Source organism: Rissa tridactyla, chromosome 2 (assembly GCF_028500815.1).
Source record: "Rissa tridactyla isolate bRisTri1 chromosome 2, bRisTri1.patW.cur.20221130, whole genome shotgun sequence".
Taxonomy (NCBI): Eukaryota; Metazoa; Chordata; class Aves; order Charadriiformes; family Laridae; genus Rissa; species Rissa tridactyla.
This window is the reverse complement of record NC_071467.1, coordinates 94,171,902-94,243,990: the sequence shown is the minus strand read 5'-3', so window position 1 is coordinate 94,243,990 and position 72,089 is coordinate 94,171,902. Positions and strand designations below refer to the sequence as shown.

The following is a 72,089-nucleotide window of genomic DNA, read 5'->3' as shown; positions in this document are numbered from 1 at the left end:
TGACTTTGGATGGTGCAACACTTCCTTACACCATAGCTGTACACAGTCCCAAATGACTATCAATTTAAAAAAAACTTCATGTTTGAGTTAATCACGGGCATAACAGTAAAGACATATATATATAACCTTCATTTCTTTCAGGGTTATTATGAAAGCATTCGAAGTACAGTGAAGCAGAAATCACCTTTAAGTCATTGAATGGCTTTTTCCTGAATATCTTCACTCAGAACATATATACTATTTCAGTGCTGAAGTGATAGGTTCAATCATCCACAACAGTTCTTACACCATAATTTCTCTAAAAGTAAATAAAAATAAAAATGTCATATATAGAGACACATCTGGAAATAGAAATAGTAAATTTTCTGCAAAAATAATTGGTTAGAAAATGATTCTTCATCCAGAACTTGAATAACCGATAGCAACTGCTGAAAATTCTAGAAGATATACAAACTTCTGAAGTTATAATGTATAATATTTTTTTAATCTTAGTAGGGACAACAATGAAAAAGGTTCCACGTAAAACTGGAGAACTATTTCCAGAAATACAATCACCTGTGAAATTTAAATAATTGGTCTCCTCCTAGAAATCACCATGAAACACTAGTATAACAATCAGTACTTCCTCAGGTATGTTGTTACACTTGCATTCTTATTCATTTTATGAGTATCTGCAACACACAGAGACTTTTCTAACATACCTGACAGAAGAGGCTTAAGTTTCATTCAGACCATCAGTTTGCCCATAGTAATGGCTTGCCTGCAATGTCCTAATAATGCTTAAAGAACTTTTCAGTCATTCTAATAGCTATGCTAGAAGCATAAGTAATCCCTCATCTACACTAACAGCCTCAAAATCACCAAATCTAAAATGTGTACAAATTCTTTGACAATCTACATTATCAATATGCTAATGGAAGACAATCTGCAGCAGCACGATTCTCACACCCTCTAACACTCCTCTATTCTGACTCCTCTCCTCTAGTCAAATCCTAGCGCATTCCTAACAGCCTACTCACATAAGCCCTTACACAGGCAATACTTTGCAATAGTTTGTTTCCATTCATTTTGTTTTTCATTTGCGCTGAAATAGCAGTCAGGCAGTGCGTTTTAATTCCTGTACAAACTCACAGGAAAAACAAGGTTCATACCCCTCAAAAGGTTGCAAACGCAAGTCTCACAGTATTTAACATAATTACAAATATGTGATATCAGACCCTATCTTGCATTCCAAAAAGTGTTTCAATGAACCAAAATTCCCACTATACTGAGTTGAAGATGCAGCATGTTTCATAACACCCAAAGCCTACCATATCCAATCAGTACAGTCAAGTGATATACAATTCAATTTGTGACCGAGGAAGCACACTTACTGAGTGATGTGCATCTTGCAATGCTGCGTGCTGCAATCATTTTTATATCAAACCCGTGTAATCACTAGACAGCCCTGGGGAACGCTATTGACTAAAGAAACAACTAACTTAGTATTCAAACTGAGAGGTCTTACTAGATACCCCAGGACCATGCTGACGCTTTTGTTATCACTGGAATCTCTGTCACTGAAGTCCCTGTTCCTGACAACAGGGATCAAATAATTTTTAAAAAAATAAAATTGTACATTTATAACATTATACAATTATGGGTTAACAGCCAGATCATGCTGCAAAGCAATTTAATTCTGTGATCTTCCTACAATAGTTGACTTCAGATCACTCAAAGCAATGTGGTATGAAAAAAATCATATTAAGCAGTTTATATTTTAAACCCCTGTGTCTGATCTTAAGATACTTCATGTCATGAATTAGAGATCAGAATATGCACTCCTGAAAAATTATATCAAATTCACAATAGGTGAAATTCCATTAAAGAAAAAAAAGTGAAACCAACAGGTTTTGACTTCCTTGGATATTGTGCTATAGACAGAAATGTAGGATAGAATGGCATTGGTTTTGTTTAGTTTTTAAAGGTTGGCTTTCTGTAGGTTTTGAGTCTTTTTCAATTTACGTACAAAGAAAACTAACAGAAAATTCATCATCCTCCTCCATTTCTGTCTTGTCTTTTTTTTTGTGATGATCTATGGTACTGCCTCAATGATTATACTTCACCATCTGGTTAACCTTATCAGCAAGACACTAGAAAACAAATCCTGTGCAGTACAATTTTATCTATACTTCAGTTATTCTGATCACAAGCAGTTACCCAAAACTATGAAAAATTGTTATGGAGACTTGAAATGTGCTGCATAAACCACCCGTGACTGAATTCAACTAAGGGCTCCTGCACTTTTCAAGGAAAAAAATTATCACCCAAAACTCCACTCATGATCATGGTTTTCATGAGCGAGAATATGCTACATTTGATACTAGACAAATACATAATACTGCTTGATACCAAGTTATTGAGAGAGCAGACCTCAGAGCACCCAGAAGGAGGTTAAAGTTTTTCATAAGCAAAAAAACCCTAAATATTCCAGTCTTGGTAACTTATTTGGGATCTAGGAAAAATAAGCAGCGATGAAATTTTGCATTTGAATCTTCAGGGCAAAACAGACCAATAGTTACATTGAAAGTCTCACACAGTGGCTATCCATATACATATAAGAGAAAAAAAACTTGCATTTACAGCATAATAGGCAAAACTAAATATCTCATACACTACATGACAGAGTTATGCTGATAACCATAAGTAATCTCTTAATAAGAAAGCCACTTTACTAGAGGGATGTATTTCTGTGTTAATGCTACAAAAATTGATCCTTCTCAGTTTTTGAGACACTAGAGTCTCCTAAATGGGCCACTGAAACTTCAAAAACAGCCATACTGACTGGTTCTTCTAATTTCTTAGGGAAAAGGAATTTGCCAGAGCAGATTTTTTTCTTGTAGGCATTCTCAAAGAAAGGACAATGATCTGTTTTTCCTAAACAGCAGCCAGGAAATCCTCTTATCTAATTATCGATCCATTGTCTGCAAAGGCAGAAGCCTTTGTGAAGTAAGGGCAAAAATTCTAATTGCAGTTAGTAAAAGAACACCTCTCCAAGAGCGATCCAAAAAACTTGCTCAGCTTTTCTCTTGTAACTTTCTCTGGCAGAAATACCACAGTCTTACTGTCTATTGTAAGGCTGCTTCTAGCTCTTATCATCAGGAAGTGAAGAAAATGAGAAGAAAAAGCATAAAGAGGTAAATTGTGACTACCTCACAAGGGTCATTCAATATTCGGCAGGTAATATTCCAAGAAGGTTGTCCATCCTTAACTTTTTGATGCAGCAGTTTTTAAAAACAGAATTAAAATCGATCACAGGTTTAGTCCTGTTTGTACCATGTACCACGGTATCATAGACAGTACCATGTACATGTACCATACAATGTCATAAACAACAAAGAGATTTGCTCAGCAATTGAATGCAAACTGTTCTACTTGTATACGACACTTCAGTAGTTACGCAGAGTTTCTTTCTGTTTCTGCCATGGCCTTTATCCACCCCTAAAGTGATAAAAAAGGCAAATGAGTAAACTACAAGGAGGTAGGAAGAAATTAACACAGGAAGGCAGCATAGAGTCAACAACAAAAACTGCCTTGTACTCCATGCCAGGCCCTAGTATAGAGCATGGTTAAGTGTGTGGAAACCTTGGATCTCACTGCTATAGAAAATACATGGTATACTGCATCCCACTGGCTAAAGAAAGGCTGCTATGAATTACAGCAGTCCCCAGAAAGTCTCTAATTCATGCCAAAACTGTTGTAATCCCTCTCTTGACAGAGCCTTCTGTATTTCACCTCTCAGGAGGGCTGCATCAAATAATCTGCCCCACTGGGTCATGTATATTACAGGAATACACATCTTTTACAGCAGGACTTCAATATAGTGGGCAGCCCACACTGTTATTTTTTGAAAGAACAAACTCAGTATCTTCTGATAAGCACCTCACTTCAAAAGAATTGAAACATTTTTGTTCACAAAACTGTCAAATGCCCCTGTATTTATTGTTACCCAAATGAGAGGCCAATAACAAAACATTGGCTTACCCTTAATATAGAGATTTTAGAGAACAACTATAACCCTGTTACAGTTTATGCTTCACCAATCTCAAAAATGACCTTAGAGGACCACCACATCCTGCTAACACTGAACTCGGTGTTCTGCATTCCAAAGGAATTCCATCACTCTTAACCACTGTTACAATCTCTCTCTTTTCCTCATACCTACAGAACGCCAAGAGCTTTGAAATGCATTACTATGCAAATATCTTGGGTGCCTTTACTACACATTTATATTGCAGAGTAATCAATAAATTATTATTTCAATATTTATTGGAATCTCAGAATAAGAAAGAAGACAGATTACACAAATCCATCTTAGTTGATTAATGGGTACTCCAGCAAAAGGCATACACTGATGGAGTGGGTCAGTATGCAGACTATATTACTGAATATTTCAGCTCGGTTGTAAATATAGTATCTGTTTCTCTTAGGGACTGTCACACTGAGTGCAGTATAAAAGGCAATAAATTTCAACAGATTAATTAACTCTTTGGTTACTGGGGCTGTGTGTCACCTATCCTGGCACCTAATAAAAAATCCTTTAATGCCAAGACATAAAGAAGGGCCTCTTTGGAAATGAGTTATTAACAGCATTTCGTGAATAGATGGAGAAATTGTAGCCCAGCCATTTAAGTGTCATAAAGTGCAGCAAAGGCTGCTGGAGGCCTCTGAGGGACGCCAGGCAATACCATAACAATCAAATCTGAGATGGAAGAGGGATTGAGCTGTCCACTCAGAATTTTTATATTGTCAAAGAGCAGCGAGGAAATAATGTGATCAAGAAGTGAATTAACCTTGTGTGTGAAAGAAAGGGGATGATCTGATGGAAAAGGCAGTAAAGTAAAAATCACTCCATAATGCCTACATTGCAGGCTGGTCATGAGGGGCCCCTAATGTCTGCAGGCTGTCAGGGAACAGATCTAGCCCTCTAAGTACCATAAACCCATTACCTGCATTAGTCTGTAATTGGAATACATTTATTCATACTTTTTAAGTTCTTAGGGTCCTGGTGCTAGCTAACCACACAGCAATTTCTGTAATTTCTATAAACGTTCCCTGTTTCGATCCTTGTGATAGAACACGGACAGTCTTCTGGGGCAATTAATACTCAAAAAGGGATTGAACACTTATACACCATGTTATGTTTATACGTATGTCTTTATTGCACCATACTGTTTAATCTGATTTCCTTGGTGTCAATGCCCTATGAAGCTATGTTGGCATTTTTAGTAAATAACAAGCTGCAGAAATTTGCACTGTTGGAATTGAAACAACCATATGGGAGGACTATACCAAGGAGGGAATAATCCATACCAAGTCTAATAAGGTTGCTTTGACCTAAATGTCTTTAGTAACATCGTAGTCAAGCAAGAGGCAGTGAAAGTCATACAGTATACTTCTGTCATGTAGGAGTATGCAATTTATTTTTTTTTCTCCTTACACAAGACAAATTTCCCTTGGACCACTCTCTACGGAAGTGATGGGCACAGTCCAGGAGCAGATGATGTCTACTGGGCACAAGCCTCTTACCCATACATCATTGGCAACCGGATGTGACACCAGTGAGGCCTAGTATAAAAAAAGACCATCTAAGCAATTGGTTGCAGTATATCAACTGAGCACAAGAAAAGCATCCTTTAAAGAAGGTCTAACAAATCTTTATCCTGACTATTAGAAATAACTAGAATTAAAAAACCAATATGCAAGTTTAACAAAGATTTTTAAATGTACTATGGCTGTCCAAGAATTCTTACTTTAGTGAGGAAAATTAAGTTATCATCCATTCCAGCATACTTCAGCCCATCTAGCAGTCAAAATCCGGTTGAGCAATGCAAACATGCATGGTCTCCGTGTTGCTGCCAACAGAACTGGCCAAGAAGTGTATGTTTCCTAGCCAGCCACTGCCCTGACAGGAAGGGCAGAGGACTTGTGGTATAAGTCATCTCTCTTGATAGTCATGTTCAGCCACAATCCTGGGAATACCACTTGCTTTTGGCTTACAGATCTCCCCAATCCAGCCTCTAGCACTTCTGACTCTCAGAACTAAACTGAACACAGTTTTAGTTTAACCGAAAAGGTTTATTAAGATATACTGTTGTACCTAATTTTCAGAGAGCCTAGAGTAAGTACTATTGTAGCTCTCGCAGTCCACCCTTTCCTCTAACAAATTGACACCAAGGAAAAAAAAATTGCAACTGACACTTCTGTAAATACCACTTCTTAGGCAAGCTTTTGGGAAACAGTGTTTATATTTATGCAGAGGATTTACTAACAGCAGAAAGGGATATAAAATTAAACTATTCATTTCATAAACAGAAAGTATTTACCACTCGTATTCTCTTCCTCAAATAGAATAGATTCAGCAGGTCAACAATAGCAGGAGTTGAACAAGTTGGGAAAGCTTTGGACATGCTTATAAAACAAAGACATTGCATTATGAATAACTATTGAGTTATTCTTCTCTGCTCCTTCAAGATTGTCCACACTCTCTTACATGTTCATGACAAACACACAGCAAAATACCTTGTGTCTGTCAGTATTATATCCATTTTTAGTTACCACCAGAAAACATACAAAAGCTGCCCCTAGGAGCATCTCTCCAGGGCTTGGAAAAATGCATCCCTAATCTTTCTGTCCCTTCTGTTCAGACAGCCAAATATCCAAAGCACCCAAGTGAACAAGCAATACTGGAGAATACATGCAAAGCTGAAATTAGGTTAGTCACTTCCCGACTCTGAAAACAACAAATATTGTATCCAAATCTATTACCCAAGAAAACATGAAAACAAACTGTGCAGCACTGAGCAGATTGAAAAAGTGCTTTCACCAAAAGAAAGTATTTGCAAAAAACCAGCTAAATAAAAAAGCCTTTCTCCAGGTTTGCAGAGCAGGAGTGAATGCCAGGCAAGGCTCAAGTACAGCAAAATTAAATCTAGCAGAAGTCCAGGCACAGACTGACAACCATTGCGCGCAACAGGGATACAGAAAGCATTAGTCCTGCTCGTAGACTTCCAGTTCAGTATCAGGTGAAAACACCTCATCATTTTTAGTAACCTCACGCTGATAATCCAATTGCTTGAAATGAAAAATAGTTTTGCCAAAGAATATTAAATTCAGGCAATATTTGCTGAGCCTAATGGCATTTGAGCACATGGCCACAAAACGAGCGAGACCAAAGATCAATTTTTCAGACTCTCTTTCAGTTTGGTGGGAAAGAGACACTTTGCTCCTCAACAAACATTACAAAAATTGACACCTATACGAAAAGCTTGTTTAGTAGTTCAGTTGCATTTTTGTTCCTTAAAACTTAGGACTTAATCCACAGGCTTCATCTTCTGTTTATGAAGCAAGCACTTCAATCCACAAACTACTAGGAGGAAAATTCACTTAGCCAATAGTACAGTTCACATTCACATTTATGATCAGAGAAGCCTTCCTAATCCTGACTAAGTCCTGAATTTCATCCAACTAAAATCAGGTTGGATGAAACTTTTTCCATGACTATCCTACATGCCTAAAGATTTCCAGAAAAATTTTCACAGAACAGGAATGTACATATATGAGTAACAAAAAAGCAACAAATGCACTGAGCCAGCAAAATTTTGAGAACAAAACCAAATTTGTCTGTCTTCAACAACAACAAAAAAAATTAATCAGCCTAAATTTTAGATTGCAAAATGAAGCCAAACTCTCCTCAAAGCTGAAGCATTCTGGGACAACAGTCACTGGGTGGGCTGTGAAAGGAATTAATGAGCTCTAACAACACAAGTACAATTGCCCACTGCGTTATAAGTGCTTCGCTCACTTCTTCAGTTTTCTCACCTATAAACAGAAGCTAGAATAAAAACAGTATGGTGTTGAAAGACTACTTGTAAGAGCTTACACCTTCTTCAGAAATTATCAAACACTGTACTAGTTCAAAGTATTACAGATAAATGGCTGGACTAAAAGACCACATTTCTAAGCAGATGACTTGTCACTTCAGGAAACAAGCAAACAGAATGGTTTTAATTCTTTTGTAATGGAAAATGTTACAAATGGACAATATAAGTCATGAAACATCACTGTTCGTTGCTTAAGGTCACGTCTACCACCACACTCAATCACTTCAAACTGAACTCCTGCTCGGTTCAGTTTTGTAGCCGTGGAATTCAAACATCTACACGGACATTTCAGCATGTAAAACACTAAACATCAAGAGACTGGGGAATCGCAGGGAAAATTACACAAAGGAACTTTGTTTAAATCTAAAAAAAAACAAACCTGTTGATTTTGGAAGAGTCACTGAGATATGTCCTGATACCTCAGCCAAAAGTAATGATTCCGGTTAGTGAGCCCCAGAACAATTGTGCTGGCAAATGAACTATCAAAGAGTTCCGAATAGGAACTAGCAGAGTTCTATCTACTTCCCGTAAGGAACAGCCTTTCAGATAGCTGAAGCATAATATCTTACAAGCAAAGGACCACGATACAAATATTTTCATACGACCAGGTGCTCTTCTAATACAACTGTAGTATAGCATTTTTTCAGAATGGCCGACTGCAATTAATGCTCACACAAATAGAATAATACTAACTATGCTTACCAGTCAAGGCACTTGCCGCAGACAATACCATAAGAACAGTTATTCACTATAGCAAATATACAAAATTTGTTTTTCCCTTTAATTTTTTTTTCTCTCCTGCAGTAAATATGAGAAAAAAAAAGAAAGAATTGATTAATCTTCAAAATTAAATGCATTGGGTACACAGGAACTAAAGGCCACTAGTTTCTATCTAAACAAAAATTGTTCAACACTACCTTTAATCCTTTACAGTGTACCCTGCTGATTCTTGCTCGTGGAAGGATTTTCTACTACCAGCTTTTGTGCCCCAAGTAATTTTCAACTTTCTCACACACCATTAATAATGCTACTGCTCCAGATACCACTAAACAATATAATTAATGGAGTCCAACTACACTGCAACCTAGCCATGTTGCAATGTGATTTGGGTCTATAAAGAATATGATGAAGGCCTTGGCAGAATTGGCCGGATTACCCCAAGTAATAATGCTGTGTAGGTTCAGAAAAATAAAAAAAAACCACACCAAAAACCCCACAAAAATACACCACTTTCAACGTAAACATGCAATTGGAATACAACTGTAATAAACTGAGAATAATGAGAAAGTTATAATGCTACTTAACTTATTTGTAAATATCAGTTTAAACTGCTTAGCAAAGGAAAAGAGCTTGCAAGATGGACCATGGGGGAAAAAAAAGACTTTAGATTATTGGCCTAAGTTCAGCAGCAGAGTTAGCAATTTATGGACTTGATTATACCTTCAAAATGAACAATAACCCAGTAACTACTGCAGTAGAAAGGTACTAAATTTTTATGATATGGGGTAATCAGGTTGGCTACCAAAGACATAGCAGACATGCTGCAAAGAAGAAACAATTCACATTAAAATAGCCAAGTAACAAATTCCCTTCTTGAAAAGGGTATTTTTCTTTATATGATGTCTTTAGCAGACTGTAGGCTGTTTCTTTAAATGAATGCATATGACACACTTAATTTTCAGGCACACTTGGTTACAGAAACAGGCGCTGCACTGTACATCATGTTTAGAAATAAATAGAGCTGTCATACCTGGATTCATATTGACATTTACATCAGACTCTTAATCTGTATAGATTTGACATATAGGAAAAAGTCAGTCACCCCACATATAAATGATGCTTACATATTCATAATCAAAATGTTCTTGGTTGTTTACTCAGTAAAGCAAAACTAGCTTCTTTATATATCTCTACTATGGCAGTAAATAGTCTGACATTTCAGCATATTTGGAGACAGTATGCTATTTTATTGCAATTACTATTTCCAGCGAAAAATTACGGGGTAAAAATTGTGGTGATTTTTCAAAAAAATAATGTATTCATTTTTGTAGAAGGTTGAAAAGAATTGTATTCTTTGCTTCATGGTGTAATGGGTACTCACAGACTGTGGAATTAGCAATTTCATGCAAAATCAGTAAACTTTTCCTTTCTATTTAGTGCATGAGTTGTTAATAAAAATGAAATAAAAAATGAAGTACCTATGACGACTCAATAAGCACTCGAAGGAATGTAATGCTTTTTTAATTACTTAATGCCTACAGGAGTAACTCAGTTGCTATAAAAATGATGCAAATGAAATTATAAAATGGAACATTCAGAATTTAATATAAATAATATCCAAATGTTTTTATGACTCTACTATGGTTTTTTCCAATTTCTTGCTATCTTCTAGAACTTAAAACAGTTAAAAACTGTCCTCTCATGAATGTTTGTGTAATGAGTTGACGCCAAAGTTGTGCACCATCCCTGTGTAGTCAGATGTTGGATGCATTCATAGGGATTTCTAATGAAGGCAATGAAGTCACATATGACATGAGACAATTTTTAGGACCTTGAAGATAACTTTCTAGATATCAATTTAACTTTGCCAGCTGCATTAATTATGCCACAAAAAGTTTTTCAACTCAAGCATTTTAGACAGACTCTAAATACATCATATTTTACCCTATTTAAAAAGGCAATCCACAATGCTTTAGAAGGCAAAAAGAAAGTTTACCAATATACTTAATCCTAATAAAAAGAAACCAACATAACACTAATAATGCCAATAAAGCTCAACTTTCAAAGAGACAACGTACTCTTCACCTGAAGGCATATATACAAATTTTATCCTTCCAGTTATTTACCAAAAGGTTGATTTCTGTTTGGTTAGTTTTTAAAATCACATATTCACAATCTAAGAGCTGTAATGTTTGTCAGCACATTGAAGGATCTAACCATAACTTCTTAAATGAGTATTTCTTGAGGCAATAAAATTCCCAGTATAATCCACAGCCCAGGGCTCAGATATCTACAAGTCAAGGCCAGGTTTTAAGCAGCACACTGCGTAATGTTTATTTAGGTTTACTAAGTTGTGAAAGACTGTAAGCTAAAGCCACTCAGGAAAGGAAAAGGGAAAACACAACCTAAAGTGAAACTGATGAAATAGTAATAATAACTCAAGAGCTCAAGTGAACAATACCAATGTGACAAGGTACAAAAAACCTAACAAAAAACCTGAAGAGTCAGAAGAGACACTTGACAAACTAAGGATCATCCTGTTTGGAGGAACAGTGGAGATCAACACTTCCATACTGTCTGGAAAGCTCATCAGATGTCTGTATTGAAAGTGGTGAGATATTAATGCTTCACTTCATGGCATGCTAGCCCTAGCTATCCACCACATGTGTTAGCAGTTGATAACTGCCGTATACTGGAAAATTATATATGATATGCTTGCACTCTCTCCATGCACAGTAGAAGATACCCAAATAAGAAGTGACCCCACAGAAGTTGTATTATACCAAATGGACTGTACATCATATGAATTAGTATTTATTTCTGTTATTCCACATTATAAACTCCCCAGGTCAGAGAGCTCTATTTACTGTATGTTTATACAAACTTGAGCACAACTCAAGCCCTGTCTTGCTTGAACAATCTAGACGCTATAGTAGCAATAATAAAGAAGATTCAAGCATAATTTGGAGACTTTCTTACTAATGGGAAGAAGAAAATACTTCTTATGCAAATGTGCACAATTTAAAAAAAAACATTGCTATAAAAGGACACTACTATGGAAATAAAATGCTTAGAGGTCTTTTCTGACATACTTTCTTCATAAATTGAAATATCTACATAATAAACACTTTATACTTCTATCAGTGCTAAATTAAGCTTGCAAAATGTGGTGGGGGGGGTCATTGATGATTATTTATTCCAATGCACTGGGTTTCAACTAGTCAGAAAACACAGGCAGCTGCTTGCTATTAGATGGGAAAGAGATGGTTCTTCAGGAGCCTATAGTAGCCAGTAGACGCACAACGATCACATGCACGTCTGAAAGCATGCAGCACCCTGCTGCCTTACAAGAGTATCTCCAACTGGCTTGACCAGACGATTAGCACAAGAAATCAGGGGTCCTGTTCACTGTAGTGGAAAGCAGGCCAGGCCAGTAAATGTGCACTGACAATACAACACTGAAAAGCATCAACTAACTCTGCTTCCTGTCTCTGTACATCATAGTAACATTGAAATCACAGGAAAAAAAAGAAAGCTGATAGAGCATTTGGGAGACTAAGTACAACTTTCTTGAGGCAAATAATAATAGTTTTCTTTTGGAGGGTTTTGGGGGGGTAGGGGAGAACAAATGTCTGCTCTGCCGTTGCCCCTACCTGTCTTCTGCACAGCTCTGAAACTTGAACAATTCTCATTTCTATAGGTGTTTTAGTTACTTTCATTGTCTTCATGACATTTTAGTATAACAGAGCAGGTAAGATCTTGAGTACTACAGTCTCAAGAGCAAGACAAATACTTAGAAACAAACCAATGTTCTTGCAGGCCCAGCACCACTGGTCCAGACATCTGGGCATTACACAATAATCATCAGCCTACACAAATTTTTCCTATGGCCTGTAAACATATGGCAAATGTTGGTGAGATTGTATAGAAGGAAGGATATGCTCAATACATCACTCATCTCATCAGTTCCACACTGTGGGAAACCAGAGATGAGACATCTCCTATAACAGAAAACAGTACTGATGCTGTTGCTACAAGCCAAACTTGAATGCAGCTTTATAGCCAAGAAGATGCCAGAGGATGAAGCTGGCAGTTGCAGAAATTGAACTACATTTCTCACCAACAGGACCACAGGAAGCTGAACCCGGCACATGTCAGTTCAAAAGAGACTCCATCCAATGACAAGTAGAGAATACCTTTGACTATGACTCTCTGGCTACTCTAGTAAATTCTCTGTAGTCTGCAAAATATATTTTCATGCATGCAAGATATAACTTTATGTTGATTTGGGGCAGGGAGAAATAGGCTCAGTTGTAAACATTTTCAGTGGATACTCTTTGCCATAGTGTGCCATATGGATCCATTCTCAGATAACTGCAGGGTCGAGATGAGGATAGCTTAATAGAACTTTTCATAAAAATGGTTTGACACACAGATGACAAGTTCTCAACCCTTGTAAAACACAAGAGGGAGATCTGCATTCCCTTCATACCTCAGCCAATGCTGGATATATCATTTTATCTTGTAGCATACCAGTTCTGATGCCCATAAAGCAGTGACAAAACTACTCCACAGGAGCGCTGTTTAATCATCTCATGTTTAAAAGATACTCATAAGACACTATAAAATACTATAAAAACACCCATGAGTACAAAACAAGTGATGTGAGAATTCATTTCAAAACCTTCCCATGTGTAACATGTTAGTTTCTTCAGATTACATTATGTTATGGAGTTTTTCACAATCTTCCTTGCCTTCAGAAAATTTGAGAATACATATAAAATCCATTATTTGTTGTACCAGGTCTTTAGTAATAAATACAGTATATTGCTTTTAACTGCAATTGTGGCTAATTCCCAGATGATAATTTTTCTAGCACATCAGCAAAGCATACAGAGTTCTTTGACTCAAGTTATTAACTAATATTATTAACTAATTCAGCAGAAGAAACCACTGAAGTGTAAAAACTACTTCAACCCTTTTTTAAGAGGAATTAAGATGTAATGATGAATGAACTTCAGAAACTCAGGATTTTTTATTCAAATTTATTTCAACACAATATAAAATATTGTGATGCTTATCCAAAAGTATCATTCTCCAGGGAAGCCTGTCCAAACCTATTCTCTCCCTAAAGCCACCAATCAGAAGCATAAAATAGACCTTGTATTCCTTCTTCTGAGAGATATCAATCCTTCCTTTCCAGTACCCACTTGACACCAAAACCTGTCTGTTTTCTTTTCCAGGAACATACCTTGCTTGTCAAACACCTACCTTGCAAGTTCATGTACTTCAAAATACTGTATAATGTCTCCACTTACCCACTGCATGACCTTTACAGTACTCTTCAATCCCAGATACGTCCAAGCAGAGAATCTGTTAAAGCTCCCTACAGCAGCTCCTTAACTGAACATTACAGAGGCCAAGAGCTTAAATGGCTTCAAAGCTAGATAGACAAAGTGATGGAGGAGATGCCTTCTAGTGGCCAATAAACAACCTAGACACAACCTCCATACAAGGTACTAGCACAAGACAGGGGGCTATGCTAAGGAGGACTGCTTAATGTATCCTCAGCTTCCTAGACTCCATCAGAGAGTGTGACTAAACAGACTAAACATTTATCTGACCCAATATTTGTTCTTAGGTTAGCTCTCAAGCCCAGATATCCCTTCACATTTCATCAAAGCACACATCACATATCTCCAGGATGTATAAAAAGCCACATCCTTACTCAGCAAACCTCCCAAATCTTACACTTGAAGAAAGAATATCCATCACATCTTCACTTCTCAGAACTCAAACTTTGCACAGCCATGACACGCCCTATTATTTACGGTCTAGAAGGCCCTAAACTATTACAAAAAACATATGATAGGACAGTGAGAAATTTCTATATAGAAAACATTCTATCAATCAACCTGCCTCGCTAATACTTACTCTGCCATTGTCTCCAGTGTAACAAAAGACCTGCGGGCACAAGTAAGACAGCTTTTACTCACATGCTCTGGAGTGTCATCAGTGGAATGCTGTCAATTTCGGGTCATACACCTGTTCAGAACTGCTCATGAATAAAAACAAGCTATTCTAAAGAAGGCTGCTTGTGACCTAAACTGACTGCTAAAGTTACTTGGACCCCCTCAGATTACAAAATACAAAATAATTTGAATACATCCTTGCTTAAGCACAATTTTTCTCATATCAACCAGTTATGCCCACAAAATTCCCTATGATGTTATTCCAAACAAGTGGTAGAATATACATCTGCACACCCACTCTCTCTGAAAAAATTACTTACTGTTTGCATTTCCAAGTACTAGCATGTATATGCACCAGTGAAAAGACAGAAATAATGAAGTTGAATCTAGACAGTTATCAACACTTGATATATTATCTGTCTGGTCATACGTTCCATGTTTTAAGTGCAATTTAAAAATTTAAAAATCAGTATTACAGTACTTTGTAATGTCAGAGGCAGAACCTTAATTTAACTTTATAATTCTAGATACAATAGCTTTCCCTTGAATACGAAGTGATGTATCACACTTTCAAACTGGGTATTCTATAATCATAGAGCTTTTTGTTACTGTTAAAACTGCAATTTAGTTTCTGAGGCAGTAAAATGCAGTAGGACAAGGAATACATTAGAAAAGGTTTTAAAAATTAGGCTAAGAAAAATCATTGCAGTTGGAATTTAAGTACAGAAAATTATAGGAAAGGATTCAGAAAACATTTATTAGAGAAGCCTAAATAACATATACATTTTAAGGTAAAATACAGGTTTTTTTAATTGCATTGATATTGTTATACTTAATTAGCCACCCCCAGTTTGGGTGGGCACTTACTCCTAATTTAAAAAATATTCCTAGCAAAAAGCCAATCAAGTCTTTCTTCTACATGTGCCTTATTTATTTTGTTCTCATTCCACAACATCTCAGAGTAACAACAACAAAAACCTGTACAAAGCCGGCAGGAAAATCTTACTGTGAAACATATGGTATTAAATTATCAGTATCACCACTATATTTGTCCACAGCATAAGAGAACTATTGCTCTTCCCACCTCTTCCCCATGCTACAGAGGTCAACAGCCTCTCTTCTTTTTGTCAATCAAGTGACTAGGTTCATGTAACTCCCATAAACTCAGCAGATGAAGTTACGACAGCCAAGATGCACTTCCATCTAACCAAAATACTTACTTTTGCATAATACTTAGTTGTCTGGAATGCAAACCCTAAAGCACAATTCACAGAAAAATAGGAGGCTTTGTATGTAATTCTCCACCATTTTTGGTAAAGACAATAAACCAGTAAATTACATCGGTTTTAGCTTTATCAAGACTCACAAACTGCATCTTCATTTGCACGTATCGTGCTTTAGTCAACATAGCAGATTCTAAAATTATTTATACAAAGTTAAAAATCACGTAGGCTGAAAGATAACAAAAAGCCCTCATTGTTTTGCTTCATTAACTTCATTTTATTTATCAGATGGGTGAAAATGTTTGTGGATACTTGTCTCACTAATGGCATATCTATGCACATGTTTCATGGGGAAACATACCTGTATTGGGTAAATTTTGCGCACACAGGAAATATTTTTTACTCCTTTAAATTCTTAATAGGAACACACACTATGCCACAAAGATATTACTGTCCATAATCCACTAGCAAAAAGCAAGATGTGCACCTGCTGAAAATATTCCATACTTGTGTTCCCTTCCACAAACAAGAAATGCACAACACCTTTGTTTTACTTAATTCCCAGCCAACTGGGAATTGTTGTGTATACCACTTTACAGTTGAAAAATTAGAAATGCTTGTATTCAAAGGGCTGGAAACCAATCTAGGCTAGACAACAAAGACAACAAAACATAATATGAAGCTGGCATTTCTAAGTAAGATTGTAGTGAACAAAAGTTCTTGTCAATAAAACTACAGCCAACAGCATTATTGTGTATCTTCACTTAGGTATTCCAGAAGACAGACGTAGGATTAAGTTTGTGCACAGAGTAAGCTTCCCTATTGGTATCTTGAGTTGGTCAAGAAGGACAAGTACAGACAGGCTGCATGAGAACTTTGAGATCTTTAATACTTCTGCTGCCTCTGCTTGTGATGTACAATATCTATTTCCTGGCTAAACAGAGAAGTTAAGTCCCCAGAGTCGAAATGCAGTACCTTTCATAAGCCCTAACTTCATTTTTAAAAACGATAAAAGAAAATGTAATTTGCTTTCCAGCTTTACCAGTAATCCATACGTGTTCATATTGCAGACTGCAAAAACATCTGTGAGATCAATAATAAACATCCTACTCGTCGTTCATTCTTCTGCTTTATTTAAAGAGAACATTCCCCAGTATACACTCTGCTCTACACTCTCTCCAGTTTGAATGATGGAACATGGATAACAGAAGTAGAAAAATGCATTGCAAATAGCAAAATGAATGTTCTTTACCAATAAGCAGGAGACCTTCCGAGATGAAATCGAGCTTTCTAATTTCTACATTTCTGAATAAAAAAAGTTTTACAGTAAGACAGCAACAAGACTGCAAAGTCTCAGATACTAGGGAATATCAGAATCACTTTTGCCAGTGTGTACCTCCTCAATGCTCTTCCTAGTCAAGAGCCCCACGCCTCCAGGTTCCTTGTTCCACTTACAGGTTACTTAGTCAATTCCATTTAGTGGTACGGTTTGATTTTTCCTCCTATCTGTCTGCTTTCACTGAGTCATTCAGGCACACTCTACTTAACATCTTGCGTCTTACATATTTTAACTTGCCTTCAAATTTCACAAAGTTGGGAGCTTTGCACTCCCTCTTGATACCTATTTCCCACCTAGCAGTAGCTGGAAAAAAATAACATCATGGACAAGTAATCGCATCACTTATATCCATAACAGTAAAGTTCATTACAGATGGCACATCTAGAGAATTTACTTAGAGAAACTAGAAGATCCCAGCTGACCATGTGCAAGCTTGGATTTATTTACTTTAGTTACTAGGGTAGTCACTTCTGTCATGTGTTCAGAAGTTCTCATGACAGAGAAAAGCACCATCCCTATTGTTGCAAAAAAGCACAATTGTTTGCTAAATGTGAAATCCTTCAACCCAGATAGAAGAAACCCAAACTAAGAAGCACTGGAACCTCTCAAGAAGATGGGTTCAAAATTATTGTTATTATTTTAAAGTCAACCTCAAGCATATACTTTCTTTTTAGTTTGTCACTTAATAAATATCCTTAAAAATATAGAATCATAGAATCGTCTAGGTTGGAAGGGACCCTTAAGATCAAGTCCAACCATTAACCTAACACTGTCAAAACCACCACGAAACCATGTCCCTCAGCACCACATCTACTAGGCTTTTAAATACTTCCAGGGATAGTGACTCAGCCACTTCCCAGAAAAGCCTGTTCCATGCTTGATAACTCCTTCTGTGAAGAAATTTTTCCTAATATCCTTCCTAAACCTCCCCTGGCACAAGCTGAAGCCGTTTCCTCTTGTCCTATTGCTTTTACTTGGGAGAAGAGACCAACCCCCACCTCTCTACACCCTCTTTCAGGTAGGTGTAGAGTGATAAGGTCTCCCTTCAGTCTCCTTTTCTCCAGGCTAAACAACCCAAGCTCCCTCAGCTGCTCCTCAAAAGACTTGTTCTCCAGACCCCTCACCAGCTTCGTTGTCCTTCTCTGGACCCGCCCCAGCACCTCAATGTCTTTCATGTAGTGAGGGGCCCAATGAACAGTGTTTGAGGTAGGGCCTCACCAGTGCGGAGTACAGGGGGATGATCTCCTCCCTAGTCTTGCTCACCACACTGTTCCGGATACAGGCCAGGATGCTGATTTTAAATGCTTGTGCACGTGTTGCTACTATCCATAATACATACAGATTTACTATAGTAGCATCGGAAAAGGTAAAACTTTTAAAACACTGCAAACATAAAAGCTCAAATTTCCCAATGACTACAGGACAATATATATATATTTATATATAATGTTAAATATTTCTGCACATTATTACTAGAAACTCAGCATTTCCATTTTATAGCCTGATATGATTTTATGTATTTTCTAGTTACATCTAATTCATATATTTTCACAAAAACGCCTTTAGCTACTTTTTGTGTAGAGCTTTTTACCTGATTCTTCTGGCTGTTATGTTCTCTATGCATTTTGCTGTTATTGCTCTCATTTACCTTTTCGCTTGACACCATTAAATGTTTTTACTTTTTTCTTCCTGCGGCCTCGCGTGGCAAGATCACAAGGCGGCCCCCCTGACGAGTAAAACGCAATTTTTTTGCGATTTTTACGAAGGCAGCAGCTTCACGTGGATGGGTGATTTACAAGTCACATCGGAACGGCGGAGTATTAGCCCACCTTTGACACAAAACCCGTCGAGGGTTCCAAAGTAGTGCGATTTCACCCTGGCGTGAAACACAGAAACTGCCGGGGCAGATTCCAGAGCGTTAAAGCCCGTCCCGCTCCCAGCGGACCTGCCGCAACCGCCTGAACGACAGGCGACCACCCACCCCTGCGACGGCGGGACGCACCAGAGGGGCCGTTGGGCGGGCGTTGGGCCCGCTCCCTCCCTAAGGCGGCCCCTCCCGCCCTCTCCAGACAGGAAGGAGGGGGCAGGCGAGGAGTCTCTCAGCGGGGCACTGGGTCCTGCCACCCGGGACCGTTTCCCCCGGCCGGCGCTACGGCTGTATACCGGGAGGGGGCGGAGCGGGTACCGGTACCCGCCAAGCAGCAGCTCCTCCGGTATCCCCCCCCCCCCTCCCCCCGCCCCAGTGGGCGGTCCCTAAGGAAGAGGCCCCGCCCCCCTCGGGGGGGAGGTGGCAGCGGGTGGATGCCGCCAAACCCCCCTCCTTTCCTCGAGGCCGCGTTAGCGGAGCGCCGAGCGAGCGGCGCTCCCTCGATGCGCTCGGTGCTCGCGCCGGCCCCTGGCATCCCCGCCGCCACTTCCGGCAGGGCGCGGGGCCGGAGGTAGCGGGAGGGTTGCCGCCGCGGTTGGCGGAGGAGGACGGGGCGGGGGGGGTTGTGGCCGTCGCACCGCTCCTTCCCCGCCCAACAGGTACCGTGGGCGGGGCCTCTCCTCACCCGGGCATCGGGGGCGAGCGGGGAGGCGCCGGGGTGGCTTCCTGGGGCGCGTCACGCGGCAAACAGGGGGGCCATGTCCGCGGCGGTGAGGAGCGCGGGGGGCCGGGGCCGGTTCTGGTTCTGGTTGGCGGGAGGGTTTTGGCTGGCCCGAGGAGGCGGTGTCCCGCGGCGAGACGTTTCCTTCCCCAGGAGGAAGGGAAGGGAATGGCGGCCCGTGTGTGCTCGGGAGCCACAATCCCAGCCACTGCTCGGGGCAGCTGGCAGGTGTTCGGGTAGAGCCACGTCTGTCCTGGCCTCGGGGCGTGGCGTGGGCCAGCCCCCAGCAGCTCGACTGGCAGAGGGCTGGGCGCAGGCGAGTGGGCAGGAAGGAAGCTTCAGGGATCATGCCGGTCCTTGTCCCCCTTCCCTCTTTTGCCTCTGGGGTAGGAGTCAGGTACCCCCAAGGAAAGGGTCTGCTCGGGTTTCCGAGAGATGCACGTTTGCGTCCCTGTAACCCGGAGCATCCCTGTTACGGTGCCAGCTGCTGTCCTGCCACCAGGGCTTTGCGTAATTGGCTGCAAAGGAAATAGAGCTTGGCCAGCGTGGAACTTGCCTTGTGTGGCTCATGCGAGCAATTTTTCTGAGAGTACTGAGATACTAGTTTCTGCCAAACCGATGTGTTTAATGGATGTTCTTCAGGATCAAATAAAAAAGCCTCTGCTCCTTCCTGATGTTTTTTCCATGCTTGGTATAAGTTACTTTCTGGAGGCCAAAGAAATTTAGCTTTTCTAGTTACATGTTCATTTGCTTCCTTTTCCTGTAATAATCACTCTGTTTTACTTGTGTGCAAGGTTAAAATCGTGCTCTGCATGGGACTTTTTTTCAAAGGGGAAGGAACAAAAAGTCTTTGATCTAAAAAATGTGTTGTTTACATTTTTACATACAGGATAAAAAAGGAGAGGAAAATGCTATTTTACACGCATCAGGACAGCTCTTAAGCTACTTGACTCTTCATAAAACAGATTTTTCCTGCATGTTTGTTCAAAAGGTGAATCAGTTGCTTGAGGGATTTTGGTGAGAAGAGGTTTAATAGCATTTTTGATACTTAGAAAAATAAGAGTTTGAGAAATCACAGTGGACTTCAGAAGAGTTCTGTCACTGTTGGTAATGAAATTACTTGGTGGAGAGTTTTTCCGATGGATACATACCTTTACAGTTTGTTGTTAAATAATGTTCCTTGAAATGTTTCTTGAACATGGCAATTTTTTTTTTTCCTTTAGAACATAATAGAGAAAAAAACATTTACCATGCATCATCTATGGATGGCTTTGGGCATGACTGGAGCTGTCAATGTTGTTTCTTACTACTTTTGTGGTACACTCAGTAATCTGCAAGAAATTAAATGGACGGACTGTAAAAATTGATGGTGTTCCCAAGGAAATATTTTGAATATAAATAGTTGTAAATCAGAAAAATCGTATTAATTGTGGTGTGGGTTAATGCCAATAGGCAGCTAAGCACTACACAGCTGCTTGCTCACTTTCCCCCCACGCCCAGAGGCATGGCAGAAGAGGAAAGGAAGAGTAAAAGCAAGAAAACTTCTGGGTTGAGATAAAAATTGTTTAAGAAGTGGAGGAAAAGTGGAAATAGAGAGACAGAAGATGAAACAGGTGATGTAAAGGCAATCACTCCTCCCACAGGTAGACTGATGTCCAGCCAGTTCCTGAGCAAATGATGGCTAACCTCTCTAACCCCGCTCCTCATCCTTTTTATTGCTGAGCAGGACACTTTATAGCATGGAGTATCTCTGGTTAGTTTGGGTCATCTGTCTGGTTGTGCCCTCTCCCAGTGTCTTGCTCACACCCCAGTCTATTCACTGGAGGGGGGGAAGACAGAGAAACAGAAAAGGCCTTGATGCTGTGTAAGCTCTGCTCAGCAATAGGTAAAAAATTAGTGTGTTATCAGCACTGTTTTGGTCACAAATCTAAAATATAGCACCATACAAGCTGCTATGAAGAAAATTTACTCCATCCCAGACAGACCAAATACATAAATACACTCGTTACTGTTTCTTCTTCCCTCTACTTCTGATCCTAAAACAGCTATTAGACAAGTAATGTCTAAATTAGTGGCCAGAGTGGAAAATGTAGGTACAAAACTATGCATTATACAATTCACTCCATTTTTGGGCTCTTGAAGCACACATGACAGTACACGGCTGTGTCTTCTGCTGGGCCTATGCCGTTCTCTGTTTCAGTGTAGGTAAAAAATGATGCTCAGATTACTTCTGCAGCTCTTGTTCCTGCTGAGAAAATGTGACATTAACGACTGCTGTGTGCCTCTCAAGAGGAAGCGTACGCTGGACAGGAAAGACCTGAACAAGCACCAATGAAAATACAAGTTCAGCTAAGATGTCAGCAATGGGTAGATTTCTAAATACATTGTTTTTCCTTCATAGTGATTTGCTCCTTGGGTTTGAACTTTGGAGTCCTAACTTTGTGTGCAGTTCTGGGGGGAGTACTAGTTCATATCATGGTTTAGTGACCGAGTAAGGATCACCAAGTATCTTCTATAGGCATCTTACTTTGCTTTCCATAGTGGTGGAATGCTATAAAACAGGACTAAAGGTACTGCGCAGTTATCACACCCAATCTTAACAGCTCTACCTTGATTGCTTTCATAAACTTCACCTTAAACAGTTCAGTTGTTCCTTCTTTCGTTTTCAGGCTGCTCTAGAATACGGATAGCCTACGGATAGAAGTTTGTTCATGATCACTTCATGCCCATTTGCTCTCATGTTACTGTCCTTAAAATTAGAATTATTTTTCCTTGTTAATGATAAACCCTGTGATACTTTTATTGAAAGCAAGTCTATTTTCTTTTCATCAGGGTTTTGCTAGGCTGGGCAAGTTATGTTTTAATCTTATTTTAGTTCATAAGATGGGCAATCTGTTCCTCCATCCTGATAACCTTTTTTGCAGTTTTTCTTTGAATCTGTCTTTGAGGGTGATCAGAATGCTATGTTATTGCATGTGAAAGCTCACTAGTGCCTCATTGCATTACATCGGTACTTTTCTGCTTTTACAGAAAAGAGTCTACTTAAACTTTTTCCATTTTTTATGGCCATCTCAATTTGGAATTAGCTAACAATCCACAAGGGTAAACTTCCTACCTCTTGCTTTTGGTTTTCAACTGAAGAGCTTTGAATTTAAACACAGATAATTATTATAGTCCCGAAACTCCTGTTATAGTCCCCAAGCTATTCTTGTTCCAACCTGATAGTAGGCTGTATCAAAAAAGGAAACATAACCACATTGCAAGTTTTGTACTAATCCATTTTTCAGCTAAAGTTGGCATTTCTTGTATTGTATAATAAATTACCAATGTACATGCAGATTACATTTACTACATTTACTGCATGATCTAGCTTTTATATATTAGCACTTTCTCCATTTAAAAACAGAGGGAAAAGCATTTTTCATACACGTGTGATGAGCAGAAGTATTTTTGAGCTGGAGAAAGCAAACCCTTAAATAGTTGAGACAAACAGAATTTAATTATTGACTGCTTGCTGAACTACATGCTGACCTACATTTAAAAATCTTGGGACAACTGACTGACAAGTGTGTTTATCTTGACGCTGAAAAAAAAAAGCCTCAAACATCATATTCTGCTGAGCTGGAGAAAAGAATTATTTGCCTGTCAATCTGATAAGCTGCTAAATTCCTTCTCCAGGCTTCAGTTACCCAATTTTGTTTTCTATTACATGTGGAAATGGCTGCATGTGGTTAATATTAAAGATATTGCCATACCATAGACCCCATCAGATAACCAGTCTGATTTCAGAGACTGGCTTCTTAATCTTCTTGTTTCCATCTTCATGTTCTTTGCCTCAGAAGTGTGTGAGAAATAGTGAATAAATTTGAGAATGAGAGTTGAATGCTTGTAACCAACCAGGCTCAAATATGTAGCTTTTAGCAAGGCTTCCCATGTAGTCGACTAGTCTGATGTATTTCGCTGTGAAAATGAAGTACAGTAGACAGAACTAGAGTGCTTCAATACCAGTTTTTTCATTGTGATTTTATCATGGGGATCGCTTGCGTCCCAAGCTGTCGCTTCTGTGAGTACTGGCATAAAAGGGCTAGTTTGAGCTATTGTGAAACTGAAGCTGTTTTTCCATTGCTGGTGTTTTGGGGTTGGTTGTTGTGGTTGTTTTGTTAGAGTGTAGGAATGTTGCTTCCCACTTGAAGCAAAAGTGCTTTCATAAAGAGTTGCTGATATTAACTGATGTTAACTTTGGACATCAGAAAAGATAAATAAAATTTGTATATAACATCAATCCAACAAAACTCTTAAACCTTTATATTTTACATATAAATGTCACATTTGCTTACTGTTATTGGTGGAAGGCTGTATGTTATGTCTTACCTGACCTTAGTGTTTCTTTCAGCTTTCAGACAGAGGTTACACAGAAAGAGAAGAGCAGAAAGAAAATAGCAGTAGTACCGAATGCAGCGAAATAGGAATCATGGATCTGAAATTTACTTCATCAAGAAAATACATTTCCATCAGTGTGCCTTCCAAATCTCAAACTATGTCTCCTCATATCAAATCAGTAGATGATGTTGTAGTTCTTGGAATGAATCTCAGCAAATTTAACAAACCTACTCAATTTTTCATCTGTGTTTCTGGAGTTTTTATGTTTTATCTCATCTATGGATATTTACAGGTAAATGCTATGAACTTGTCTCAGGCCAATTCCTCCTTCCCCTTTTCTTTTTCAATAGCACAATACCACAGTATGTATTTTAATATATATAGACATTTAAAATAGATACTGATTGCAAAGTCAAGCTTTCAGAATTCAAGAGCAGTAAGTAATTGTATAATGTAAAATTCCATTGTCGTTCATATGCCTATGAGGTATGGTTCAGTTGGACTTTCATAATTTGATCTTTTACTTCTGTGTGCAAGGTATACCTTTCAGTATTGTTTTGAATGTGTATTTTTAACTGTGATTTCATAGTCTTCTGAAAACAAATTGTAGAACCATACAGACTGACATGCAAGTCTTTGTTGGTGTTGAAACCTTTAGCTCTCCTTGAGTTCCATGAGTGCCGTACAATAATAATAGTCTATTGTTCTCTCTCCTCTCCCTTCAGAACAGAGCTGAAACATGTACTATGGTTGTTTGTTAAGCAGAAGCATAATGTTTATACCATTTTAGTTAAATGGTTTCTCTTCCTGCTAACCTTTTCTCTCTTATCTTGACCAGTTACATTTCTATTCCTTTTTTTAATTTTTTTTAACTGCAGCGTGTCTTCTCAATAAAGTAGTGATTTAAAAAGTTGATAACTTAAAATCACTGCGTTTCCAAGGCAGTTTTCAAAAACAGTTGAGAAGTTTGTTAAAATAAAGTTTCTTAGTTAGAAAAAGTTATAAGTAATTTAAAGTAGAATCTCAAAAAGGAAAATATTAGGTAGCCTTTTGTTTCTATAACTGACATATCTACATAATTATTTGTGCAGTGCATGTATTTTTCCATAACAGATTGCTCTGGGTTTAAATGTTCCTACAGCCTGAAAATTTATAAGCTCACAAATGCTATTTAATATAGGCACTCACAATACTAGGTGTGCATTCCTAAGAGGTGAATATTGCTTGTAAATATGTCTGTTATGGAAAGTTTCTGTTTGCCTTATTGTGAGCTATTTATAAATTCTGGATAAAAACAGTCTACTGAAGTAAATGAACTGAAAACCAACTGAAAAGCAGACAGGAAACATCTATAATTTGAGATAAATATTAATGGATCAAATGTATTCCCCTGATGGATCCATCCATTAATTTCAGTGGATTTACAACAGCAGTAAATTTTCTCATTGCATTTTGGAGAACCTAAATTGTCTTTTTCAATATTTTCCAAGTTACATATGGCAGGTAAATTCTAGTTAATAACCATCAGCTGCGAAGGCTAGATTTGCATGTACATGAAGAAAAAAAAAATGTTGATTTTGTTTCGATTTAATATTTTGATGTATGTGTGTGACCTTCGTGGGTTTTTGTTTTTATAGGAATTGATATTTTCAGTGGAAGGTTTTAAACCTTTTGGTTGGTACCTCACTTTAGTGCAATTTGGATTTTATTCCATTTTCGGACTAATAGAATTGCAGTTGATTCAGGACAAAAGGAGAAGGTATGTGTTTTTCCAGGCATTTTACCCACTATCCATCAAACTAGAAACATTTTCATATTTATGGTGAATTTAACTTCTGTTGTTTGAATGTGAATACTGTGAGGCATTGGTAGCAGTTACGTAATTAAAATAATGTGAATTTACTGGACAATATTAGAAAATGTTATATAAGCACCCACTTAGATTTCAGACCCGTATGTGGTCTTGTTGACTGTACTGTTACTTTGCCCCACTGAGAGAGCATATTCTGTCCTTACGGTAGCTGCTACAGACTGACTCATGTTTGTGTTGCTTGGGATTATCATGTCTAGAATAGGGCCGACTGCACTTCACGGCACTTGAAGCAAGCTATCTCTCATTGAATACCTTTTTCTCAAACCTTGGCACATCCTTACCAAGAGGTTCCTCTAACCTGCTGTGCATCTTGGTGAGTGTCAGAGGTCTGCTCTCCGTTTGCGTGTGGCTGCGCAGATTTGCTTCAATGGATGTGCTTAGGTTTTGAATTTTTCAGTTAAAATAGCACTCGTAACACCCTGCTACAAAATTATTCTGTATTTTTTCACTGCCGTTGACCAGGGAGATTCTTGCTGTCTTGAATCCTATGGATATGGGGTAGTTTGATCTGACTCAGTGTGGCTGTTCTGTGGCTTCCTGCCCACCTACAGCCTCTGCAAACTGCCCTCTGGAAGCTTGGGTAGAGGCTGTCATGGTGTACGTGAATTTTAAAATTGCTTTAAAGCATTATATCCTAGTTGTGTATAACTAGTTTTCCTTACCTGTAGTCAACCTTGTCTGATTTTGCATATACTGCTTTTAGGTAATAGAATTCTTCCATAGTCAAACAACATAACTTTGAGAGATTATTGCTTTAATTTTAAACACTCACACGTTATATTTCAAGTTATCTGACTTTCTGAGATGCATCAGATAGTATTGCCTTTTGGGTGTTATGTAACTAGTGTTTAGGTTTTGATTGCCAAATAATTGCTAATGCTTACCAAGCATGACCCATGTGTAAGTCGTGTTGGAAATGTAGATCTTAAATGTATTTTACATTTTATTTTCTATAACCTAGGTATCTTCTCGTAGCATAAAAAAGTAGGCAATGGACTTTTTTATGTCTAAATTCTCTGTTTCTTAAATTTTAATTTTTTCTTGCGTGCCTCAGAGAATGCCCAGATCACATAATGAGTTATGGATAACACAGGGTTACAGCAAGACATTTCCTTATGTTGCTTAATGTGGCTCTGAGGATGCGTAAAAACCAGCTGAACGTATGCACAACAATAACTGTAAAAAGTCACTTCACAAAGTGAGCACAGAGATTGCTAAAAATTACTGTTGCATCATCTGTTGTCACATGATAATTTCATCAAATTGCAAATGTTACATCTGAAAATGTTAAAGGAGTCCCTCTGTTCACGATAGCTGAATCACTTCTCTCTTAGTTTTGTTGAGTTTTATAAAACGATAGTACTTTTTTCAACTTCCTTCGTTCTAAAAATGTCAACATTCGTGTGAAAACTTCACCAAAAAATTGATGCAGTGGCCATGAGAGGACTAAGATTCAGGATATCTTGGTATACCAACCTTCTGTTTCCTTTGACAAGTAACTTGAAGCCGTTGTCTTGATTCTTCTGTAAATAATATACCCTCTCAGAAGGAGGTTAAAGAAGTACTGCTTGAATACTTCACTAGCCATGAATTTTTTATTGTCTTGTATTTGAACGCTGTTTATTATCAGTAGTTGAAAGAAAGGAGACTTGAAATCATTCCATGTGCATTTTAAAATTCGTATTACGGAATGAGATTCAGTGAGAAGAATGGTGAAGTTGTATTACAAACATATTCCTTTATCTAAATTTTCCAAGCTAAATCTCCTCCAAATGTGTATGTAATACCAAGATTTGTATGCTTATATTTTGTAGAATTCCTGGGAAAACCTACATGATAATAGCGTTTTTAACAGTGGGAACTATGGGTTTGTCAAATACCTCTTTAGGATATCTGAATTACCCTACTCAAGTCATCTTCAAGTGCTGTAAGCTGATTCCAGTAATGATAGGCGGGGTTTTTATACAAGGTAAGTTAGTCTTGCTATTAGATTATTTTTTTGTTGATTCTTTGGGAAGCAGTCATGTATGGAATCCTGTACTTTGCTAAATGCTACTGAGGCTCTTGGATAGAGAGGGACAGGTAGTGTTTTTCTTATAGGAGGAAAAATGAATTTCAGAAGCACCTTCTCTGAAAACGTACAAATACAATTAGATGAACAGAAAATGTGGTGAAAAATAAGTTGTACAGGTCACTCGCAAAACATTTTTTGGAGGCTTTCTTAATTTTTCAGTAATGTAACTTTGTTTTCTAAACCAAATCACTTCATAAATGAAACATTTTCAATACTGAAATGGAAAACTTTGAGGGGGGAAAAAAAATAATCTAGCCATGATTTGTGAAGAAATCCCCTGCTCTTGTTTGAAAAGCTTGATTCCTAAATTCCTAATTGAAATTCCTAAATTCTAATCAAATGTTTAATGAGAAATACACCTGACTTTACATGTCTTTGGCTAGTGCTAAAGTCATAGTTTACGTTCCAAAAGCAGAAGACGGGATCTGGAGAACAACAGATGAAGACTAGAGTTATGTGAATAAACATACCTCAGTATTTCTGGGTTTGGAATATTTAAGTATATTATAAAAGTTTCTGTTTGTTTGATACACAAGAATTCATTAAGTCAGTAAAGCTCTGCATGGGCAAGTGTAGTGGACAGAATCTAGAATGGTATGTTTCTGTAGTTAATTCTGGCCTTCTACTTGCAATAGAAAGCTGAACTTTCAGAGCAGGTTACAAGTTCATATACGCACATGTGCACACAGTATTTACCTTTTATTAGGAGTCATTTTGAATAATTTTAATGCAGAGAGACTGGTATTCCCTTAAAGCTCTGTGAAATTTTGTATTGTGTTGTAGTAGTACTGTATTCTCAGAAGCTGTGATTTTTTTTTTTTATTTTTCTTTATTAAAAAAAAAAATCCAGTTCAAAAAAGTTCCCTTGGAAGCTTCTATTGAAAGTACAGCTTCTGAAAAAGGAATATGTTATATCAAACAAGATATCCTAACTCCTGCCTTTTCATTTCCCTACTCTATTTCTCTCTCTATCCCCCTCCACAGCCTCTCTCCCAAACTAAGGGACAATGTAGTAGAAGTACTCAAGTCATCTGTTGATGTTGGGAATGACTTCTCTCTAATCAATAAAGGCAGCCAAAATGTCTTGCATGAGGGAAAAATCATAAGAAAACATCTAAGCTGTCCTGAAGTTGCTGAGATGATGCTTTGTCAGGGAGGATGTGCTTTATGTCATTAGGAGTAAACCTAAAACTGATCTCAAGAATCAGATAGTATCCGTTAAGGTCCTCCTACATGTTAGGAACTGCTGTTGTAGAAGAAATGAATTCCAGTCATGAAAGGCCAGAGCATCAAGTCTTCAGCTAAGTAAAAGAATGACACTGGAACAGTTTTTCCTTTGCCTTATAATCTGCTAAACAGGATAAACATGAAACTCTGAGAGTATTAACAGTCCGTTGATGTTGTTTGTATTGCTTTTGTAGGAAAACGTTATAATATTGCAGATGTGTCTGCAGCCCTATGTATGAGCCTTGGATTAATATGGTTTACTTTAGCTGACAGCACAGTTGCACCAAACTTCAACTTGACAGGTAAAGATATATCATATTTTAGAATTTAATGAAATGTTTGGGTTTTTTCCTACAATAAGTGTTCCATAGAAGTTCTGAGAATTCTTGGTGGAATGCCTTCATGGGTCACATGGACAAGGTTTCATTGTAGCTTTGCAGTGGCATATTGTATCTGTGGCAGAAGACGCCTTTATTGTGAGTGTTACTTTTTAGGTTCTTAAAATTTCTGGAAATGCCATCCTTTAGGTTGAAATGTCTCATGCTTATTCTCAAGAAATACTTACTTCCCAGTAGATCTGTTAAAATAAATATGATAAAGTTCAGTTTGACCATTTTAAAACTTCAAAAGATTAGCTGACTTTTCTAATTAAACCTTTAAGTCTTTTTCCATTTCAGAACCATTTACTTTATATTAATTCACAGTCTCACTCAAATTTGCGGTAGTTCTTAGTAGGAGTGCCCACGTTCTAACTTTTCTATACTATGTACAATTAGAAGGAAAGAAAAGATTTTAACCTGCTTAAATTTCTTTCTCAAATAATAAGGGAGAATTGGTTATTCATAAAATCCATGTTATTTACTTGGCCAGCGTTCGGATTACTAGTGAACCTTGAAAAACTTTTGAACAGTCTACTTTTAAAGTATTCTTCTTTTGAAATGCTGAGATGAGTTACAACAACTGTTACAGCAGACGTTCAGTATGAAACCTTTATTTATTAATAGTGGAGGCACTGATTTAGAAGTTTTGTTCCTAAAAATAATATTAAATTCTCTGTTTTAAGGAAAATACTTTTTTTCTTCACAAAATATTATTTTATCCAGTGTTAGTAATGATCAGTTTGTGATGTTGTCTAAACTGTATGTATCTTTTGCCTTGTTGTTCATGAATTACTTCTCATGCCATTTAATGTAATTTTAGTGCTACTGGTAGTGGAAGAAATTACAAAAATCTGTGAATTATATAATCTGCTGTGCATTTAGTGTGTTTATGTGTGGTATAACTGGTGGCTGCTTGAAAAAAATAATATATTTTGAGTACAGTATGATGTTGGTATGCATGTAATTATGGTCTAGTGTTTGTGATGTATGGATATGTGTTACCATTACAGCATGTTTTGACTGTAGCCTCTAAGTGCATTCACATGTTAATATATTCCTTTTCTAAACTTTGAATTGTCTGAAATACATGCTAGACTTAATTCTGAAAACATGTAGAAAGTTGATTCTTCAACTGAATGGGCTGGGGTAAAGTGCAGCAAATGTAGCAAAGTCCTGATGCTCTCAAAGATCTGCAAAACACAAGATAAAAACATAATGTCTTCAGAGAATAAACAGGGTTGTCTTTCATTGTTAATTTATTCTGAACACTTCAAACAAGTCTGTATATATTGAAGCTTAGAGCACTACCATTTGGAGGAAGTTATTTCTGTGAAAACAGAATATAGAACTAGAATTCAGAAGTCTGGATCTCCCCTTAGGAAGGTAATTCAAAATTCTCCTGCTTACCTTCTGAGAAGGTTCTTTCTGTATTTCTCTGTTCCCTCTTGCCTGTTTTGTTTTATTCCCATGTCACTTAATTTAACCAGAAGAAACTTTTCATAATGGGAAAGGTGGAGTTTTTCCTTTTCTAGGATGAATTATGGAAATAGATGGTCTCTTCCTTCAGGAAATGTACTGATTTTTGGTGTTGCAGAAATACATAGCTGCCCAATTGTAAAACCAGTGATAAGAATTATTAAAAATGTTGCTCACTCTGCAAAATGGCGTATTCTTTTCAATAATTACACTTTTCTTGATGTAAATCACAGAATAAGAACTGAAAACGGCAGAATTTAATTTTGTATCTTCATATAGTATCCTCAAAGAAATAAAAAAGTATTTGAGGATGTTAAAACTTTAAAAACATAAACAGCAAATTAAATTACTGTTTTCTTAAGTTGCAGTTTTATGTTACTCCCAACTTACTGCCCCCTAAATTCCTGAGTTCGTTCCAGTGATCCATGTGTGTTTATGTAGAACTGTTTCCATGTAAACTAGTGTGATTCTAGCATGATTTCATAGAACTACTTCTAACTTGTTAAGAACAAAGCTGTTTACATTTCACAGTTCTAAGAGAGGAAAAACTATGCTGTGAAGTTAAACAAAACTCATAATCTTTGTTGTCTGATGCAAATACTAAAAATGGAGCATGAGCAGACATAAAATATTATTGGGATGAACAATCTTACAAATCCTTTTTTTTTTTTCTTCTTTTTCTTTTTTTCCTTTCTTTTTTTCTCACCCCTCCCCGCCCCCCCATTGAAATCTAATCTCAGTATTGCTGGGCCAAAAAAGGAATCTACATAGATTTTGTTTACACATGAAAGATTTCAGCCAAGAAAACAGAAACTCTCTTCTGCCAGAACAGGTACATATTTGTAACTAAGGAAGAGGTATACTTTTCAAGATGGAGTTGGTGCTAAGAGCTCAAAGCATCTCCTAGCATTGTCAAATTGGAGAGGTAACGGCAGATATCCTAAATAGCTGTGAATATAGATACAGGACTTTCAAAAGAGAAACCAGAAGAGAAGGGTGTGCAGAAGGAGACAGTCTTGTAACATTGGTGCTACGGGAAATTCTGCTGCTGCGCCATTACAGGCGTAAGTGGAAATTAACTATTTTCAGTGAAGACACAGTAAAAAGCGAATTGAATGCAAATTCCTCCACCCTAAACTGTTTGTATAGGTGCAGTTTAGTCTTTTGCAGACTGAGGTGTTTTGCCCTTAGCTTCACTGTTCTTAAAATGATATTACTTGGTTGGTTACCTCTACTGTGTCATCTAATCTTACGTATGGCAGGCTTCTAAAATGTGGAGTATTAAAGAGGTCTTAATGGGCAGGTAAAGTCCAAACATCTTACTAATCTAACACATTTGCGTGGTGGGGATTACAAGTGTGAGAATGTATTGTTGAGGAACTTACATAAATATCCAATAACTTCTAAATGTATAAGCAGTGTTAATATTTTAATGACTTCAAGCATCACATTAATAGTGTGGAATACAATGTAATGTAGTGTTTCAGTCAAGTCTGTTGGTGCAAGACCTTCAAGTTTAATTTCTTTCGGAACTAACTTAGGACCAATTCTTCCAGTCATTTTTCTTCATGCTTTACATGCTACATAACGTTACTGGTCTCGTTCATGGTTTTGCTGCTGCTGCTCAGCAGGTGCAGCACTATCACAATGAGCGGAAAAATTTTTCTCTTCAAACGGTGTATATAGGTAATATTAACATTTGTCTTGTCCCTACAGTTCTCCTTTCCATGCACACTTACACTTCAGATTCTAGGTAGCCTTTTAATCTCAATCCACTGTTGAACCCATGCATTTGTCCAGTGATGTGCCTGGGCCATTAAGCACTGCTGGAACCAGCATGATAGAGAGCACAGATTGGGAACGTACTGAGTCCCTTAACAGAAGTGACCTGCAGCAAGGCTCTTGCTGAGGTGGAGATGTAATTATACCTCTGGACCAGAGCTGAATCCATGTAGTTAAAATATCTATACTCTTGTCTTTAGCATAACCAGTGTTACTCAGTTTATCATGTCACTTCCGTTGACTCATACCTTTTCCAATGCCTGATAACTTTGAATAATGAAGAGTCTTTTTCTGTTGCTTCAGTTGCGTAAGTCTAGCCTTAGAAGGGAAATGGTTCCCAAACTAAAAATGCTGGTTTGGAAGTTCCCGTGTATCCAGACGTTGGCCAAGGAGATGCCACCTTAAATTTCATTGGTCTTAAAAAAGTTAAATCTTTCAATTCTGAAAATCCTAAGAGCTGGGATATTTTTTCCTCTGTCAGGAGCTTATATTCCAATTGGTCCATCACAATGCCTATTTTGAGTCCTCTGATAGTAAGAACATAATATTAAGAAAATATAACCCTGCTTGTTTCTAGTCTTCCACTCTTCATTCTTCCCTGACACTTAGAGTGTTTTAAGGAACGAAGACTAGAGCAACAGTAAACATGCTTTTGATGACTGATATGTTCTGTAATGTTGTATATTTAGGAAAAGTGGTATTTTAACCTGAATACATCAGTAAAGACAAAGGTTGCTACAGTCATGAAAGAATAGAAGTTTGGAGGTTGGGACATGAACTGTGACTGGCATGGATAAAGAGTTTTTAATTTTTGTTATTGGAAAGCTGATTATGTTAGTGACTGTGTAGTGCCTTTGTTGTGAACAAATATGATAACCTAAAAACATGGGGTTTGTACCTGAACAGTAGGTTTTTTTAAAATCAGTATTTCAGTAATGAAAGATTCCCACTGTGAATCCTCCTGCATTTGTCTAACGCTTCTATTTCCCTTTTTCAGGAAAAAATAATTTAGGATTAACTACTCAAAAGAGTATGTTTTCTGGTTATTTATCTTCATTAAGAATACCTAAATAAATGCAGCTGATGTTCTTTCACTCTTGTTACTACAAAAACTAAAGAAGCTGGCTTCTTTATAACAATGTCCAGATATTCCTATCAAGCTTAGAGACGCATAGTGCTCAGGAGTTAACTGGTGGAGGGAGTGGGGTGGACACTGCTTTATGCTGGTATAATGAAATAGTCTTGCTGACATTTAGAATATGTTATAGAGGGGCTTTTATTATTTTTCTATTCCTGAGATATTTTTTTTCAGGATAGGTACAGAGTGGTTTTCCTCACTACTCTGCTGATAAATATTCTGAACAGGTTTTGTTTGTTTGTTTGTTTTCTTACATTAGGTGTGGTCCTAATATCCCTTGCCCTCTGCGCAGATGCAGTTATAGGAAATGTACAGGAAAAAGCTATGAAGTTGCACAATGGTTCTAATTCAGAAATGGTAAATACCAGATTTGCAATTTTAAAAGAACACGTTCTATCATAGACAAGGCATACAATGACAAAACATGAAACTTAAATCTGTTTTTCTCTTACGTATGTAAAGAGGGGCTCTTGGTGTACTATTCTCAGGGGTTTCTGATTGTTTGTTTGGGGGCTTTTGCTGTTTTTTCGCTTGTTTCGGTTTTTAACCTCTCAAGAGTGCTGCTTTCTGTGTGCAACTTCAAATGTATATTGCAGCTGTAGAAACACTCATTTCTAGCAACAGTTTCTTTGTCTACCCTGCAGGGCGGAAATCAACGGAGTCTGAAAAAAAGTCTTTGAAAAATATATACTGTTCTTCTGGTATAGATGAACATTTGTTACATGGAACATGTTGCTTTTCTTACTTGCTAGACTTTGATTCTAGAGTGTGCTAGCATTTGATAGGCTGGCTTTTGAAAGCTTTTTGAAATCCGTAAAACTCTGGCTTTCAGAATACGTCAATGTATGTGTTCCTGATTCAGTGAAATACACAATTTTGAAAAAGTCTTGCACAGTCTTTTTATATACTTGAAATGCAGATTAGCTGTTCGTATGGTCTGACTTTTTTCTTCATAGACAAAATTTATGTTTGAATTTGGCATCTTTTTCTCTAAAGTTGAGTAAATACAAGAAAATCATTTATAACAGACAGTATTTGAATAGGCCACAAATAAAAAAATATTGACATGTAATTTGCATAATTGGCATGTATTTGAAATTTAACTAGAAAATCTAGTTTCTCCTTTACGATAATAGCTTCATAAATGGAGAAAAAAATAGTTAGAAGGAAGCTTCATTTAAGGCTGAAGGTGACTTAGGTTGGCTCAAGAAGTTTGAGCTGCAAGTTTCTGGAAAAGTGGAATATACCTGAAAAGTGTCATCGTATTCTTGTTTTTTTATTTTTGTACTTTTTTCTTAGTATTCACTGTTGACTGCTGCTGGAGGCAGAGATTTTAGCTACGTGGACCTCACCCAACCCAGTGCAGCCTTCTATAGCTGTAATCTCTGAAATCCAAAACAAAGTACAATCTGTAACTTTTTTCTTGCCACTCTGCATCTTGCTAACAATCATCTGACAGTTGTTAACTGCCTTACCTATGAAGCTCCTATTATCTCCAGAACTTTCCTTTTTATTCTGCGTTAGTCTGGCAAATGTTGGTCTTTGTATTGTATACTCATACTACTTGTAGAGAATCAGTGTAGTGACTAAGGATATAAAGGTTTTGTTTGTTTGAGGCCTAGATATTACACTGTAGGTTTTTGTTTGGAGAATTCAGTGCAGAAGTACAAGCAGAATTTCAGAAATAATTTTTCTAGATTTGAGATTGTGGGTAAAAATTTAACTGGTCTTCTGAATTGGAGATCATGTTTAATGGACAGTGATCTGGAAACAAAATTGAATAGTAAAAGAACCTGTCATTCACAGGATCTCTGTTTCATTGAGGAATTTGGAATTTGCCCTGGATTAAGCAATTATGAAAAGAGAAAAGATGTCTTGCAGCTGAAATAGTAACCACTGCTCTGGAAAGTTACACCTGAATTTGCCTTGTGTGTGATTCTAAGTGGGTGACATATATCACACTGCCTAACCAGGAACTAGCAATGTGGTGCGCATTCCTGGTTGTGAAAAGTGAGGTCTTTGGGTAGTTTGGGAGAAAAGCTGGATGCAGAGGCAAATGAAGAACCAGAGACTACCTTTTGTGTGTAAAAACACTGTAAAATAAGAGCTCTGAAGATCAGATCATTGTTTTTTAAGAGTTTGAAAGCAGGTCTGTTCTTGAAATGTATATTCCTCTTCCTTTTTGTAGAGCAGTGATAAGTGTGCGGTTGTCTCATGATGGTGTTATCAATTGTTAGTAGATTTATTTTTGCAAATAGTTGAGATAGTACAGCAAGAAAACAATTGATGAAATCTGTATCAAAAGAAGTACAGCCATAATTGACACCAAGTTTTGAAGCTAGTAACGTGTAGAATAGGTCTGTTGACTGTCTCCCTTGTTCACAAGAAAAGGCCACTAACTGTTGCCCAAATACTGAATGCCTCCTGCTGTACGGAGGGATGTATGGATGGGAAGTTCCAGCTCTATTGTTGCCGCTACATGGGAAAAGATAGGATGAAGATTCTTTTGTCGTTGTATGAAGCTAAGAATTAAATATGGGTACAGATAAAATGAAGAGCTTACCTGTTTGCTGAGTGTAGTCTGTTCTGAGTACTGATCTAGGCCAGAGCTGGTCATATTTGAAAGTCTTGTATCCTATAACCATAATGCAGGTACACCATGTACATGAACTGAAGCAACACAGATGAAACTTAATGTGAAACTTGTAGCAGTTCATGGTGATTATGTGCTATCCTTTGCAAATTTAATGTAATGTGGATCTTCACTGTGCAGGATAAGTAGCAGAAAATTAAATACATCTAACATGTTATTCAAAATACTAAATTACATAGTTGTGTGAAGTTTTATTTAGGCTGTGAAATCCTGAATTTGAAGGATTCTCCGCAGTCAATATTGACCTCAGGATGTTATTAATTGACTAGCTTACGAAACTTTTTTTATTTAGTTGTGGATAGGAGGAATGTCTGTAACGCTTACTGTTCGCATTTCACTGTACATCAGCTGTTATAGAAATCCTAGTAAAAATATCTTCAATCACTGCAAATGCAACTCTGAGAAGTTGAGCACGTTAGAAGGGCCAAGCATTTGAAAGCATTTAATTTTGTCCTTTTGTATAGTATCACCTGGTAATTATTTTCTCTTAAACTATTCTAGGTTTTGTATTCCTATTCAATAGGTTTTGTGTATATTTTATTTGGATTAACATGCACTAGTGGATTAAGCCCTGCAGTAACATTTTGCTCAAAGGTAGGTATAAAGATTTCCTTTTTTCTATGAAGAACCTCATTGGAAAACATTGCTCTGTATGGTTTAGAAAATCTCACCACTTCTCTAAAGTTATATTTTCATCATGTAAACTGGTTGACTTGTATAATTCATATATTAAGCAAGTTGTTACAGTCTTTGATGTATTAGATTGGGTAATGTTTTAAAAAACAAAACAAAAATCACAGGACCAGACTTATAAGCTTATAATTTCATTATTATTTTTCCATTATTTAACTAAAATTAAATAAGGATCTTTGCATGAATGCATTGTTGAACAGCTTATTATTGCTCAAGCAGTTGATTAAAGTCTGTAGTTTTATGTCATTTTGCAATACCTCAGGGTTTGTTTTACATTTTCCTAACAGGCTTTTTTTGTTATTGTTGCAGCATCCAGTTCAGACGTACGGTTATGCATTCCTTTTCTCCCTGACTGGTTATTTTGGCATATCCTTTGTTCTAGCTTTGATTAAAATCTTTGGTGCCCTTCTGGCTGTAACAGGTAGGAACAAATGCTATCTTTACTGCTTTTGGTACAAAACCAGAAAGTAATCCTATTATTTAGGACAGAGTTTTTGAGAATTGTTCTTACTGTGGCTTTTTTCCTGTTCTTTGTGCTGACTGATTGTGGTTTGTGTAGTATGGATCTTCCTTAGTAGTGCGTGTTTGACACCTTCCTGGTTCTTTCTGTGCCACAGTTTCAACCTTGAGGAGCCTGTGATCTCGTGCATATAGCCTGTGCTATGTTTTAATGCAGAAACAACACTGTTCTAGGCAGAGGAATTGCATTGGAAATGTATAGCAAGGTGTAAGAAAAAGGTGTAATTTGAAACATGGAAGGAAAGGTAAGGATGTTCCAGTAAGGCATAGTAGGCAGTGTCATAGTCTCTAAGGACAAAATTTATGGTGATTTCCAGCAAATTCTGTTGCTAGAAAAACTATGAAGAACTCCCCTGAAGCTTCTGAATGCCCACACTCTCACAGTTGAATGCTGCTCTAGCAATAGTAAACGTACTCTCCAGACTCAGTTGAGAATAAACTCAAGTGGAACAAATTCTGACTTTTGTGATGGTCTGCTCAGTTCTTTTTACTGAGTTGAAGGGAATAAAGGATGTGTGTTAGTTTTGAAAGTCAGGATTTGAACTAAATAAACTTCTAGTGGGCTGTGTATTCAGTCACTTGTGTATTCATGAGACGGGCATAAGCCTATTGTTAATGACAGAAGCAGAGTCTATCTAGTCTTTCAGATCTTCTTCTAGACATCTGATGTAATTGTCCGACAAAAAATGGAAGCAGTCATGTTTTCTGTTAAATGCTTGGTACAGCATATGAGTGTATCAGCCATGTCAGAAGAAACACATGTAAACAACTCTGATCAGTAACATGTTGAAAAGATTTGGGCCACTCACGTGTGCGTCTGCTAACCGCACGTGAATGTGGAACAATACAAGGCCCTAAAGAATGTCAAAAGGCCATGAAGATGATCTGAGGGCTGGAGCACCTCTCCTATGAAGACAGGCTGAGAGAGTTGGGGTTGTTCAGTCTGGAGAAGAGAAGGCTCTGGGGAGACCTTACTGCGGCCTTCCAGTATCTAAAGGGGGCCTACAAGTAAGCTGGAGAGGGACTTTACAAAGGTGTAGTGATAGGATGAGGGGTACTGGCTTCAAGCTGTAGGAGGGTAGGTTTAGATTAGATATCAGGAAGAAATTTTTCACTGTAAGGCACTGGAACATGTTGCTCGGAGAAGTTGTGGATACCCCATCCCTGAAAGTGTTCAAGGCCAGGCTGGATGAGGCTTTGAGCAACCTGGTCTAGCGGGAGGTGTCCCTGTCCATGGCAGGGGGATTGGAACTAGATGATCTTTAAGGTCCCTTCCAACCCAAACCATTCTATGATAAAAGTTAATGGAATCTTCTCCAGGCGAAGAAAGTCACCAAATGCTGTCTTGTCTGTGCCTGTGATAGTTCATGCACAAATAAAAAGTTTCTGTGATGTGGTGTTCTCACCTAATAATGTAATAATTTCCCAGCAATAAACGCAAGTGAGACCTATCTGCAGATCGGACATGCCCCAGGTATGTGTCCAGACGGATGAGGAAAAGGAGGATGTGAAGCAAGAGACAGTCACAGAATCACAGAATGGTAGGGGTTGGAAGGGACCTCTGGAGATCTAGTCCAGCCATTACAGATTTTCAACCTTTGTAGATATTCAAACTTGACTCTTATCCCGTATGCAACCGGACATATTCTTCACGTTGAGTAACCAGTCATCTGGAAAAATCACGTGGAGAGATAGAAATACTACTAGCTGAGATTGGCTTTCTATGAATGAGGAAGCCACTGAGCACAATGAGTCTCAGCACTGCACTGGCAAGTAATGTCATCTGGTTATGTTTGGTCTTTACTAAGGCATTGGCTGATGTGTGCCTTAGAAACAATGAGAAGCATTGAAATTAAAGACATTCTGTGTGGAAGGACAACTATATGGCTTCAGAGAAGGAAGTGTGTTCAGACCTTACTGCTATATTGTCTGCCTGAGATTCCTAATGGAAGAAGCAGTACAGAAAGTGACTAAATCAAAGTAAGAGAGACGCGACAGAAATTGTGGCTCAGAAATTATTTGCATTAGTTTATTGTGCCTTGCATCTGTATTTGTGAAGCTGTGGCATATTTTAGTATGTGGCGTTACCGTAGCGTGGCCAGCCAAATGACGTAACTGTATTACAAATGAATACTTTTAACCTGTATCATTATGAGTTTGTAGAACAGTCAAGTGACAAAGTGTTTACATATCAGAATGTCCTCAACTGTTGGAATAAGGGGAAATGACCCTGCTGTTCATTTCAACAGTAGTTAATTGTAATGTTAATATTTTTTGGTGTATCTAAAAACTCTAAAGGAAGTCGGACACTTGATAATTTTTCAGTGTCTTCCAGTACACCTGTTTTCAGGCTGTCCCTGAAATAATTACTCTTTACTATATGCAGCTGCTATAGAACATGAAATTGTTTGTCTGTAGAAAATTGTTGCTTCCAAACTTAAAATGAAATTTGAGTGCTTTTTTCAAAAATCAGTCATTGCCCATCTAGCCTCCCCTATCATTTATATAGTCATTACAGTAGTCTGTGGAGAACAGTTACACCAGGCTCATTCCTTCCTCAGGTTACTTTTTCTTAAAATGACAAACATTAGTCACAAGGGCCTGCAAGGGGAAAGGTGTATCAGATGCCATGGGGCTGGAGCCACTTTCCTCTCTTCCCTCTACCCCTAAAAGCTGGTTTCTGTCGAGTGATGCTCTACTTCATTCGCAGTAGTGGAGAGGAAAATACAGATGGTTGTTTTCTGACCTGAGGATTGCATGCTCTGCTCTCCCGTTAATTGTTGCCTCTGCAGCACTTCCGTGTCTCATTTATTTTTAACAAAGTTCAGTACGCCTCCTCACTGGAAATTGGCCCAGATGAGAGGGTTGGTTCAAGTATTAAAATAGCTCTTAAAAAGTCTTCCTGTGCTAAAAAAATGTTTAAAAATGCTGTGGAATAGCAAACTCTTCCCAGGTTTTCTTATGCCTGACCTTGACAATCCTAACACTTGAGCCCTTTACATCTTGCCTGTAGCAATGTGAAAATGTTTATTGTGCCTTGAAAGAACACCACATTCATTACTGTCCCTCCCACCCCCCATCCACCCTCCCCCTTCTGGGGGGGTAGTGGGGTGAAAGAGTTTAATGAAAATTGTATTTCTATTAGCAGAATGAGAAATTATCAGACTTAATTGGGAAAAAGAAGAAAAGGCACTTAATTTAGAAGGAAATGGTTACATAAATATTTTAATTAATAACTGATTTGAAAGAACAGAAATAATCGTAATTAGAAAAACTGAAGTAATTTAACCATTTTTTAAATTATTCATCTGTAAACTGTTTTCTAATTAAAACTCAATTTTCTTTTTCATTCTCCTTTAATTTTTCATGTAATAGAAAATCATTTTATTTGATGCGCATAAATTTCTTAAAATGTAAAGAAAATTGTTGCTAAAAAGTTGAGATTGGATCAGATAAAGCAATGGTGAAGGCTGTTTCTTCCACTACAAAACATGCTTTTAGGTAAATATTTGTTTGTGGGGGAGGGTTGGGGAGAATGAAACTTACCTTACTAGCCATAACAGCATGAATACCATAACAGCATCAATATACATCGGTAGTCATTGGTTCCTCTGGTCAGTATGTTACAGTAAGACTAGTGTGGATGTAGCTATACAAGTAAGGCCTTCCAGTATGGTGTAGTAAAAAGTACTTCGTGGTGAGCAAAATATTTTCTGTTAATAAAAAAAATGTAGTTCTTCTTTACATACAGACAATTGTACTGGGGTCTTTCTTAAGTGAGCAGCCTGCACTATCATACAACACCTTCACAGGCCCTTAACCTCCATAGCTGAACTGGTGCACCTGGCTGCATTATTGCTTTCTTATAAACATTTTCTATAACTTTCAGTCACTTGTTGATTTTTTGTTTCAGTGATAAACTATATAGGTTTCCCAGTACACAATTTCCTAGCAACACTGTGTTCTCGTTCATAGCAGATAGCATTGAAATTGTTCAAATAATTATTGTGGCTATAGTTAATTTGAGAATAACCCAAACAGATAGTTTACTTCCATTTTGGTAACAGCGTTGTATTTTCAACTCTCCTTACTACCTTGATTCTTTCTAGAGATAAGATCACATGTAGAAGAAAGTCTCTTAAGGCTTTTGATGAAAACTTCCTAATGCATAATCATTGAAGTCAGACATCCTTGGTCTTTTAGGTTTCTGACTGAAGTTTTATTTCTTTGCACTGTTAGATAAATTTTCAGTACCTTCAGAAGAATGGCGAGATGCTGATCCCATTCCACTTAAAAATACAGCCCAAAACACCACTGAACTGTAATAATGTGAAGTAGAAGTGGCAAGAGATTTGGTGTATCCAAATAGTGATGCTACTTCTTTCTGCACAAACAGATTAGTTTATACCGTCAGTTACTTGCAAGGCGTGTTTGTTGCTTTCAGATATTGTGAATTGATTAGCGTGAAGTTACTTAAATAGTAAGTCTTGTTCTGGAAGTTTCTCTGTTCGCAGATACTGTGAATGGAGCTGATACTACTGATGCGGTAGACTTGTTTCAAACAGCATATAGTTCTAGGTCTGTTTTGCACCGAACCGGGGCATCTGCAGTCTGTGTTTGCACCAAGGATGATCATTGTTTTAGCTGGACACCTAATTATGTCATGAGGTTATCTGCTAATACTGAAGACTGCAATATGTTCTTTTGCTGTAACTGAATTCTTAAAGAAATATTTTTTTTTCCTCTGCAGTAACAACAGGAAGAAAAGCAATGACCATTGTGCTTTCTTTTTTGTTCTTTGCAAAGCCGTTCACATTCCAGTAAGTACTTATAGTTTTAAATGGGGTTTTTGTGTATTTTATACAAAATTACATTCTTGATCATGGAAATATAACACTAATTGATCACATTCAGGCTTTAATGCTTTTCATTTTGTATCTTCTACAAATGTCAGCCCACTGCTGTAAATATTGATTGGCTTGTTGATGCTAATCGTACTAGAGAAAATAGTTTCCATTTTCCTTGTGGTCTTGAAGACAAGCTATTCCCTGTGTTGGCATTTTTTGTTGTTTTATTAAGAAAAATATTAGATAATTTCTAGTGCTTATGATACTTAATAAATTGTTCGAGTAATTTCTGTGGAGGAAGATTTGTCTAACGGAAGGCATTTTCTCCGTTACAGTAGTGTTTCCCCTTTTACGAGCTCAGGTTTGAGTTCTTAGCTAGCCTTTTTAAATAACTGCAAGCTTCTATTACCTTGATATGTTAAATTGCAAGATTTTTGAGGTTGGGCTTCTTCCCTTTTCTAATTTCAGGGAAGAACTTACATTGAAAAATGCAGCTAAGCGGCTACATTTTTGTTAATGGCTTCTGGTTTGAAACAAAATAGTATTCAATTTTATTGCTATCTATTATTTGAGACTTAAGAACTAAGCTTACAGCCAAATGCCCAAATGGAATTTACTCCAGCTAAAATCTTGAGGCTTAAGTTTGCATTGGGAAGTATGGATATAAGGCTCTGAGTGAGAACACATTTTTGAGCAGTAATAGAGAGTATAGCTCTCATAACTGTAGAAAGGAAAAACATACCAAAACCCCTCAGGACTACTGTATTCATGTGAGAAAGAACAACTACTGTTTAGTTATTATTTAAGTACAAATGCACCTTAATAAGCTCTGCAGACAGGGTGGGAAAAGGAAGGGTGGAAGGATAGTAACAATAAAGATTCAAGCAAATTCTTCCTCAGAGACCACTAATTTCTGGGGTTTTTTTTCCCTTAAAAACTCTTCTCTCCTTAACGTAGGGGATTTATTTTTATTTAATCCACAAATATTGCTATGTGATCACTACAGATAAAGTGCTAATGATAACTTTTTTTCACCTCCTCTTTAGGTACGTGTGGTCAGGCTTACTGGTTGTCCTTGGTATATTTCTTAATGTTTACAGTAAGAATATGGATAAAATCAAACTACCTTCACTGGATGGTCTTTGGAAAAAAAGTGTGGAAGAAAGAAAAACAAGGACGTTGTCACAAACTGTATAGACAGTGCTTTGTGCTTCGTCTAGACTATGACTTATTATTTTATTGGAACAGTCTTCAACTGATTCACTTTCCAAAGGGAACATTATTAAAACCAAAGGAGCTGAAGGCATATTGTCTGCTTGCAGACTGCTAGAAATGCACATTTTTGTGAGCCCTTTCTTCAGAGCACTTGAATTCATCGTAAAAGGTGTTGTGGGCCATTGTCAGATGGCATTATCAGGCAGTGAAGGACAGCAGCTCCTGGCAGACTGCTGAGAAGCTGCACTCCAAATGAGGACACAGTAGAAGACTAATTTGGGCATTTGAATAATATTGGCCGTGCGGCTGATCTAAGATTAGTGATTCTTTGTCTTTGTTAATTGTCGAGGCAGGATAATTTAAATGTAATACTGTATTAACATTTAATGGAACCTAATCAGCAACTGGTTGACCAAACTGCGATTTTAAAGGTGGAATGTTTAGAATATGGTATGTTGTCACTCTTTTTCATTTCAAATAAAAAATGTTGGGTTTTTTTTAAGTTATTGATTAGATCATCACAGAACTTGATGTTTATTGTAATGATTGAAATTTTTATGGAAATCTTACGGTGTTACTCTTCTTGATTATTGCTTGCAAGTAACAAAAATGAGATTGAGTTTGTGCTTTTAGAAGGGGGGAACAGTCTTTTAGACCTGAACAGGGTGAGAACAGAGAATGAAAAAGTTGTGATTGGAACAGTGGTGTGAGTAGCTGTTATTTGCTTATTCTCTGGTGAAATACAAAATTCCTAGTGACCTGTGGCCATCCATATCATAGTGGTGTAGAGAGACGTGGAAGCCCTCTAAATTAGTATCATCAAATCAAAAATCTTTATTTTCAATATTGGAGTAAAGAATAACAGCAACTGTTAATCTATTTGGAATATGTATTGCGTCAGTCTTTGTGTGGTCCCGTGATGAATTTAAGAGGATTAGGGTACAGATTACAATTTTCTTTATTTAACGACAGGGGAGACAATATACTACCAGTCTGTCTTTTTTGTCATAAATTTAGGAAGACTTAAGTCCATTTATCTCTCTCACTTTCATATTCAACTCACTTTTGAATCACTTGCCATCTCTTTCATTTTATATATTTAATAATAGCACTTCAAAAATACTAATCACCTTACAGTTCATTCTTTGCATGTGGCCATGATTTTTTTGTCGCTGTTGTTGTGTCCCTTAGATGCATCTTGGTGTGTGTTCTTTCAAATTAGACAGAAGTAAATTGGATCATGGAATTGTATAGTCAGGAAGAATGTACAAAGAATTGAAATATCTCACAGGATTGCCTTCTGCCAAAAATAATAGTTTATGAAAGTATTCAAGATGTGCAAAATGTTTTTCAGACATTGAGGAAGAATTGCTGTTCCAAGGAGCGTGTAATCAAAGCACAGACACAAAATGTGCCTTAAATTTTGCTTATTGAGTTGGTAGCTAGCATATGCCATGTTAAGTTTGTTATAAAATAGAACACGGGGTAGCACAGCCATCTTAGCACGATGAGACCAATATGTGGAGTGGAGAGCTGCACTAACGTAAGTGCACCGTCTCCAGCACTTCAAGCTACTCTGGTGTGTCAGCAAAGCCTTTCAACCCATATACGCCCAGTGTTGCCAAGTTATGAGAATTTATTGCATGTGACAGTTTTGTTTTTTTAAATTCCCAGCTGACGTATGATTGATTGTTTCCTGGATAAGGTAGAGAGGTGTGAATTTGACAAACAGATGCACCTTGAAAGAGAAGGGTGGCCTGCCATGGCTATCTGCTTTCACATTGAAGCCAAAGTCTTATGACAAGATATGAAAAAGGATTACAATTTCAAATTTGATGCAAGAGTGCATTTGACTAAGTCAAGGGGATTGATACACTTTTCTTTCCCCGTTATGTTTATCAACTCTTATATTCCCTTACATTCTTTTCACTAAAAGAAGTTGCTCTTTCCAGTGAGGTTAAGTTACCAATCAAGCTTAAAAGAGGGGCATTTTTTTGAACCTTTTGAAACGAAAGTAATTACAGAACATTTACTACTCTGTTCACTGGCTTGGGGGAATTCGGTAAGTCTCAGTTTTGCCATCTGTAAACTCTGTTGCTAAACATTGAAGTTCAGGAAACCAAATTATGTGAAAGATACCATACATCTGTAAAGTCATAGTAAATATAATTTGTTTGGCATCTGTTTTAGATAAATAGATGAAAAGTCAATCCCAAAGTTTCTGGCTAGAATTTGAATGTAGTATGTAGGTTGCTGAACAGTTTATGAAATCCAGTTTTGCTTTTATTTTCTCTTTGGAGAGTGTAATGTTCACAATAATTTACGTTTTAATTTATTCTCTGTTGTACACAAGACAGATAATGAAGAATGCATTAGGGGAAGATTTGATTTATTTTCTTATTCTTTTTCTTAACTATGGAAATTATGCTTTGTTTTAAAGGTGTACTTTAAAAATGATTTTTGTAGACAAATGAATATTGTAGGTTTAGTGTCAATAGCACGAATTTAAGGGTCAGATTTTTATTTTCTTAGGGGTGAGTCTAGTACTTGATAAACAGCAATATGTAAGCGTGTTAACAAAAATGCATGCACAAGTGAGAGTAGTTCATAATTTGTCACCTGTCACGGTCTGTGCAGTTTAATACTTTCATTGAGACGTTAAGAAAACCTTCGTTTCAGGGAACTGCTGTTTGTGGAGTTTTTTTAAATAAGCTTTATAGCACACGCAAGTGAGAGAACCTTACAAACCTCCGAGTATTCTTATTACAAAATTTTGTTTTAGGATCTTCTGTACTATATACGTGTGTTGGTTTTATGTTGTCTATGAAACAAGAATAAGGGCTTTTCGACAAAGTAACTGTAACTTCTTTATTTTTCATGTAAGAGCACTTATATTGGTATGTTGGTTAACCCTTCCTAATGTTGCTATGTAGACCGATCGTAATAACTCTTGCATTTTATAGTCATTGTCTCCTGGACACTTTACAGGAGGCAACCACAGAAAAAACACCCATTTGTTCCGTCACTATAAAATTTATTATCTAAATATAATGTGAATTAGTTGCTGCTTATGCTACACAACTTTCTCCTCTCCCCAAAAAACTGTGATATACGAATTAGTTATAACGGGATTGAAGTTAACACTAAAATTTAAGGCTGCCCAAGGTCTCCATTGATGTCAGCAACCTACCTCTGTGACACCCTCACCTTCAGCGGACTGAGGGAGCTCTGCTTCCCTAAATTAGTATGCATTTGCAGTTGCTTTCGCATTACATTTTTGCACTTATTTGGCATACTTGAATACCGAAGTAATTGACTGTGCAGTAGATTTCTTCAGTATTTCAGTACATCGGTATCATCAAACTGCTAATTATTTAGATACCTGTATGTGAATACAAGTGTGGAAAAACTAATGCTCTGAAACACCCCCTAAACCTACAGTGTTTCCTAAAACTTCATTAAACAGTATTTCCTAATCTTGTTTTACCACTCGTGCTTTGAACTTTCCAAACATTTTAACTTAAAACCTAGGCATGCGTCATTCCTACTTGTCTCCCTTACTTGTCTGTCTTACTTTTTGGATGCTAACTCCCTTTTTAGCATGCTCTTTTAATGCACTATGGATTGCTTTAGGTTTCTATTCCTGCATTTAAGGGCTTACATCATACTGTTACAGATTGGTCACATTCCATATTTTCTGCTTCATATCAGTTATGAGCGTCTGGATGATTCTTTTAAATCCTTTTTTCTCCATGAAAAAATCTTTCCTTTTATACTTTCCGTTATTTTTGGAAAGGTCTTGATGAGTGCATGTATGAGTTAACTCCTTGACCTCATTCCATCTTCCAAGGAAATCTCACTTCTCCCTTGCTTGCCTTTGAGAACTAAAGGAACAGGAAATAAATTATTGCAAGTGCTCTTTTTTTCTTTAATAAGTGCCTTTCTTACTAACCTGGTTTGTCTTAATTGTTTCTTTTCTTTCTGCCTCCCGTGCTCCCAGGCACAAACAAGCCCTTCTCTCATGTTTGACCGCTGCCTGTTCGGTCATGGAAACTTTTGGAGTTCTTTACTGTTCCGGAAAGATGTACAGAGTTGCATGTATACTCTGGAGGGCAGGAAATAATAAGTAAACTTCACAAGTTAGGGAAGTAATTAAATGGATTAATACTTCTTTTTTTCTAGAGGGATTTTATATATGGTATAGGTAATAGCTCAGAATTTGGTAGCGGGAGGGTTTTTTTTTCTTTTACGTTTTACCTGTTTAAATATCTTTATATTAATTTTAATATTTAATATAAAACTCTGCACTATTCAGGCAGTTTATAGACATTAATTTTAGTCTTGCCTATGAGGCAGAAAAATCCGATCTCCATTTCACTGATAAAGCAGAGATGGTAACTTGCCCAAAGTTGCTTTAGTAAGTCTGTGGTGAGCAGGGAATAGATGTTAATACCCTCGGTTATTCTATGCCCCAAGTCCAACAGAGCCCTTCTGTACCTGAAATAAAACAGTACCATTGTGAGCCCAGTTTTCTTTTACCCCAGTATTAGAGATTTTAAATTGTTTCTGTTCTGTGTTCTATACTAGTATAATTTAAAGTGAAATTAAGACAGTCAGAAAGTAGGCTTCCTGCATTTTGTTTGAAGCTTCTTTGCATTGTGTGCATTGTTATTGTTTTGTTGATTTGTTCTGTTTTCTGTGAACACTGCTATGGAATAAGCCAGAGAGAGTAGCAGTCATAGGAGATGCATAATATCCTTCACTTTCAAGTGAGTGGTCCGAATTTAGTTCACCTTGCTACTGGTCAAAAGCTGCTGCCGTTGGAAAACTGTGAGGACTTGTCATGATGTGAGGAGTTGGGCTTAATGATGGCATGCCAGATCTGTATCTTTTTACCATTCACTTGTAGAGAAGCAAAGACAGCAACGCAATAAAGAACATTCGTATACAGGTACTCAGCTTAGAATATAATGCTGTCTTAATGGTTCTTTTCTGTACGCGCATCAATTTCTGCTGTTTTGCTGGTTTGTTTTTTTTTCTTGAGGTCTGATAGTAATGTATTGCTTCTCTACACTTTTGGATATTTAAATATTTAGATTTCTCAGTTTTATGCTTCCTCTTCTCTTGATGTTTTATTGTAAGTGTAAAGTTTTACCTTGTCATTTTCATTACACCTGTAGTATTGTGTCCAGTTTTGGGCTCCCCAGAACAAGAGACAGACAGAGCTACAGGAGAGAGTCCAGCAAAGGGACAGGAAGATGACGAAGGGACTGGAGCATCTCTCCTGTGAAGAAAGGCTGAGAGAGCCAGGACTGTTCAACCTGGAGAAGAGAAGGCTCAGGGGTCTCATCAATGTGTATAAATACCTGGTGGGAGGATGCGAAGAGCACGGAGCTCAAGCCCTTTCCCGTGGTGCCTGGTGACAGGAGCAGAGGCAACGGGCACAAATTGAAACGCAGGAGATTCCCTCTGCACATCAGGAAACACCTTTTCACTGTGAGGGTGACTGAGCACTGGCACAGGTTGCCCAGAGAAGTTGTGGGGTCTCCCTCCTTGGAGATACTCAAAATCTGTCTGGATGCAGTCCTGGGCAACCGGCTGCAGGTGGCCCTGCTTGAGCAGGGGCATTGGACTAGATGACCTCCAGAGGTCCCTTCCAACCTCAACCAGTCTGTGGTCGTAAATCTTACGATCTTCGTCCAGGTTCTAATGCTTCCATTTTTTCTCCTGTTTTCAAAGTGCTAATAAACATACCTAAAACAAGTATCTCTGTTTCGGTTGGCTAGTCAGCTGAAGAAGCCATGCTGAGAATGCCTGATAGTGCGATTCTAGCTGAATAATGAGTAACTTCAGAGCACAATCCCCTCGAGAGAGAAACCTTCATTTGGTAACTGCTACTCCATGCAAAATGACACTATGTCAATCTCTTAGTGCAAACGCAAGAAACTTAGATAAAATTGATGCTGTCAACACAGAACTATGTGAAAGCATTCATTAAGGAGTTCAAAGTGGCTTTTTATTTTCTGCATTTAGCTCTTACCATGCTACTGGGTGTTGTAGTGCAGCATCTGATCTACATGTGTCTGTTAGAAGTGTTGCTACACCGCTTGCTGCCTGTTAGTTGTCAGCATTTTGCATGAACAGGGTCAGCTGCGGTAGCTGCCTTCCTACTTCTTCAAAACCCAGGGGTAAATTCCATTTAAATATCATTCTGTAGCATCGGGCATTTACATGAGCGTACCTGTGCAAAAGTCTATCCTAGTCCTAATAGTCCTAATTAGTCTATCCTAATGCAGTCCTAGTTCCGTGTAAAATTGCTATGTCAGGTTGAACACTTGAACCCCACCAGCACTGGAGCGCACACACTGAATACCGCTCTTCACCATTGTACAACCCGTCACATGGGAAACCGCTATTTATCCGTAAGTGCAGCAGTGAAGGGAAAATTGATCAAATAAACATCCCCTGGGCTTGTTAGTAAGGTACATCTGAATACAGGGTCTTGTAACTTTGGCTTCTGCTGTAACCTGTCTCCTGGGATAGACTCGGTGAGATGTTCTGGGTGAAGTTTCCCATCAGGCGTGGGGGAGGGCTGCAAGGCAGCAGGATTTGGGTATGCTCTACGTCTGGTTGATTCTCTGCTGCCAGCCTGGCCCCTCTGCTCTCTTGTTCAGACAGCAAGTCTGTCTGGCCTCAGCTTCCCGAATTTTCCAGGTAGCGCCGGCAGTAAATCGGATTTACCAAGCCCAGTCTTACTCACGGTTTAAGAATTAGAATGCTTGTGCTTACTTCCTGTGAAGTGTACGTCTTGAGGAAATGCAGACATCCCAGAAGTCTCTAGCATTCATAAGAAAATGGAAGGTGCATTTTTTTAGTTGGAGATGAAATAGGATGCTCTCCCTGTTCTCCCTAGAAAGGACAAACACAGTGCTATTATACGCGGAAGGTTACAGCTTCAGTTACAGACTGTGAAGCTGTGGGTGAGTGGTTCAGTTGGCCGCTAAAATAATCGTTGGGAATTCAGGCACGTTTATAGGATCCACTTACTGGTACCATTTGTAGAAGAATGAAACTTTCCTGACAGGCTACAGTTCCTATTTCTTCACTTTTGCCTCACTTCCAAGTTCCTGAACTCCGTTATAGTCCCACAGCACTACAGTAACTATTGGCACTCGGTGTTAACATAAATACGGACACAATCAACCCTGTGCAGAGCACAGTCTTTTTCACGCTGTTGTCCACAACTGGGGAACAGGAATGAGGCAGCAGTGGCACCTCGGTGACAAAGCATTACGAAGGCTCTGTAGCCCAGTCTCGCATATAACGTGATGTTCTTGGCTGCGTCCTACAGAGGTGCTTCCTCATTGCACGCGCCTCCATGACGTCGAAAACCACAAGCCCTCACGCTGGTACCATCACATGAGAACTATCGCAGTGTTTTGCAGGACCATGTGTTACAGGTAAAGAGCACCCAGCACAAAAAATTAAGGGCACTACGGGCTATGCTTAGGAAGTGGATTACGTTAGAGGCTATCTATAGAAAGCAAAGGCACTCAAATTTGCAGATAGGTGAGTTGTTCGAACCCATCTCAGCCTTAATTTGAATGACCAGGTCCAGCTAAATACTTGTCCCGCAGGAGCGAAACAGTGATGGCAACAGGAACTGGAAGTGCCCCATCTCGGCTTTCAGAACGAGCTGTAGATTAAAAGTTAAAAGTACCCCTTCAGAAGACAGTTGAGGCGGAGACGTGGCTCAGACTGCGGTGGCTGAGGAGAGAAAAGCCACGTCATCCAACGATGAACAGTGCTGTTTAAAGATAGAAATGACTTCTCTGCTCCCTGCGTCTTTAAATGTAGCCTTCTCTATTAATACTCTCATGCCTAATCCAGTAAATCTCCTTATGCTTACAAGCAGGTAAAGGTATACCTATTTATTTTGAACTCGATGGGTCTTTCAGTTTGAGATAGACATGGCAGCCACAGGATTTGGACAATCATGGACGTGTCCACAAAGCGGATTTGAGGCCCCTGAAAGGCTTTAATGCATTAAGCAGAGTTCATATAGGCTTCAGGCAGCGACTAAGCAGAATTTAAGCTCTTTAGGCTTTAACATGCCTTTAATCTTTTGTTGCTCTAGCCTAAAGTTAGGATTATTTATTTTGTGTACTATCCAAATTTTGGTACTGGAAAATCATTTTAGTGAGAAATATGCTAAAAATTGCCCTTAATAAGCAGTTCAAGTGAACGGCTGGGAGTATTCTCTCCCTAGTTCACACCATCCTGTGCAGTGCAGCTAATAATAAAATCTGAATGTGAGTGCTCAGCCTCTTCACACGAAGACTGTATTCTTGCTGTTAGGCAATATCACCGTCCTTGATTTTAGCAAAAGAAAACAAATTCTACATAACTACGTAGGTAAGAACTGATTTAAAAGCAGCTAATCCTTACTATGAGTCACACCTGCTTTCCCTGGACACCTTATCCTCAAGAAATGAGTCACACCTGGCTGTACAAGCTTGGTTTGCAAACTCCCATCTTTCCTGGGATTAAAGCAGCCTGAGATTAAGCAATCACGCCTGCATGCTTGCCAGGGAGGAGACCAGTTATTGCCTAAAGCTTTTTGATCCACAGGCACATAGGTAAAGGCAACTTGAATTGACCATCTTAGACTTGGTAAATTTTGCATTGCAAGACAGCTCCAATATAATCTATTATTTCTCCGATAGCAGCTCATTTTTTTCCAAGAAGTTGAAGCATAAACTGGGTACAAATGCTACATGTTTGGCTTCTAAATAGAAATGTCACTAGTTGGGAGAGATAGCTTTTTTCCTGCTGAGAGCTAAATTTGTACAGAGAACAGGTGTATCGGAAAGGTGCAATGTGGTGTCTTTTACCAGATTATATTTCTGCACTGCGCATTGTGGTAGGGTGAGGAAAGAATGTCAATAAAGGAAAGAAATGAAAATCAAGACACGTTTGACAGCAATAGCATTAATTCTTGGCTATCCTTTTTTTCCACTGCGTAACGTTGGATGCAACAGATACAAAGTAGGTTTCGGTAACTGGACTAAGAATCGGGACAGGGATTTTTCAAAGCAATGGAAGACAACTGAAATCCTGTTGAACCTTAACTGCTTTACTGTTCTGAAAATACCAAATTGAATCACCACAGAAGAGCACTGGACTGCCCCTCTCTGTGCAAAGCTTCCCTTGCCGTCTGGGGAGATCCACTGTGAAGACAGATTCATCTTAAATGTATCCCTTGATTGACGGGCAAAGACATTCTTTTTAGGTATATTGAGACCTCATGGTTGGAAATAGGATTGGCTCCTGTCAGTCACCTTCAAAGTTGAGAACAGCTGCGCCAAGCTGAAAACGAGTGAACAACATTTGGTGGATATGCAGGTGGCTGAAGGGAGCTGTGTGTGATTTCTTCAGTCTGCTCCATTTCTTCTGGAACAGTTTAACTGTTCTCTTTCTGTGAATGACTTACAGTGTTAAAATATGTATTTTTGAAAGTGTGGATACTTGCGTTTTGCACATTTCGGGCAGGTTCAGGTTGATTGTTTTGTTCTTTGTATTTTTCCTAAGTAATATTCTGTGTCAGAGGGGATTCTTCGTAAGTAATTTTCAATATCCACCTTTTAACCTCTCTGTTTAGTTTATTTATTGAGACTCACAGTAAGAGCTGTCTGCATCCCTTCTTCCCTGTCTTCATTTCTGTTATTGTAATCTCTCTTCAACAGAATTGCTAACCTGTGTTATTTTCTCAGCCTCATGTAGTAAATAATGGCACATGTCTGAAGCTTATCACAACAGCAAATAAGATGGTGCATAACGCATCATCCTCTCCAAATTGCCACAGCAGGGAGGGCTGGCGGTACATACATTACCTCTGTTATTTCTTACAAAAAGCTTAATTTTTCTGCCTGTGGATGTTGTAGGGCAGCAACAGAAGAAGAGCTGAGGTATCTACACGAGGACACGGGCCTTTGGGAGAATATTGTTCCTTTTAGTGAGAGGAGCAACCCAGGCTGGATTGCTTATGGTCTCTTCAGTCTGGAAAAAAGAAGGCTGAGGGGGGATCTTATCAATGCTTCTAAATACTTAAAGGGTGGGTGTCAGGAGGATGGGGCCAGGCTCTTTTCAGTGGTGCCCAGCGACAGGACAAGAGGCAATGGACACAAACTTGAACATAGGAAGTTCCACCTAAACATGAGGAGGAACTTCCTTACTTTGAGGGTGGCAGAGCACTGGAACAGGCTGCCCAGGGAGGTGGTGGAGTCTCCGTCTCTGGAGACATTCAAAACCCGCCTGGACACGTTCCTGTGCAACCTGCTCTAGGTGACCCTGCTGTGGCAGGGGGGTTGGACTAGATGATCTCCAGAGGTCCCTTCCAACCCCTACCATTCTGTGATTATCTCCGTTTATTCTCCTCTACCCTCACCCTTTTTGTTTTTTCATTCCCAAAGCCTAACTGGAGAATACCAGTTAAAAACCTGGCATCTTAGTTAATAGTTTTATACTCTGCAAGTAAATTTTTCTTCCTTTTACATTCCTTTCACCATGACAGCTATGACCTTATTGAGTGTTCATAGTATTATTCTTTTGTTATCTTTGTGAGCCAAGGGTATATGTACTCTTTCTTTATGCAAAGAAGGTCTTGAATTATTGAAAAAATAAAGAGCAGATCCCCCAAAATATGTAAACATTTTGCTCCTTTAAATGGATGATAGACACCTGAGAGTTTGTGTCCACAAATCTCTGTGACGCGAGACTGGGAAAACTGCCACATAGTAAATTCAGTAGAAACTGCCCGTGTGTGCACAATCCCCACTGAAAAAAACCATGAATTATCTCATACGTATTGAGCACATAGGTGGTTAGTGTGCTATGGCTGACAGTGTAAGATCACATTCTTCCCTGTCTTGCAGTAACTTGTGTCTGTGATCTGAACTCTGTTACATTTTGCAAGAAGCTGGAGTAAATCTGGGGCTGAGCAGAGAGATGCAGCTGTACTTCCTTGAATACGTGTGGAGCCTCACAACCTTAGAGCTCTCTTTACAAGAAAAGATGGAGGAAAAATCATGGCAAAGTCCCATTGCTTGCAGAGTCTATTAATATCCAACTATCAAAACACCAGTACCAGCAGCCTGTGAGTTGCACACTGCTGTAGAGGTGAACATACCCTCTCTCTGCTAAACTGGTTAATATTAAGCATGCATTTATACTTGTTATATTATCCTACTGATAAACAAAACCAACACATTTTTCTAACAGGTATAATTTCGCCTCGGTTAATGTGCGAGCTGCATCCTGACTCTCTTAACTCTCAATGAATGCATGTAGTCAATTGATGATTTATTTTGACTGTGTGGAATAACTGACACTTATGACTCTAACTTAATTTAGTCTCTTTGCCTCTGGAATACTGGCATCCAAAAGCAAACCAAGTAATTTAGTTGGATTTGTTACTCAGAAGTCTGTGGCTGACAGTACTGCAGATTATTTTTTAAACAATGGATTAATAAAGGCCTGTTCAGTCATGATTCCCTGTTTCTCCACAGTTGTCTATTTATAGATTTTTAAATCTAAATTGTTAGTTTGCAAGAAGTGCAATAACTACAGATTTGTACGAGTTCTATTGAATGTAGTGCATTGCACAGTGTACCATAAAGCCTGTTGGCGCACGTGAGCAGTGTGGACTGCAGACCTATTGTTATTTCACTGCAAAAAGGCTGTAGCTGCTGCTTACATTTCAGAGGAGAACCAAAACCTCAGAATAACAGAATCTCATATCTTTGGGCTTTCTCGTTGGAAAAAGAGGAACTAGTGCTCCTCTTCTGCCAAAAAAAGAACATCTTTCCTGAAGAAAAAGAAAGTATTTGAGACCTTTCCTTGTAAATGAAGGACAGGGCACTACTATGAACTCATGTGCTTAATATGCATGAAATTAGGGCTTTACGCAGAATAACTAACGACAATTAATCATTTTTAAAGAAACTGTGAATCCAAATAGAGATTTGTAGAAATTCTTGAAAAGCAAAAATGTACAGATTACTACAAAAGGAGATCAACCAGCTCCTCCCTGGGGCTGAGTTGCAGCAATTTAAATTCATTCAAACTCCCCAGCACAAGCAATTGCGTGTATAATGTTTGGCTTGGGCTGAGGGCAAATTTAATCCTCAGGGAAAGTGGAGGGAACATTTTGGTGGTAGGAGAGGCAGAGGTTTCTCCAGGAAAACAAAACCCAAGGAAAAACGGTTTATGTTTAAAGGAAAATACTCCTTGCTCTAAAACGGGATGTTATATTTTTAGTTAATGATACCATTAAAAAGCCACAAGAAGCAAAGAGCTTGATTGACAGAAATGCTAGAACGGGGGACTTTTATCCAGTGGTCTAGTTACCAGAGCAGTCGTGTTGGATGCTGGAGTCTCTTTCAGTCCTTTTTTCTTGAGAAGGCTGTAATGTTGCCAGAGATAATACTAAATTAAAATTATTTAAAATTGTATTAAAATTATTTATAGAGTAGGTTCAAATATAAGGATGGAAAGATGGAGAGACACTATCCCACCGCTTTGTACAACTTAATCTATTTGGGCATTTTTGTAGCTGGTAGACAAGTGAAATAAATAATAGAATTTGGTCTTCTACATAGGTTTTCTATAAAAGGTGCATTGCATTTTACCAGTTTTACAGGATGAAATTGAATCAGCACATTTACAAATGATTCTGTTCAATTTTATTCTTTATATTTCCCTAGCGTTGTAGCTGGAGCATCAATACCTGAGAATCTGTTCCTTACACTTCTGCTACTCCTCCAAAGTAAGGCTGAGATGGCATTTTAGCAGGAGGTCAAGAGCGCATTCTCGATGTGGGAAAATATTGCGTCCTGTTTCTGTTTTACCCATCCTTTAGAGATCTGGCCACTCTGAAAGTCCTCTAAAACAGCAAGTAAAGGGGAAAAAATGTCAAAATACTAACTTGTTTTTCTTTGCTCTCGCTCTAGACTTTTTTGAAGTAAGGGACTGCATGAGTGTGAGGGTTTTTTTTATTTTTTAATGGTGTCTTCATTAGAAATATTGAGTTCTAGTACTTTATTTGAGTTTCTCAATTGGCATTCATGTAACAGATTTTTAATAGTTTATCCTAAGGAAAGTCTTGAGCTAAATTAAAATTAAGTTCAGGTTTTGATAATGTAATGCACAGAACACAAATTTTACGGGGAAGTTGTAACTATCCCCAGCCAGAACAGTATAGTTTGACACTTTACTCTCACCCCGAAAATCTCACACATCTTCTTTCCGCCTTGTATCCAGGCATGCAAAGGATAAAACATTGGAGGAAAATATATTGCATTGTTTTTAAAGTGCTTAATTTGAGGAGCTAAAATGCCTCTCTGTCACTGAATAGTTACAGCTTTGTGTCACTCCAGAGCTGCGGTGAGGCTGAGAGCTTCAGTTACATTCTCTGCTTTGTTCTCTGTTTTCTTCTAAGTTTAACCATAACTGAATTTTCAAGATTTAGAGTACTTGGCTTAGAGAGACTATTTGAACTCCCTAGTTAACGCTGTTTGTGTTGGAGTAACCTGTACCCAGCTCTGCTTCACTGGTTCCCAAACAGCCCTCAGTACGAAGTTGTCCTCGTCACAGAAGGCAAACGGAATCAACAGGCAGCCAGCTGCACGTGAAAAATGACCAAACATTTCTCCCCATTTCACAGATAAAGAAGAGAGGATGGCCGACACAGGACTGCTGCTGCACAGGGTGACTCTAACGTGGACCTGCTGCATCCCAGCCTGGTGCCTTTATACCCTAACCACTGCATTTCTCTTCCTGTGTTTTATAGGTGGCACTTTCGGTCGGTGGCTTGCTGCTGCTGTTTTAGGAAATGGCATCGCATGGCTTTAGTCCCATCAGCTGACAGAGATGTAAGAATTTCATTAGCTTGATAACTGCTCTCATTCTGGCTGATACAACATGAAAAAATGTGCTTTGAAAATACCTTCCAGGCCATCTGTGGTGGCCCAGATAGGGCTGTGTCAGAGACCCCAATTCATTTCATAGCCTTTCAATCCTCTGGACGCCACGCTTACTAAGTAGACTCCCACGGGTTTCTCCACAGCAGGCGGAAGGGCAGCCAAGCAAAGAGCTTAGTCAGTACTTCAGCAAATGTTTGGATACTTGCTGGAGATTCATCAGGAAATGCTTCTGCTGGAGTAACTTTCTAAGGCTACCTTACTTAGCACACGGGCTTGCAGCCTTCTCTAGGCCAGGATGGTCTCTCGCAGCAGCAAGGTAGAAGTAGGTCCCTTTCCCACCTCGCTGCAAAGGGAGCTGTGAGTCTCTCGGGCAACATGACCCTGAAGCAAAGAACTCCCACCCTCGTCCGTGAGTTACAGATTGAAATGTTCATGTGCTCAACTTTATTTAGGGGAAATAATGTTCAAATCTTGAAAGCCTGAGTATTCTCAAAGTGAAATTGATCCCTACATCCCACTTTCCAGACAGAGAACACAACTATGCCATGTGACTTCTGCATCCACTCAAAATGCCCTGACTAGTTTCCATCGAGCACCCAACTCCTCCTGGATAAACAACAGGCTACAAATTCATCACAAAAATTGGCAAATAATGTTGAATTATAAATATATTTGAGAAAATTGTACTGCGTTGGCTGACAATTCATTAAAAAAGAGGAGTTGAAATTGATCAAATGAATTGTTTGTTACTAATTATTTGCCTAGTGCTAGCTGTGATGTGAGACCTTGAGGGTGGGAATAAATTATCTTAATGAGGGATTAGGTTAAGGCATGTTATAAATTCTCATTTCAAGAGCTAACCCCACCATTAATATATTTGCCTATAACTGTGAATCTTCTTTAATAGCTGCCTGTCTTCTTTGCACTGCATAAAGTGTTTCTCCTTTTAAAATCCATGTTCTGCAATGGAAGTATGTGGCCTCCCCTTTTATCTTCGTTAGAAACACCAATGAAATACCTATGAGGAAATAACAGTAATGTAGACTGTAAGTTATATTTCATTATGGAGAAAGAAATGGCCACATCCCAAGGATAGATGAAGTACCAGGTACCTTTTACTGTGAGCTGAAGACATCCTTGTTTTCAAAAACCTCGTTTGTATAGTGCACGTGGCCTTAGAGATACGATTTTCCAAGTGAAATGAGGGTGGAGAAATGGGAATAAGCTGCCTTATACAACTTGGAAGGGAAAAGGGGAACAAGGATGCATGTATTGTTTCGCTTGTATTAGAGTTAAGAATTGCCTCTTATGATCCGAACACTGTAACAGCTCATGATGGTAACGTTAGCCTCAGACAATCCAAGTAGCAAGGATTTTAAAGGTGATCTTCCTCCATTTAAGTTTCTGTAGCCACCTTATTATATATCATACTTAATGAGTATACATCATACTTAATTATTATAACTGCTAATAATAACTCACAGCAAAATCTGAGACAGGTAAATCACAGGGCAATTGAGGTAGAGACTATTTCTCTTTATGTGTTTGTGTGATGTCTTGTAACTCTAGATACTACTGCAATATAATGACCATATAATAATAAAACATTATGTTTTTCTCTCCCTGTCTCTTTCCCATTTTCATTAGCTGTCCTCAAAGCGCTTTCAAAAGAAAGGGCATATTATTGTCTCTGTTTCTACAGGCAGGCCAGCGCCCATGGTCACTCAGCGGGTCACTGTGTCAGTCAGTGCACAGACACGCAGCTCCCCGTGCCGTGTCTCGTGTGCATCACTCCTGTGCATGCTCCAGCCCTTAGATATTACTTCCTCAAAAGATCGGCAATGCTGCCTATTTACTAAGTCGAGGGTGGAGAAGTAGGAGGACGTATGAGGTGATCTTGCCTTTCTGTGAACTCGTTTTGTTTCAGAATTTATTTGACCCAATTTCCTCCGTATTTTTAAGGCATGATATAATGCCTCGGTTTGCCAACAGCTTTAGAGCGCTTTTTAAAATGATACTTTATTTGCCTTCTTTTGGGTTTGTCAAATATACGCTGCTGTTTTTTACTAGCTACCTGTCTCCTCCTTCCTGCAGCCCTTGGCGTAGAATTGGTGAAGCTCCGGGAGCACACAGGAGATAATACGCTATCCATGGAAATTGTCCGAGCTCTTTGGAAACGCTGTTCATCTCACTGGAAACAGAGTTGGGCCCTCTCTGCTTCCAGAAAGACTTGTTTCCGAGCACCGCCAAGCCCCTTGCTATTGAAATTCAGAACAGCAACAAACTTCCCAGCATTCATTATCCTGTTCAGTATCAATTCAGAGGCAGCACTTGTGCGTTTGTGTTTGTGCAGAAAAGATTCATCACATTTTGGGGTCAGCTACCTTGTCAGCTCCACAAACACAGACGCACGCACGCACAGAGGGGAGAAAAAAATGAGCTTCATACGCTTCATTCATGTCAGAACTCAACAACTTTAAGAGCGCAAATATTCTGCAGTCGCTCATGAAAAGAAATTTTTAATAATAAATATCTAACAATTAATGGGCTGGTAGCTGCAGTTGTCTTCAGGGCATAATATCTAATTTCCTTGCAATGTTTCATATCCTTACTTTTCACGCTGCAACAGTCTATCATTAAAACCGAATGCAGGTTTCTATCACTTTTATTTATTTTTCAAATCAACTTATAAATCAGTGCCAGGCCTTGTTACAGATGAGTTCCAATAAATTATCGGCTGTGGACAAATTCTGAATGTTAAACATTTTCTGTTTCTCCCTTTTTTTTCCCACTTATTGTGCTTCCATGTCACCCTCTGAGCCTGGAGCGCGTGACAGGCACAGAGGGGTATGGAGGGTTTTTCTCCCTTTTAAACAAGATGAGAAGCTGGCTACTTAACTATGTGTGATTTAAATAATGAAAAAAATGTATTTTTTTTTTTCAGGGAAAAAAAATAACTAGGGAAACAGTTTCACACAACCTGCAACAAAACTTACATCTCTGGATTTTTGTAAGATAGACATCTCTTTTACTTCTAGCTGACAGGTAATTCCCAAAGCGACTTGTAGCCCTAATCTAACTCATATTAATTCTTTTGCCAAAATGCTCTGTCGTTGCCCTTTGGAAGCAGGTCATAAGTGCTTTTGTGAGCTAATGCTAACGCTTCCTTAGCTGATCTGTCACTTCTAAATTGGGTTACTGAAATTTGCGGTGTGTTGCTGATTTTGATATGACTCTATCACTTAAGGAGATTTTACTTCTAGTTTTACCACTAGGCTGAGATACACCAAATGGCCTAAAGTGACACAGCCTTGTGTAGCTGATGGGAAACTCTGACTATTGTAATTAGTAAAATGACCTTTAAAAATATTCTGGGTTGCAATCATCTACAGATGGGGTGGAACAGTGTGTGAATTAGCTGTGATCCTTAGCCTGGATGAACTCTATATCACATAACATGTATGGAAGTAAAGGTGCCCCAAAACACATTTGTATGAAGCGCTTTCCAAAATGTTTTTGTCTCACGGTTTTTTCTTTTTGGGGTCTCCTCCATTCTGCTTTATTTTTTAAACTTTTATGCTGCTTTTCTATTTCACGTCTTTTGGGTTTTCAACACTTTCCCTCTGTTGCTAGACATCCACACAGATAGAGTATTATTTGGCTAATTTTACCTCCTTGAATTCAAGTAAACTCCAACCCATTCCTTGAACCATGAGGAAACCATGTGGAAATAGCTCGGTGTTCTTTCTGTTCTTTGCCTTTTTTATTTTTCTTTAGCATAAACCCCCCTGTTATTAGACTCACTGTTAATTTATCAAGTGATATTTCTGGGCATTGTCTGACATTTACCTTGCTGGATAAATTATGTCATTCGATATATTGTTGAGTGGCAGAGCATGTTAATCCTTAGCATAACATGGGAAATCCTTGAAGAAAAAAACACAAATAATTTCTACACAGCATGGCTAAACTGTGGCTTGGATGAGAGTCAGAAGTGCGGAGTATGCATCAGTTTTAGACAATTTCTTTCTTTCCACATGAATTTTTAAAAGACCCACCTTGTAACTATATAGTGCCAACTTATGGCTTCATCTGAATGCATTGAGAAAATCCTTGGTGTGTGTTTGAGGTCTCTTCTGACTCATGCCTAATGAATCCTTTTTAGTCTTTTTATGCATCTCTTCCCAGGTACCTGCCATTATTTCAGTAAAGCAATTACTTTTTTCCCCTAAATTCTTCGTTTAAATACCTGTCCTTGTAATTGGCCAGATGAAACCGTCTTATTCCTGTGGCAAAGTAATTATATATATGATTTCTTCTTTCTCCTTGCCTCTCAGATTAAATGCTCTTCAGGGCGAAGATACCGTTGGTTTCGTGGTCTGCTCTACATCCACTGTGAGCACAACAGCAAATGCACAAATCAACACAGGTACAGAGTTGAGCCACGTACTCTCCCTCTGATTAAAGCTGTAACCGTTACCCCTATACACATGCACCTACTTTGCTCTATTTATCTGTTCACGTGAAGGACTGAGAAGGGGATTTAAAGACACATTGATCTGCAAAGCCGGCAAATCCAGGAACGGAGCAAAACTACAAGTTGAACTTCGCTGTCCTGCCCTGCCCTACTAAATGTAATTCAGCCCATTTACACTGTTTGTGCAATACGAAAAGCTGCCTAGAACAAGCGTTGAGCTGGGAATGTGCAACTCAAAGCTTTCCTGAGGAGGCATATTTTAAATCTGAATCCGGTAGGAAAAAGCAATTGATTTTTGCATCCTTCCCTTTAATTCTACATAGATGATAAAGAAATTGGGGTAAGAGGCAGAGACAACCTTTCCCATTGTCTCCAGTGAGCCTTTTGAATTCATTTCAAAAGTATATAATAGTGTTGATAGGAGTGCACCTATATATCCATTTAAATCCTTTGACAGCTAAGCTAGATGGGAGAGATGTTCCTACTGCACACTGTGGGGATGAGTCTGTGCTTACAGAAGGATTCGGGTTCCTGGGTCGGTGTGAGGAAAACTTCCCAGAAATTTCTTTCTTGATCTTCTAGACGCGCTGTGCTTTTTGCGCTGTACAGAGCAATGTTGCCTCATAGGCAGGCTGCAGGGGAGCATGAATCGGGACTCCAGCTTCTATCCACAGCTCTCCCATTGACTTCTCACGAAGTCTAAGGCAAATATCCTTCTTTCCCCATCTACACCATCTCAGTTCCTATGACAGATTGGTAGGGGATACTACTTCCCAGAATTGCTGTGAGGCCTAATTAATTTGCAGGGTGCTTGGAGTTCTTTAAATTAAAGATGCTACAGAAGTGGAAAGGTGGGGGTGTTATTTTTTATTATTATTATTATTATTATTAATTATTAATTATTATTATTATTTCACAGGAGCCCTTTGCATTGTTCTCAGGAGCGGCCTGCGCCTGGTGGAAGACTGCCTTCCAATCTTTCTAGACACAAGCTCTATTAACATACAAACGAACAGGTCACACTATTCTTGGAGCAGAACTCTTTAGCATGTTAATGACAAATTCACACTAGTGGCCCCTGAGTGCTCTGGAGAAATACAGGTTTTGCTTAGCACTTAATAAAAAAAGGCCATCATAAAATATGTCACTTGGGGCCGATTAATGCTGTCGCAAGAGATAAAATGGAAGAGGAAAATGACATAAATTTATCTTTTCATGGGTGCCAAGTGTGGCTTCCACATGTACTGCAATCTGACTGTTAACAGAGTACTCATTCATGGCTACTTGATGGAGGCATCTATGGGGACAAATTTTCAAGTGAAAGCTCACAAAAAGGGCTCAGCTTCTGTTTCTGGGCACCTGAAATGACTGCCTTTTGCTATGGCTTAGAAAAGAGACCAAAGTCACCATGGACTAACGTGGAGATGTCTGCTAGATGCCGTGGGATGGATCCACAGTCGCCGTATCCTACTCTAACACCACCAGAGGACTGATACAACTCATGCCATGTGAGGACTCATCTCATGGCTCTGGCTACTTAGTCGGGTCCTTCTGTGCAAGATGAGCATTTCTGAAAATCTGACCCTGCATATAAACAGATGAGCTCTTTTTGCCCTCATGGCCACAGCGGCATGCAGTACTTCGCAGCTTTGGGTATATTTTAGATGTGAAAAGGCATAGGAAAAACTCACGCTCCTTATTCCTCACAAAGCATCGTTTAAGGCATAATGTTTTAATCAGGGATTCTACACGCGACTTACATGAGTTATGGATGAGATATGAAAATTTTGCTTGAAGGATTTTATCCGTAGCCTGGAGAAGTCAGCAGAAACTATTCTACTTGATTCTCTCAGGCCTTGAACCAAGTCCTCAGTTAGGAAACGGCATTTTATTCTTGAAGAACATTGTTTGGCGGCAAGATTTGTATGCGTGCCTTTAAAAAGAGTCTTCTTTTTACACACACTCCATTAATTTTCCTCTGTCATTTTTAGTTTAGAAGCCAACAGATGCAACAGGGCACAGGGGTGCACAGCGGCATTACCCATATTCAGTGCTGGTTGCTTGTTGCATTGCCCATGATCGCAAAGGTGAGTTGTTCTGTAAGGGGAAAACACTCGAGGGCTTACAGCAGCTGAGCACAGCCACGAAGCAGAGCTCTGCACCAGTCAGAGGCTGCCCACCTGCTGCTCCAGCCAGAAATGCTCTGTACACGCACTGAAAATCGTGGCAGGGATTTGAAGATGGCATGCTGACACTCATGTTGCGATTTTAAATTCAATCAATTAATGTTATGAAGAGGCAAAACCATTACTACGGTAGACATACTGCTGTTGCCCTCATGGAGCTAAACATTACACCAAGCGCTGGTACTAAGTGGTTTTCTGAGTCCTATAAAGGTTAGATTGTATCTTTGAGGATTTCATGCATTTCTCTTTTTTTTCTGATTAGTTCTTTTTTTTGTTAGGTATAGTGAGGGAGTTTATAGAGGAGTGAATGACAAAATTAAACTGAAAAGCAGTATAACTGGCATTTTAATTACACAGATACCAGATTTAAAATTCCAGTAGCAAACCAAAGTTACAATATTTACAAGAAAAGAGCAACAAAGATATTTCTTCAGAGGCTTTTAATTGGAATCCTAACGAAACCACCTTGTGAAGGTGGGGGGTGCCTGAAGCATGCACATGATGGCAAAGAAGGTGACTTTGTGAATAGAATTCGGAAAATGTACAGCATGTGGCATGGTTTAGGCAGCGTCCACTCAGAGCTTCACAGCTGATGGGAAAGCGAATGTTGCCACTCCAGGAATGGAAAGCTGGGCTTTCCAACATACAGAATCATAGAATCATAGAATGATAGAATGTGTTGGGTTGGAAGGGACCTTTAAAGGCCGTCTAGTCCAACCCCCCTGCAGTCAGCAGGGACATCTTCAACTAGATCAGGTTGCTCAGAGCCTCATCTAGCCTGGCCTTGAACATCTCCAGGGACTGGGCCTCCACCACCTCTCTGAGCAACCTGTGCCAGTGTCTCACTACCCTCATTATAAAGAACTTCTTCCTAAGTCTTCCTAATATCTTTCCAGGCTCCTGCTGCTGTTGATGGGGAGAGGGGTATTCCTCCAAGGGGCAACAGTGGCTATGTATAAGGACCTCTGTGAGATGTGATGTGACTCTCTTTGCCTTCATTCCTGTGTTTCCCTCTTAGGAAAACTAAAGCACCAAGTAGAGGCATGCAGCTCATTTTCACCCAGCATGAAATTAAGAGCTGGTACGGCCTTTACCCAGCTCAGGATGCTTTCCAGGGCTCCACAGCAAGACCTAGACAGATCAGGCTTCTCCTCTGAATCACCTTCTTGTCACTCTCCATCAATCAAAGAGAAAGAAGGGTCTCAACAGACTAAAGTTCATCAGTGTGGATTGGGTACTCCTGGAAGTGTAGTAGGAGGATAGTAGCTAGCATGTTACATTTCCTCAGGACAGACAAGTCCAGGGTATGCACAAGCTCTTAGTCAACTGCACCTTTGGAAATGGCAGAAATGGACAGGATGATTGTTTTTTTCTCACTTTCACTGGTTTTATGCAGAAGTAACTATCCCAACTCTTATGAAATTAGTCTTTATTTCCGGAAGTGTGAGTGTACTAGTAAGAATACCAGTGTACTTACCGTAGTAAAACAGCATCACCCTAAGGTATTAGTGTTTGAAAACCTTGGCCTGGAATAAGGAATATCTGTGTCACTTGAGAGTGTGCCTCTGAGGCAACAATGGTATTTTGGTTGGCATTCTCGGGTGGTCGTATTTTTGCACCTACAGAAAGGATCTGGTTTTGAAAGGTCCTACCTGCCTAACAAGTTTCATAGGACTAAGCAGAACCACTTTGATGAACATTTTGGAAAATTAGAGAGCTGTTTAAAAGCACTAAATAAGGCCCTGGAATCCTACCTGAAAGATCCCTTTTTAATCTGATTTTAGCTATCTTATAGTCCACTGCTACATCACGGCAATTTTGCATTCCAATTACACAGAGAGCAAAGGAGGAAGAAACCAACTTACCAACCAAACTGAAGATGGACACGACCTCACTCATTCATCAAATAGAATCAGAGTCAATACAACAGTGTCAGTAAATCCCATTTAATGATCTCTCTTGAAAGACTTTTACGTGTATAGAGATCCATTATTAATTTGCCTCTTTGAAATGTAACTCAGTACACACTAAATGCTCAATAAGCCACAGGGGCAGGAATCATTTGTAAGACAACTTTATGTTTTACCAAAACCACTAAAACAGTCCAGGGCTGCTAAGAACAATTAGAGTAGCTAGCTCAAAGATCACTTTATCTTCTGTTGTCTAGTGAAAGGCCTCTATTAAGCATTACATTGGCAGGGGACGTTAAATTGTGGTACAATCCAGATGTATCCTATGTTGCAAGAATAGCAAGATGAAGTCTTAAGCTTGGCAAGGTTTCTTTTCATAGAAAAGGGTAAATTAAATCTTTCGGAAGAAAATGCCAGTTGACACATGAACATCTTAAGACCTGATTCTCATTTCACATATCATCATCTTTCCTTTGCAAAATTCTGCTGACTTGGGTTTTTTAAAATGCAGTTTTCAACCAAAGATGCAGTTAGATTTTAGCTTGCATCACAAACAAGCCAGCACATATGGTAATTGAGTCAATGCCATCAACTGCATTGTGCCCCTCCTGCTCTCACTGAACTCAGTAAGAAGCTGGGGAGAGCAGAGTACTTGGTTAATGGGCATCAGCAAAGGTTGTAAAGCTCTTTGGAATTTGTAGGAGTGTAAGAGGCCATGCCTATGTAAGATCAGAATGGATTCTCCCAGCAGAATGGAAGAAAAATAAGAATATTTATAGGAATTACCAAGTGACATTTTGTGGCATATTTTACTCCAGAGATTATTCTCTTCCATTCTAGTCTTAAAATCTATCATCTATAACGACACTCCTTTCTTCTTTCTCTTCCTCCATGTATACATATGGCTCACTTATATGGTGTCTACATTTTCCAAATAAGCAAAAAAATGTACAAGATTTGAGCCCATAAAGATTAATTATAGATTTAATAATACTAACATTCAGACAGAGAATTATTATTTGTATCAGCTAAGCAACCTTTTGATGCAGTAATAACTACCTACTCACTGGTGAATATTCTTCTGCATAAAACTTACACACTTTATTTCATTTGACTAAATCTAGTTGTGCACAACTTGAAGGCATTTATTTGCAAGCATTCTAGAAAATCTTTCTGAGAGTCAGTAAAGCAAATTCAAGTCTTGCCTATGAGAATAAAAGAGCATTTGCCTGGCTAGAGTATTTTGGGGCTTCCACATTCAACATGATACTATATTTAAGGGAAAACAATCCTCATTTGTGCTTGTTGGGACAGACCCAAAACACTAACGCAAGTAAGAAGTCGCCCATTAACTTCAGAGAGCTCTGGATGAAGCTTCATGTCTAGGAAGAAGGATGCTGCAGCGTACTTCAACAGCAGCAGTAACCCTAGCAGTTATCTTCCCCCCTACACATATCCAAAAACCAATTTAACGCACCAGCAGCAGTTGCCTATTAATCGGGCTAGAAAAAAGGTAGCCTGGGAGGGTGGGTTTAAAAGAGGAATGTGGCACGATTATGTATTGCTTGCAAAGTAAACAAGCAACATCAGTATAGTCATTTCCTAATTACGAGCTGTTTCATAAACTGTAAATGCTAACATGGGAGAGGTAAATCATAGCAATTTAATTAATAAAACACTTTAGACAATTAAATCCATATGTGCATGTCCCGGGGCACAACATCAATAATAGAAGCTTGCAGGCATATTTTGGAAATTTTATGCAATCATTTGCAGATCTTGTAGTCAATAATTGGTACAAACTGTTTTAACTCTTCCTTGCCTGGACTGGAAAAGGGAAAGGAATTGTTAATTACTATTATTATTATTATTATTATTGCTTTCATGACTATTATTATGTTGCCTGTTTTTCCACCCTATGTGCATATTTTAAAATTATTTCTGTGAAGGCTACAAGATGAATCTGCTTTCTTCCTTACATATATGTGAGCTCTGTAAGCAGTATAACGAATGAACTCCATCCTAGAGAGGTAACAAACTTGTTTCCTTGATCCACGGAGCTAGACTAAAATTTGCACATACACTACCACTTTGGGCTCTAAAGTTTGAGTACATTTTCTGAAAAATGGGGCTTGAGCTCTGAAGTCACAAGGATCTGTCCATGACCACATCTTAAGAGATTTTGGAAAACCCTAACCACAGAGCTGAATGGAGACTTTCACAGTTCGAGAAAGACAATTAACAGAAGTGCAGAGAATCTACCTCATGTGCAGTAGGTCAGACTCGTGCAGTAGTTGTTATCCTGATACATTGCAAACTGGGCGGCCAGCAATCTAGAAAAACAACAGGTAGCCATAACCAAAACAGTGCAAGACCTTTGTCCCACACAGTTTTCCTGTGGGACACAGAGCTTGACAGTATGATATAAACCTCTGTAATTTGGGATATCCAGCAACCTAGAGTGCTTGTTAAGCTTGGGAGCCCCTTTGACCACAACAGCAACCACATAAATGGGCCACGTGTGATTTTTCCACAGACAAACTGCTAACAATACCCAAGATCAGCATTTATAAAACATCCAAACAGCTCCAAGGAGCTAGCCCCAGGATGAAGAAGCTAACTGAAGGTGACCTCAGTCAAAACTCAAAGAACTGTCCGCAAATTCCTGTATTCCAAGACAATGCAGTGGTTTTCTAAGGCTTATTAAGCTTGGATAAGAAAATAGCATGGATCACATCCCTGTGCTGGGTCCCCGCTAATTTCCAGTGTCCATGTAAAACTTTCTTCTTACAATTTCAAGCAATAATGAATCCAGACCTGGCAACATCAAAGCATGGTATGATCTTTGAACCACTGTAACTGCATGTCCTCTGGGACAATGCAAATCACAAAGACTTTCAAAGCAATTAATGGATTCAGGCCCATTTACATCAAAGTTCCAGTTCTGATTTATGCACTGCCATGATAGCAGTGCTCCCTGGGGACAAGGCAGTTCACAAAGTCCCAGAAGTAGCATATAAATGCTGGGGACATCTTCAATTAAGGGTATCTCAGAGTGGACAGTCTTCCAAAAGAGATAAAACAGATGTTAAATCGCCAGGGAAAACAGTCAAGCCTTCTGAGAAACTCCACTTTGAGTCATACATGCAGTTTAAGCCCCTGAACCTTAACTGTCTACCCACTCTGAACCTTAAACCCATTTCTACCCACTCCCAAAAAGAACTAAAGAGGAGATTCAATCCCAAACAGGGAAGATTTGCCAAAGGCTTAAAGAAATCCATCAGGGATTTCATCATCTCTGTTGCTTTCATATGAAAAAAAAAGGATGATGATTTAAAGTTGTGGAATAGATAAGTAGAGAGATCAATTAGCTGGCAAAGTGATTCCGCTGTTTACTTATAAAAATACTACGGGGAAAAAATCCCTTCTCTGAGAGCACACTGTCACTTCCCATGAATTCCAACTTCCCTTGCATTTTTGTTGTCTCAAGTTACGTGAGGTACTGCTATTACCTTTCTCATAGCAAAAAAAAATCAAGAGAATAAACATGTGTCCCTCTTCTTGCTCTTTAGGACTAGTCTTATTTGCAGGATAAGGATTTCACACACTACAAAAATTCTTTATGTTCAGGGTGGTGAAGACACTGGAACAGGCTGCCAGAGAAGTTGTGGTTGCCCCATCCCTGGAAGTGTTCAAGGCCAGGCTGGATGGGGCTTTGAGCAGCCTGGTCTGGTGGGAGGTGTCCCTGCCCATGGCAGGGGGGTTGGAACGAGGTGATCTTTAAGGTCGCTTCCAACCCGAACCTTTCTGTGATTCTATGATCTGCAGAACATCTGAGGTCTGCTGAGAGAGTAAAGTAAGTATGAATGTTGCTTCAATGTTTAATTGAAAATCTTTATAAATTGAAGCTTAGCTTTTTCCAATTCCTTTTTAATTATTATTATTCAGATATTTAGTAATTCAACACAGTATACCAGAGCAGTTTTATTCTAAACTGTGAAGGCACTTGTAGCATGAAATTCTAACATGAGGGATGTTGGTTGTAACTATGTGGGCCATTATCAAGTAAATTGCTAATATATAATAATGAGTATTTGTTTTTTATTTTTATTTATAATTATTTTTCTACTCTGTAGAACACAGTAAAACTCTCTTGGTTCATGCATGTTTTCACAGCATGGGGTGATATCAAAATGAATAATGCTGAGGTGGTTACTGGCAAAGCATTGTGGAGAATATGCTTGTATGACATCGTTTATATGTAAATCCTGCTCCAGTTCATCAGGATGTCAAGCAATTTCAAAGCCATAGTGCACTGCCTTGCCACCCATTTGAACAAATTTCTTTTCTTATACTGCTTTGATTCCTGATATCAGCTGGCCTGCTTCCTCTGAGGAGAGGTGAACAAAGGCCCTCGCTACGTTTCAAGTCCCATCACACAGCCATGCTGGCAAACATTGCCTCTGATAACACTGCTGCTAACTCCTGCTTCGCCAGCACTAAGACTGTCTTGATGTCTAACACCAGTTCTCCCATATGTGGTTCAGTGGCTTAGTATTTCTTTACTGTAGAAAATGTTAGTTGAAAGGGCAGAACAGGCACACAATGCTCAGAAGAATCAGCGTCCCTGTGGGCTGGCTTCTTTCTCCAGTTTGGAGCTGTCAGAGAGCTGAGACATCACCTTGAATAGCAAAAATTAAGAGAGCCACAGAAGAGAGCCCTCACAAAGGGCTTAAAAGTGCAACTGCTGGTTGTTCCAGGTAAGCAGTGAATATCACACCTAGCATGATTAGGCGGGATGGTCAGCCCATAGGACCTCATCCAAAGTTCTCTGGAGCCAATAAAACAATGGTAGAACAAAAACCTACCAAGTTCTTCATCATTCAGTCACTGCAAACCTACTCAGCTTCACCTGCATGACTCTCATGCAATATGACGTGCTGTTTCATTTTAACTATTCAGAAGATTACAAAGATTAACATATTTTGACAACATCCCTTTGCTTCTTTGAGCAACATCACAGGCATATGGAAGAGCCATTAGTCTGGCGGCAGAAAAACGATCACCATGTGCAAGCTGAGTTCTATGGGCTTCAAATAAAGGGGAAACCATATAGCAATAGTGGTTAGTCTAAAGATTTTTTTCTAATATCATTTGAATGTCTCTTTTGAGGTGAGTCCTGTTCATTGTGCTTTTAGAGTCAACCCTGCTATTCTAAATGGGTAAAGAACTAATTTAAAACCTAATTTATTAAAAATGTTGTATCTATGCATTCTCTCAGAATGTATATATATATTCTATATTTATAAATTGTATTTCATCAATAAAATATATTGCTGCTTGTTTAATCTCTTTTTTTTTATGAGCCAGACAACTTGACTTTTAAAGGCTATGTGTTCTTCAAGAATTAGAGATAAGGTTAGCCTTGGCTGTACTTTTAGATTAAACTTACAAATAGTCCTAGAGAATCAGCGAGATCATTTCCATGTTTAATGTTAAGATGATTGTGAATT

The 72,089-nt window shown here is 38.6% G+C and overlaps 1 protein-coding gene across 8 annotated transcripts; it reads left to right on the top strand.

The window, feature by feature from the left end:
- Positions 1-19,550: 19,550 nt before the first annotated feature.
- SLC35B3 (solute carrier family 35 member B3) lies at positions 19,551-50,197 on the top strand. 8 transcript variants are annotated; one of them, XM_054192351.1, is made up of 11 exons: positions 19,611-19,702; positions 20,654-20,755; positions 24,158-24,436; positions 25,782-25,903; positions 27,832-27,986; positions 29,513-29,620; positions 34,354-34,451; positions 37,249-37,341; positions 37,750-37,861; positions 42,710-42,779; positions 43,853-50,197. In XM_054192351.1, the coding sequence occupies exons 2-11, from the start codon at positions 20,741-20,743 to the stop codon at positions 44,001-44,003; spliced, it is 1,203 nt and encodes a 400-aa protein (XP_054048326.1). In that variant the 5' UTR covers positions 19,611-19,702; positions 20,654-20,740; the 3' UTR covers positions 44,004-50,197. The 8 variants fall into 8 exon arrangements, 7 of the variants coding, with proteins under 7 accessions (XP_054048329.1, XP_054048328.1, XP_054048326.1 ...); XM_054192350.1 differs by lacking the exon at positions 20,654-20,755 and adding an exon at positions 22,001-22,131 and having other exon boundaries at positions 19,623-19,702; XR_008464993.1 differs by lacking the exon at positions 19,611-19,702 and having other exon boundaries at positions 19,836-20,755; positions 43,853-44,471; positions 49,202-50,197.
- Positions 50,198-72,089: the final 21,892 nt, after the last annotated feature.

Excerpts from the sequence above, each read along its gene's own strand:
- SLC35B3 (XM_054192348.1), top strand. The coding sequence starts at position 20,627 with ATGTGTTGTTTACATTTTTACATACAGGATAAAAAAGGAGAGGAAAAT. Across the intron at positions 34,452-37,248 it reads ATGGTTCTAATTCAGAAATG|GTTTTGTATTCCTATTCAAT; the intron begins GTAAATACCAGA and ends AAACTATTCTAG. Across the intron at positions 42,780-43,852 it reads GCAAAGCCGTTCACATTCCA|GTACGTGTGGTCAGGCTTAC; the intron begins GTAAGTACTTAT and ends CCTCCTCTTTAG.